This window comes from Struthio camelus, chromosome 1 (genome assembly GCF_040807025.1).
Source record: "Struthio camelus isolate bStrCam1 chromosome 1, bStrCam1.hap1, whole genome shotgun sequence".
Classification (NCBI taxonomy): Eukaryota; Metazoa; Chordata; class Aves; order Struthioniformes; family Struthionidae; genus Struthio; species Struthio camelus.
The window spans coordinates 29,153,789-29,225,452 of NC_090942.1; the positions used below are offsets into that span (position 1 = coordinate 29,153,789).

At 41.4% G+C, this 71,664-nt stretch overlaps 2 protein-coding genes and 1 long non-coding RNA gene across 11 annotated transcripts; 1 reads left to right on the top strand and 2 right to left on the bottom strand.

The window, feature by feature from the left end:
• Positions 1-2,297: 2,297 nt before the first annotated feature.
• On the top strand, positions 2,298-18,660 carry LOC104153540 (uncharacterized). 7 transcript variants are annotated; one of them, XR_011139235.1, is made up of 5 exons: positions 2,347-2,522; positions 3,602-3,797; positions 5,587-5,643; positions 9,743-9,850; positions 11,031-18,660. It is a non-coding gene; the product is annotated as an uncharacterized lncRNA (long non-coding RNA). The 7 variants fall into 7 exon arrangements; XR_011139234.1 differs by having other exon boundaries at positions 3,648-3,797; XR_011139238.1 differs by lacking the exons at positions 2,347-2,522; positions 3,602-3,797 and adding an exon at positions 2,298-2,340.
• CAV1 (caveolin 1) lies at positions 16,567-36,429 on the bottom strand. 3 transcript variants are annotated; one of them, XM_068932724.1, is made up of 3 exons: positions 36,107-36,429; positions 35,066-35,230; positions 16,567-18,908 (listed from the first exon to the last, which is right to left on the bottom strand). In XM_068932724.1, the coding sequence occupies exons 1-3, from the start codon at positions 36,134-36,136 to the stop codon at positions 18,567-18,569; spliced, it is 537 nt and encodes a 178-aa protein (XP_068788825.1). In that variant the 5' UTR covers positions 36,137-36,429; the 3' UTR covers positions 16,567-18,566. The 3 variants fall into 3 exon arrangements, with proteins under 3 accessions (XP_068788825.1, XP_068788834.1, XP_068788841.1); XM_068932733.1 differs by lacking the exon at positions 36,107-36,429 and adding an exon at positions 35,753-35,899; XM_068932740.1 differs by lacking the exon at positions 36,107-36,429 and adding an exon at positions 35,767-35,878.
• A 6,275-nt stretch (positions 36,430-42,704) lies between these two features.
• Positions 42,705-52,055, bottom strand: CAV2 (caveolin 2). Its single transcript, XM_068932748.1, has 3 exons — positions 51,812-52,055; positions 51,389-51,576; positions 42,705-44,282 (listed from the first exon to the last, which is right to left on the bottom strand). Exons 1-3 carry the CDS (start codon positions 51,959-51,961, stop codon positions 44,132-44,134), a joined length of 489 nt encoding a protein of 162 aa, XP_068788849.1. The 5' UTR covers positions 51,962-52,055; the 3' UTR covers positions 42,705-44,131.
• Between the last annotated feature and the right edge of the window lie 19,609 nt (positions 52,056-71,664).

Here is a 71,664-nt window from a genome sequence, read left to right on the forward strand (position 1 = left end):
AACTTCTTACCAACAACATCACTGAAAAACCTCTGAGCATGAACCTGCTCTGGAAACAATAATTTGCACTGAACTGTTTCAGAACATCACAGAATGTCTTCTATTCAGATTATTTTATACTGTGGGGAGGTGAGGAACTATGAGGAACAATATGAGCAGAAGTGTTTAGTCACAAGCTGTGGACTACGTCATGAATCAGTGTTGATGAGAACTATTAGTCAGATGTGTTTTATACTCAACAGCAGGCCACTTCGAAAACTATCTGTTGATAGCTCACTAATCTGGATTTCTTTAGCTGAATGTTTCCTGTAATTGCTCTCAGCATGGAAATCATGGCCTTTAGCATGATTCTTATCATGAGAATTAGGCTCTTATTTTCCCCAGCACATCAAGCTCTTTTTTGTGTTAACTCGAGATTCTTCCATTCCGTTCTATTAATAGCTCCAAAGTCCAGCCATCAGGTTACCTAAATCCAGTAAACGCATATTAAATGGAAGTGTTAACAATTTAACAGTTGAGTTACAAGCAGTAAGTTACAGAAGAAGTCAAGTTATCTCTGTCTTTCCTTAGTTTTACTCTTAATGGTCTCATTAGTTTTTGTAGTTGGGCATAGTAGTTAATGGCCTCAGCAATAAATCTGGCAAAGTGAGGTTTTAAATCATCAAGGTAGATCTGTGCTACTGGTTTGTCTTGTTATTTTCCATCTTGACCTCTGCTACCTTTATCTAGGTCATGCTCCTTTAACTTTAACTGTTTCAGAGTCTAACAGGCAGTAGCTAACGCTGAAATACTAAACCGAGACCACATACATGCCAAGTCAGTGGGTACTCTAGGCTCTATACCATGGTGAATCAAGGCCTCCAAGCTTGAAATCAGAAGAGTTTTAAAACAGCAGCAGTAAAAACATGGGTTGCTTTTTATTTGCAGTTCAAGATTTCATCGTTCAGGTTTGGCCAGCAGCCGTGTAAGAGCCAGAGAGTACCTTAAAAAAAAAAAAGCAAAACCACATATATTTTTACTTAATCACCTGACCAGAGGAACAGGAAGCCTTTAGGAAGAACAGCAAAGAACACAAAAATCACAATAAAATCCCAAGATTGATGACCGTGTGTCTGACAGAAAAGTCCTTCATCCATGATTGCAGGATACGCGAACTAGAGTAATAGTAGAAAAAGCATCTTAGTGATAAAGATCATTCCATTTTGTCTTTCCTCTTTCTTAACAGGTTTCATGTCTGATTCACTGTGGTGTTTATTGAGTTCAGGGATGTTAAGCTACTGTACAACTGGAGTAAAATAGCTATGAATCATACCCTCTATGTGCTCTTTACTATAGCCACTAATGCTTTAAAACGTTGTCTAGAAACGCAGAAGAATTATTTACTCAAAGCATGGATTCTATTTCATTTTTATTAAACCTGGCTCTTTGCCTAAACTCTTGGCATTTTAAATAGTGAACTTAGGTTAGAATGTATTGCTTTATTCTGAACATTTGCAACCTCTATTGATCTGCCCAGGTAAAAGCACAGAGTAAAAGGTCTTTATTATTGATGTGGAAAATATTACTTCTCCATTGTTCTTCAGCCCACAAGCGTCCATCACTTTCCCCTTGATAAATTCCTTTAAGTCTTCCTTGTTCTGGACCTAGAAATCTCATTCGTATTTATTTGGGATGATACAGGTCTTTTTTCCATATAGTTGAATTAACAGTGCAGCTTGCAGCACCTTCTTCCGGTCTAACTTCTGAATATCATCATTTTGCAGGAATATGGCTTATTGTGTTCACTCATCTTTTCAGAACATCATAGTATTTTTCTATAACTTTGGAGGCTATAGATTAATAATATAGGGTAATAATGTCAGAACACAGTGGCGACTGGACCCTGGGGAACCCTGCAGGACCAGCATCTTTTTTGCAGAGCCTGGGAGCTCCTCTGTGTACTCCACCAAGCACATGCATATTTTCCAGGGGAAAATCAATTGGCAGTGAAGACTGTTGCAAACAGCTTTGACTTCTGATTTTACCAGCCAGCACGAGCTGGCCATGGGAATGGGAAACAGCGTGGAAGAGCTCAACATCTGCCCCAGGAGTTGTGGGAATAACACCGGGGCTAATGATTTTTCTATTTTTTTTTTCTGTCTGACACTTGATATCTCTTGTCGTGTGTCTGGCAATTCTAGGGGAGCAAGTAACAATTCTCATACCTAACACAAACATCATCGTGACCTGGCCATGGCCCAGTAAAGTTTGGTCAGTGCCTCCACTGTGCAAAAGCTGTGATTCGAGTGCCCTTTGTGCTCTTACGACTTCTGAGGCAGAACAAGCTTTCTAAGGTTTACGGTCAGTGCATGGCTGTCATGTTTCATTTTGCCTGCTACACATCAAGGTGATATCTTCAGCAAGTGCATTTTGCTATGCCATTTGTTGATTTCTGCTTTCTAATTCCACCTGCTGGGCCCCAAACTGTCACTACATTGATCACCAGGCCACAGAAAATTCCACTGGCTATTTCCTATGTCTTAGTAAGTTCTTTTTAAGGTTATTAGCTTTGAAAGGGTTATAGATTATCATTTACCTTTGTGTGTTCTATGTGTATGAGTATGCATTCAGGCAGATTTTTATTAATAATTCATTCCTGTCTGGACTGCATGTGTGTGTGCATGTGTTTATGTGTTTGCATGTTCAGGTTAATATCATCTGTCCTTGTACAAACAAGATGTGTGTCTGTGTGCGTGCAAGGAGGTTAATGTATTCATCTGTTCATATATGTACAGTACGTGCCTTTCTGTGCTGTGTGAAGATGAGCTAATATTGTAATTTGCTCTTGTGCATGCTGTATGCCTCTGTCTGCATGCTAATGTTTCTCAGCAGTTTGCTATTTGAATCATACATTATGTAAGGAAGGCAGCACTGCTTCCCAGTGGAGAACATTTATTTTAGATTTTCATTTTCTGAGATGATTTCAAGATGATGCTCCAGCATTATGAAAGAAAAAAATGTTTTGACTGACTGAACTATTTATTGAGATTGGGAGCAATGTCATACATGGCACTTAAGGTCATTTCTGGATCCAGTGGGTGGGATCCATCTCTCCTAATGTTAGCTATCCTAAAGTCAGTCTAATCTAAGCTGGTCCTCTAGGTTCTTTATGTAGCCAGTGGAAAAAGCACAAGTCCCTGCAGACAATGACTCCGTAGACATCCCATCTTAAAGCAGCTGGGAGGATGGGTTGTCTAAGGACAGTGATTTGTCACTTGCTAATAGAGGAGGAGAGCTTTATTCACCTCTTTATCTGATGGGATGAGTCCTGGGACTCTAGAAAAACACAAATAGCTGAACAGAGCCTAACAGTCTTTCTCTTTATATGTTTCATGGCCGCAGATACTTGCAAGTAGGTTTTTCAAGTCTAGGCATGGCCCACACTGGATGAAAGGCATTAAAGGAGTGGCCTAGGGATATGTGAACTATAAACGGCACAGGCATTTAATAGCGTAGATCCTAGATGGGAACCTGAACAGAGGAACTGTGGAAACAAAACTAACCCTAAAGCCAATGAAATCAAATTCCCTTCAATTTCATGGGTTGGAATCTGATCTTACAGGTGAATGATGATTATCTTGCAAATGATGAAATCCTCTGGTCTTTAGAGCTCTTCCCAGTACAGCGGCAAGGCCAGCAAGGGTAATGTTTGTATTACCCTGGAACTGCTGCACAGGCAAACAAAAAACTGCAGTGCTGTCATCTCATTGATAAGCCCCAGAATTTAAAGAAACCATCCCCCAAAGGATATGAATATGGTGAGTAAAAACAGGACCTAGGAAATAAGCAATTAGTAGCCCTTTTTTTGGATGACTTCCCCCATTTTCCTCCTGACCCTCTGCAGTTTTCGTTAAAGGAAAGATGTCAATCCTAGGCAAAACTTGCTTTATCTTGGTTATTTTGTAGCTATTGAAGTATAAAACAAGCACAGATTCAGACTGAGCAAAACAAGGAGGTATTTAATATCCAGTGGAACCAATTCTCAGTGGTTTTACCTCATTAAAAGAGAAATGAAAGTCTATCTAATATGATAGTTGAACAAATTTGAACAAAAAGGAATGATATGAGCTTTCCCCTTTTTTGGCCTTGATACACTTGGGGCTATCAGAAACTCCGTGGGCCTGGAGAAGCACATTTATTTATACAACAGAAAGTTTATTTATGAGTATGCATAAAAATGAGTTGCTAGTATGCATAAAAATGTACAGAGCTGGACCCTTACTATGCTCTAAACCTCTCTGTTTAAGCTGGATTCTTTACAAGTGATCAGCGTCCCATGGCACTTACAGTTTATCTTTATGCAGGGTACCAAAATGACACAATTCAGGCAATTAACTGCCAATACTTATTTTGAAGAGATGAGTCTTGTTTTGTGTGAGAACTTCACTGGATTCTGGGTGGAGCTGAATCCAATTCCATGTTTTCACAGAAATGTTTTGGATTTGGCTGATTTTATTGTTCTCAATATGGAAACACTTTGGATTAACACATTTTTTTAGGGCAGTAATACCCAGTCGCTCTGAGGCATGCCTCATAGCTGTAGCCTTTTATTATCCTCTCTTTTCCTCATCTCCTCAATCATCCCATGACCCATGACTCCTTGGCAGGGGCCTTTGGAGATCTATAGCACTGTATTTCCTGACCACCAAGCAGCATGTCCTTTGTCTCTGATACTTGAACTTGGGAATGGGGGGAAAAAAATCCGGCAACATAAATAAACTGAATAGTTCTCTCCCGTTCTTCAGACTCAGCAGTACTTCTGCTCTCTCTTACATATCTTATCTTTAATGCAGGCATGCCACACTAAGAAGGCTTGCCTCATGGGTTGGGAACTACTGCTTTCGGTGATGACTTGTTACTTTTTTTTCTCCTGTTTATCATGTCTGAGCTAACTCGACAGCTTTCAGTAGCTGCCAGATTTGTCAACACAGGACCCAGACGTTCACTGTGTACAGAACAAATGTAGTAATAGCTTTCAAAGTACAGCGTCTGAGAGCCTAGTGCTCTCTGTTTCTCTCTCTTCCACACCAAATATGCCCCTGTCCTTTCCTGGAGGGCTCACATTGGCAGGTGGGAAGGGGGATTCAGCTTCCTTGCCCACTTTTTCTTCTGCCTTTCTGGTGAGACTGCCAGCCTGGGGTCTGTGGCGGTGGTGGTGATGTGATGTGGCTTAAAGCAGAACTGTGATGACTATTTTCCATCTGGTTCTGAACAGCTGCTGGTTGGAAATGAATGCCAATATTCAGGGACAAGCGCCTGTTTGCGCTGTGTGTGCCTCTTGGCATTCATACGTGTGCAGCTTCGCAGATCACTGGTGGGAATCACCCGTGCGCAGGGGAGCAGCTTTCTCCTCGTTGCGAAGGCATACACGGGATGCCTCACTTGCTCACTTGAATGTGCATATTGCTGTGTGCTGTAGTTTGCAAACTACAGTTTGTATTGCTATGGCTTGCCAGCTAAAAGGCAACAGTAATGTGCATGTCAAAGTGTTTCAGTGAACTACGTAGCATGGCTGGAGATATATTTTATTTTATTTATGTTTTGCAGAGGGATCTGGGAGAGCTGCCAACTTGATAGGTTGACTGAGAATCAGAAATGACTGCGGTAAGTCCAGCTTTAACATATAACATGACCCAACACGAAAACATCAGCTGCAATGTTTGTACCTGGTCTTCACATACTAACCATGTCAGACTTTTAGAGTATTTTTTCTGCAAGGACGGCACATTTTCAAGAGTTGTAGAAGTATCTAGAAGCCTGTAGCATACCCACAAAGTGGAAACAGGTTTGAAACTTTAGCAAGAAGGGCATCTTCAAATAAAAAAGAATATTCCATCCTTGCAGCGGGTCAATTTGGACACCTACCTAAGGAAAAGTGAGGATGATTTCTTAAATGGGTATGGGGAGCAATGGTCATTAATAAAAAGCAGAGTGTGTTAAAAAATACTGCAGCTTGTTTGTGATTCTGGACAACTCTTCTGTGAAGTTTTAGTTACCTCTGGAACCATGCGGGTAGTGGGACTAGCTTTCCAGTGCTTGCTATTGCCCATCTGGCTATGGGGCTTTGTGCGCTTGGCTGGGACCTCACAACTTTTGGGACTGCTGGTGTGTGCCATTTAACCAAGGAGAGCAGCTGTTGCTTATTGTAGAGCCAAGATCTTGTCCAGTCCCCTACTGTGAGCTTATCATATAACCTATCACCATGATGGAGATAACAACATTTGCCCTTTTTTAGAAATTATTTTGAGATCTGCCAAAGAAAAAGGCCTATTCAAATGCAAAGCCTGACGCTTTTATTTATTAACAGATATTATGCCAGAGTCACCAATCTGCTCCTGAAGCCTAGCGCTGCTCTGAAAACACAGAGAAGCTGTCTGCTAGATTTAACCCAGGCGGCGAGTTGAGGCCTACGGCTGCTTTGCAATATTAGAAGCAGCATGAAACAGCCAGATGTTGACTAGCAACAATTCAGGCTCAATGTTTCCCAGCCTGTTACTCCTCTAAAACTTGAGCAAATGCTGAACTGCCTAAGCAGTTTTACCAACAGCACCACTATTTAATGCTATGACTTAAAAGGCTGTTTTTTTCAAAATACTGTTTCTATTCAGTTATTCTTAGCAAATATAATGATTTGAGGTAAAACCACCATTTCACTCAGAAATATTTTCAATGAACTCCTTAGGACTCGTGAGGGTACTGCTTTGTGTACTGGTGAACATAGCTCTAGACTAACTGGGTTCACCTGATATATTATTACTTCAGAAATACCTTGTGTTTCTGGAGTCTCCGGCTCAGCTCAATCTCAGTCAAAATTTCCAGGGAAAACAGGCAGGAAAAAAAAAACAAACCTCCTTACAAGGACAATCTTGCCCAGGCTTGAATCCTCTGCAATCCATGCTTTAGTAGGTGGGAATTCTGCTTTTCTAAGTTTGTGCTTTCCCCATTTTCTTTTTGAGTGTGTTTTCCTGGTGTGAAAAGCCTTGTGCTGATTTCAGGCAAAGCAGAAATTTGCTGGATCCATTTTTGCTAGCCTCAAGAGAGTGTTTTATTAGATTACTCTCCTCTCCACGTTTGCAGTAATAGATGACTTTCTGGAACACTTTTATTAGAATGAAAGCAGAGGGTGCATTTCCACTGGTAAAGTGGTTGAACAGACATTTGTTTTGCCAGATGACATGCAAGTGGAAGTAACTTCACAAATGCACTTTTACTAAGTAGGTTGTTTTTCTGGAGCCAGGACGTTACAGTCTGTTTATTTGTATTCCTCACATTCAGCCTGTTATTCATGGAAGCATTTTTATTCCAGAAATCTTGCAAGCAAATGTATAATTAAATGCATCCCTAACTCCCTTGGAAGTCAGTGGGAGTACAGCAGAGAAACATTGCTAGGTGTCTATTTAGATGTTTTGTTAGAAAATGAAGGGCTGAAGCAGGGCCGTTTCCGCTCCGAGATGCCGAGGAGCGTTTTACAGCTCTCTCCGCTCAGGGCAGCCCTGCAGCGCCGCGGGGCCGCCGGTCCGCGCTGCGGCGAGCGGCCGGCAGGTGGCGCCGTCGCATTGCGGTGCTGCCGGCGCTGCCCCAAAGGGGCACCGGCCGCCGACAGCTTAGCGAGCGCAGCCCGGGTGCGCTTCTGAAGTGGAATTTCTCACTAATTCCGAATAAAAATAAAATCTGTGGTGTTCTAGCGGCGTGTCGTGTGTTGTCACAGATTTAAAAAAAAAACAAAAAACAGGAGCGCTCTTTTCCACTGAAACGTTTCTTGTGTTACTGCTCTGTTCCAAACCTCTCGAAAGTGTGACCACATCACAGGGGAGAAGGGGCTCCAGGTCTATCCAAATTTGGTTCTGTTGTTGCTTTCATGGATGAAATTCAGTCCATTAAAGAAAAAGAGGTTACAGCAAGACAAACAGAATGTGAGGTGTATTAAGCTTAGTGACCTCATTTTGGTAGATGAAAGCCTACTTTTCAGCTGGTTTAGATTAGACCTTTAGAAAAAGGTCACTGGAGCAAACCATGAGAAAAAAAATTAAAGTAAATCCTGTTTGTCTTACTCCAATTGGTAATACCTTTTACTGTCATCCCTCACTATGGGTTGGGATTTTCCTTGGCTTAGTTCAGTTTCCATTGAAGTAACTTGGAAAATTCCAGTGACTTTGGTGGAAACTAATTCAAATAATCTGGGATTCTCCGAAATGTTCTTCCTTTCCAAGGAACATCACTCCTTTGAGATCCAAAGAGCTCTACCTTTAACAGAAGTTTAATGCTTTTTCACTTTTGATGCTGAAAATGTATTACATGAGAAATAAAGCATAACGTGAATGAGATTATACACTGAGCTACCTACTCAGAGAGATCTTGCATTAATATTCTTTGAGCCTTCATTTCATTTATTTGTCTGACCTTTGTAATTTATGGAATAGTCCAAGTTACCCTAGTTTAATTCATTGTTTCCAAGGAGGTGACACACACAGTGAATTTGGCTCACTGTCTGAAAGACAGATTTCTATTTTTTGTAAGCAAACTCCTGGAAGAGTAAATGCTCCTTCAGCTTTAATACCTTCACATCACTGCTGTGAATTGACAGAATCACTCAGAAAGCAAAGCTATTTTTGGGTGTCTCCCCTGTCAGTAAGGGAAAATATTCCTATTGCAAATGAAAACTGTTTCTCTTCTGCATGAGTCATGACTCCGCTTGTATGCACAGAACGAACGATTTCCAGCTTCTCAGGCTTCCACTGGCATTTGAGAGAGGCTTCAGCCAGCCAAGATTCAAATGTGGAAACTAAATATGGTCATAGGGTTACACTCCCATTTTTTGCCCATTACTCAGGCTCATGCATGGTGTATTTCAGTGCCTACTCCCTTTCTGCTGCTGTGCATCTCCCTCTGCAGGGATTGTTTACTCTGTGGTTAAGGCTAGTAAGATATAGAGAGCTCCAGTTACACATAAGGAGTGTATTTCTTATTCCGCTTAGGAGTATGTATAAATAAAAAAGACCTAATATTGATGTTGGAGGGAAGCTAATTGCTAGATACCTTTATAAAGGTCCGTGCTAGAGGGTGTCATCCTAAGTCTTTTCACCAACTTCCAGTTGTAGTAATTGCCACAGCTTTCAGGGCAGAACCTGCCAAAGATAGAAAAACAAGAGGGAAAGAACATGCTGTTATTTTTAAACAAAACAGCCTGTATATTTTCAGCAACAAGAAGTCAGAGGGACATTTTTTATAATTATATACAACAGCAAAAGGGTTATGATGTCATGGGAGCCAGAAAAATGCATCCTAAATTATACTATATTTTAGTATGGATCTTAATAAGATAGCCAGCTGTATATTTAGGTACCTGTGAGAGTGTTTGAGCCCTGCTTATAACCTCTCAAAACATGTGACTGTGTAAGCGCAGTGATGAACACAAACTAGCAGGGCTGTTTTAGCTTTATACCCCTCTGATAGAGTGATGCAGCCTTTGGCTAGGAGCTGGTTCACATCCCGTTGCTCTCCTTGGGAGCTCTCATCCCCTCCTTGGGTGCTTTACGGACCTGCGTGGGAGGAGTGAGGAGCCTGGTCTCACACTGTGGCGCAGGCTTCAGCTTCCCAAATAACTTGGTGTTCTCCATTCTCTGTCAAAACTATTCCATGCTGTGTAAAAACACAAGACTTCAGGTGTTCATCTGGGCAGATGTATCATTTGCTTTGTTGACAGTTCCCACCTGCAGCCTCCATTCAGGATTTGTTATGGAATGCTAAAAGCACAGTGATGAAAAGTTTCTGCGAGTCAGGCCATTTTTGGCAAGGCAGTAAGTACTGGAACGTAAGTAACCTAGCAAATTAAATGAGATGATGTATGTGGTCTTCTGCTTAGGTCCCTGGCTGGATGACCATTTTGATTGGGAGATGTTTTGCTAGTTGATGATTTACTCTTGCACTGTCTAACCTCAGTGTGAATTTGTGGCTTACTTCGATATTTCTGTTGGAAACCAAAGGCAAGATTTGTGTGCAATAGCTGTGGCAACTACATGTATTAATAGACTTGAACTGGAAGCATCTGATAGAAATTTTTCACTCAGACTTTTCCTTTTAGATTATGGTTACTCTTTTGTGCATTTTTTTAAAATTATAAATAAGCTGCCAGTAAAAAATCTCCACAAAATAAGTCATTATAACTTTTATTAGATAAACAGAGCATATCCATGAGAATTGGCACCCATTAGAGGGCCACAGAGTTTAGAATTTAAATTCAAATCAGATTCACTGTGACCAGGTCACTGCTTTCTGGCTACTCAAGCTTTTATATGGCATAAGTAGTTTCCAGTTTCAGTCCTGTGCCCACACAATACAAAAATTACCAGAAAAATGGTTATCAGTGTTGGAAGAGAGAAGTAGAAAAATTTTTTAGCTTATTTCTTTATTTCTTTATTCCTGGAATCAGTCCTTTGAGAAGACATAAGACAGACACATTTGCAGGGCAATATGAAGGCATTTTCATTTCTGCTATCAGCACCAATATTTATACTGGAAACAGAGAACTTGTTTTGTGAGAAGTATTGTGTTTCATGCACTTTTTTAAGACTATCGTACCCTGTTCAGAAATATTCAGAACATGACTTATGCCAATTATTTGCACCTGTCACATTCTTTATGCATATTTAGGTCTATCTTTTTATCACCCATGGTTAAATCACTGATTCTGCCATAAAGCTCCTAAGAGATGTATATTCTACTTCAGAAAATCATTTGGCATTTATGTATACTGAAGTTATCTAGTAGGTACCATAAAAAGGGATTAACATTGCTGCTCATCTGGACCAAACTATCCACATATCCATATCGGACAGACGAATTGTTGTTTCTTAAGATAAAATTGTTATTTCTTAATGTACTGTCATTAATAGCAGTGTTTTGTAACCCAGCAGGACAGCTGAGTTACTGGGAGCAATTCAGAGTTTGCATGAATTAATTTAGAGGAAATTTGACACAGTCCTTGTTCACAGGTCCACTGCAAGTGACTGCTTTTCCCTGTTCATACACGGAAAGAAATGGATCTAACACCTATGTCATTATCTGATGGGCATTCGGAAACATAGTGCTAGGACTCAATAGACAATAATAAAATGATTATCTGCTAGTTATTAACTGTTTTCAATGTGGTCTCTTGCCCGCAAAAGATGAGGTTTTTTTGAATCTTTTGCTCCTACTCAGTGTTTGTAAATAGAGACAAAAATGAATATAAGCTCCATCCGGGAGAAAATTATTTAGTGCTATTGAATAAGGAGAAGAGCAGCTACAGAATGAGTTTATTTGCATAAGCTTTCTATTCAGAATAATCTACACGACATTTTGGAAACTCACTTGAAGAGCATAAATACTCTGAAATGGAGAGGAGGAATCAAAGAGAAATAAGAAGGGAAACACGGCAAGAGACTTTCTTCAAGACTTCTGAAGACTTTGCATTGACCTTCTGCAATGTCTGTAGACATTGTGATGAGCTAGTTTGGCGGTGTGTTGCGGTGAGAGAAACAACCTAAACTGAAGCTGCTGTGTACAGCAGCAGGACTTTGTGGATTCCTGTCAAGTCTTCTTAAACAAGTAAAGTACAGCTGAACTTCCCTGAGAGCTAGCGACATGCCTGTGTGAATAGATGAATTCCTGGATGTAGTGGCAAAGTAACCGCTGATGGTTAAACAGGGAGAAAGGATAGCTGGAACAATAGTAATGACAGCAAAAGGACAACTCCTGAGAGAAGTATCGTGGTTGCGGCTGTGAAACTGTACCACAAAGGTTTAGTGCAAAGAAATACAGCGTGGTGCCTTTAATCATTATTAATACAAACATTTGACTAATTTATCATTGTTAATTCTTCCTAAGTTTATTTCACTTTCCCTTGTACACAGCCTCAGTCTCGTAAAAGAGAAATACTGCTTATTAAAAGAGAGTCAGGGTTCAACTTCCCCAGGACTCAAGGTGGGGGATCAAACTGGAGGCTTTTGTTAGCATTAAGAGGAACTCCTCTGCATGTGAGATCAGTGCTTGCTGCCATCAACAACAAAGTTGCTTTGAGTTTCAGTCCTTACTAGTCCATGAATCAACAGGTCATAGATAATAAAGATTTATTTTTCTTATTTTGGATGAATATCCACCAACAATAGCCACCATATAATTTCAGTTATAATATTTTCAGTCCTTGAGTGAGCGAAGAATAAGCTGATAAAAGTTGAGTTTCAAGTTTTTCAGAGAATTCTGCAGAAGGCTTTTACCCACTGCACTGTGGAGCTGGGTGGGGTTGGCTTTAACTTCTCTGTGCTAAATACTGGTTTTTGGTCAGATAATTCTGCAGGTGAGAGAGGTAAATCTGTATTTAAAGTGGCCTTCCTCAAAGGATGCTGGTTAGAGATATTCCAAAAATGTTTAACTGTAGAAATGGTGCTCCAAAGATACTCACACTCAAACCAGAAGACCCAGTCCTGCTAAAATCTGATGAAAACAGTTTCGTTGTTTTGTCCCTGGACATCTCTGTTTCATAGGAGTCTTCAGACTGTATCAGACACTTGTAACAGATGAAACAGGCAGAAATTTATGTTTCCAAATGTAGTTGAATCATTGTCCAATGGGGCAGTAATGACTTTCACTTTTGTCGCAAGAAGACAGCTGAGTTGACCAAAGTCCGTAACTGTTGAACTGGAGTCTACTTAAGATGAAATAAATAGAGCAAATACTGTACAAGCCAGAAGATGGAAAGTTGGAGGATGTCAAAATATGAACAAACCTTGACGACGCTTGTCTAAACCTATAAGAACTTGTATGGTCTAGTCAGTTCCTATTATTGGGATACTTACTGTCATACAGTGAGCCTAGACTACAATGGAGAATTTCTGTAGGTGGGATAGATCATATCTGTAAAACGAATAATCTAGCAAGTCAACATATGCTCGGCCCAGGGGGCATAGGCGAATTATGGAACCCCAGCACAGTTGGGCTAGGCTTTGGGACTGCCTGCAGAGAGTTTCTCTTGCTTCCTTAGTCTGACTCCTTCCTGCAACATTCAGTGATTCCCCAGCCTGGTTCTCAATGTGCTCCTCTCCTCCCTTTATCCTTTCCTTAGAGTATACCTGTTCTTTTTGATATACTTAGCTATCTTATTTTTCTCGTTTAGCAGCACAGTTCATTCTGTTTCTGTTTAGTTTCCACATCACTTTTTTCACTTCGAATTTTCTGCCAGTAGGGCTTCTGGCAACATGCACATCTGGCAAACTACATCTGGAGCTCTAGTTGCTAGAGATGGGCAGGATGAATGTTTTGATGAGTAACAGTCACAGATGAACGCCTCTATTCTGACAGTTGCCAAAAAGTTACACAACTACAGATCCCTTTGTGCTTTAAGGGTTCTCTGTGCTGATCCTCCAGTGTAAAGGTCTTTGTAGGTCAGAGTAACTAGCCATAAAAATATTGTCAGTGCCTATGTGTGCTAAGGTACCCCATCTCCTGGATAAAGGTTCAGAGATGTGATCATATGAGAACGTCATGGCTATGACAGCCTCAGATTTAACTTAGTCCCTGGGTGCCAAAACAACCCCCAAGGGCAGTTGTCAGTTTGTAGAAAACAAAACAGCCTTCAGCCTAGATCCCTAGTCTTTCAAACTACAGACCAGAATTATATTTAGAAGTGCTGGAACTGGAGAACGTGATAGCGACTGAAAGCTGCTTTTACTCCCCTCTGCGCTGCTGACAGCTTGCTGGAAGAGAAAATCTGGCTCTGAAAACTTCAGACCAACAGATGGATTCAGGTGCCACAGAGGTCAGGCAGTACCTTTCAGGCAACCAGGCACCTACTAGAAGCAGTCATGCCCCATTAGGGATCTACAGCTAGTTCCTGTGCAGCACATAAGGAGAACTGGGCATACAAAGAGGGAACTCTAACAGTCAGCAAACCGACCAGTGAGCTGGTTACATTTACAGTAGGAAGTGCAGTGGGAAGAGTTTAATACTCCTCTCTCTCAGGGAGCTGAACGCTCGACTGTGAGCCTCAGGGAGGTATTTCCAGAACTGCATTAGTGTCTCTGGGAATGCCTGTCACCTTGAGTTCCCACAAGAGATGAAGGCAGACAGAGCAACATCTCATCTGTGGGTCCCGGCTGTGCTTAGATGTGACCTGGGCACCTTTACTGTCAGTTTTACTGACAATTATGCACCAAGGCAGGTCAGGCATCTGCAGAGTTATGTTAATTCAGGTTTTCAAAGCAAAAGCAAATAACTTACCAGTATTGAGCCTAGAGTATTTTGTGGCTTGCATCTGGACTAAGCAATAAAATGTGCCTTTGACAGGGTTCTGGGAGGAATAAAACTAAGACCACATGGAAGGACACAGGCTAGTGACTAGAGTCTACTCACTGTCTTCCTCCTTTCACCATCTTATGAATCTTGAGACTGTGCATTTAGATATTATCAAAGATATCAAATATACAGCATTTTACCAGTGTGCCACAAGAGAGAAAAAGCATCCTGAAGACAGGGTGTGCTAATTGAACTATACAGTTGAAATATTAGTTAAAGATTTTAGAGTAGGAAGCAAGATGGAAATAACATCACCTGTATCATACGATATCAGGTAAGATGAAGTGCAAAATAAAGTCTAGTAAGACACAAATGAAGATGGCAAAGATGTTCTAGCTTGGCAATGACTTTGTGCCGCTCTCCTCTTCGTCAGAAGGTGAGGAAAAAAAGGAAGAAGGATGCAGCAGTCTCATGAGACAATAAAAGCAAGCAAATGAACAGAGAGCAGTTCTACTTTAACCTAAGAGAGAGAAAAAAGTTGGCTTAGGTGCAGCCATGGAAATTCTCCATCATTAATAAAAGCTTATGGTTTGTCATTACACCTTTTTGCAACTTCATTCAAAAAAATGTGTTTCAAACAAATAATCTGTATTTATTCCATTACTGTCAAACAGTCAAAGAGGATGAACCACACAACCAAGCATTTCACTCTCTAGCTATAACATTTCTTAAAACTAGGCTGCTCTGGATTGTTTAAACCGAGTGCCTGGCTCCCCCACACATCATCCCTGGTACACAACGGGAAATAGGCCAAGCTAGCTGGCATAGGTTAAGAACTAGTGACACAGAGGGTGAGAAAAGCAACCAGCAACAGCCAAGAAAGTTTTCTGGTGTGTGTTAAAAGCTCTGTTGAATCCATATCAACCCATAGGCAGCTTATGACACTGACTTTCAGATCTAACAGTAGAAGGCTATTTACAATACATTTGTAGCCATGATAGGCAGCTTTCTAATGCTATTTTCTCCTAATCTTGTTATAGACAGGGTATGGGTTATATCATGAGTGTGATATTGATCATGAGTGTCATTGTGCCATGAGTCCAGCAGGAGTAGCAGTCTGAGATTCACCCACAGCGCATGGCTGTGAATGCTGCCCAGCGAAGTGCTATGGGCAGTGCAATAGTGAGTGAAATCTGCACGTTCCCCTCAGGAAGAGTCTCGGTGATGTGAATTGTAAGTGGTTAAGATGAATAGCTGTGCCTGCTCTAAATCTATTAGGCTCCTTTGAAAAAAAAGATGTTTTTGAATACTGGCATGCTCATTTGCTTTACTTTCACTTTGCAGTCTCCAATTTACTTTTCAAAATCTCCTTTTTAATATTCTCACAGTTCATAGTCCAAGACATCCAATGTACTATTTACTGCCTTTTTATTATTAAATACCATTAAAATACAATTCTGCTACTGGAAAACATATGACAGACTACCTTATGCTGATATCGGCCATTCGAACATTTAAATAGGGCTAACAGATTTGTAAGTTGAAATGTAATAGCCTGTTCGGTTGGAATTTTGTGCATTAGGGTAAAGGTGTGACAGATGTTGCGTAACAACCCCACAGAAAAGGACTGCCCTGTCACAAGCTACATTTGTGCGTGGCTGGGTAAAAGCTGTCATTCCCCTAGCTACATACAGTAAAGGCTTAGGCTAAAACAAACTTTTATTAGGAACAATCCTATTTTCACCAGAGTCGAAAGGAAAGCTTTAAATGATTTTAACTGAAGAGCTATCAGAACAATCTGAATTTGAGCTGGCCCAAGTCCTTCATGCAATATGAATTATAAGCACTCTTTTTATTGTGATACTGTTCCATTTATTGGATCTTAAAAGTCTTTATAGGTAAGTGGCATTGTTCTCATTTGAAAAACAGCGAAAATGAGGAACAGGAAAGTAGAAGAATTTGTCCAAGGTCATTATTAAGCACCTAGACAAGCTTATACTCCCTATTCAATACTATATTCACTAGTCTAACTGCTTACTTATTCAGTAACAGAAAATGTTTATCTGGAAAAAAAATAAATTTTTGTTGGCAAAAACCTTCCTAGGTCAGATCTCAGACACAAATCAAGTGTTTTGCACATTCTTTCCTGAGAAACATGACACAGCTTTCTGCACCTTTATCAAGAAATATTGGGGTTTGCTTCCTAGCAATATGAGATTTGTTCACATGAATTTCAAGGAAAAAAAGTCAGACGGGATCTATCATTACTCATCTTTTTATTGTAGTCTTTAATGTACATGCAGAATAAAAAAAGTGTCAGTTATATCTGTAAGCATATAGCAAGGATTTAAATGTCTTTGATCAGCAATGTATTTGGATTAGGGACTAATAAATCTAAGTGAACAGACATCTTTCAGGATATACAGTTTATATGGTAAATCAAGGAGGTTTTTTTCAGAGTGATTTTCCTCATAAAATATTTCTTGTTTACAATGTTGCTTACTGTTAATACTGCAAAACTCCATAATAGTACATTCTTCATTATGTACATAGAAAAACATAAAACTCTATCCATACCAGTGTCTGTTTTAAATGCAAACAATAGTAGTTAATACGTTTGTAACACTTGTGTGCACGCCCTCCGCACTGCCCCCCCTTCCCTCCCCCCCCCGTTAAAAAATGCAGCATTTTTCTAAACAACTGTCAATGCTTTGGCAGCAATTGGACTGAAGGCACTCCTGTGTTAGGTAAAGCAATATGTGGAATATCAGCACTAATTAAAAAAAGCTGTAGGTGTACCAGGCAGCTCCATGCTCATTCCAAGGGCCAGATCTTGCACTCTCAGAGGCCAGGAACTATTTTGCTGTAGATCCCAACTGGAGCAGGCTCAGACCCCAGTTTGGTTTACAATAAAGCTGATGAGCCTCACAACTATTTTTAAAAATGCTTCAGGCAAACCATACGAGGATATACACAGTATCGCTGAACACAGTACTATCCTGAGGGCAAAACGCTCTTGTAGGTCACAGCATCAGAACATGTTGCAAAGGCTTTATTTTCTAGGCCGTGCGCTTTGCAACATGTGACAATTTCACACAATATACCCTCTATGTAAGACTTCCTTGCAGCTTAGCTAAAGAAAATTAAAAAACAAACCCACAATGTGAATTTCTAAACCATCTCTTGTGATGGATTAGTTTAGACTCAGCAAAACATCAATTCTCCTGAAAACAATCTGTGAACTAGTGGCATGCTGATGTCTGCTGATAGGAAAGTTTTTAAAGCTGATAGGAAAGTTTCTCTCAGAGGCAGTAACTCCTTGGCATTATGTGGCTTGCATTTGGCACACCTTGATTTTTCTTGTAACTCTGGGTTATCTCTGGCGTACTTGCTATATGTATTTATATGAATACTTTGCAAGAAAAAAAAAGCCTATGAGATAAGCACCTAAATGCTAGCTAAGGGATGTATTATCATAAGTCACAGTCAGGAAAACATTTCCATAATGACCAGTTTTAGTTTTCAACTTCAGTTTGCCTCTGCAGTTCTAGCAAAGGTTCTAGCAAAACAACTGGCTGCAAACTTCCAAGAGAGAGCATGAGATAGAAAGGCACCGACTGAAGCTTTTTATGGACATGAAAAGCTTTCATGTGTCAATGTCTCTGACCTGATAAAGTGTTAGACTTTCAAAGCATACGTTAGTTAAGCAATTTGTTTACTTAACTGATTTATTCATAGGACACCATATCTGACCATGACTCTAAATGGCTGCAGTCATCTGACAATAGAATTGAAAAGGAACATTCTGCTAAAAACCTGCCAGCTTGTCATGTTCATTCTGCTGCAATAGCTCTACACTCTTTGGCCACAATGGCTTTATAAAGTTGGAAAGCATTTCTGTAGTTCTTCAGCATTGCTGTGGATTTCTCTTACAAGGAAAAAATGATGGGATAAAAAGGAATCCAACAACAGCACTTCAGTCTCTGAATTGTCAGTAAGATGATATGCAACCGGCATGGAAGAATAACAATTTAAGGTTAGTTTGAAAGGCAGACTTAAGAAAAAAAAAGAGGAAATAGTCCAGTAGGAATAAACAGCAGAAAAGGACACTGAGCAAGTGATTCTTTGTTTTGGGCCAGTATATCCACCACCGGTTGCTGTATGTTGCTTTGGGAAACTTGAAACCGGCACCAAAAATCTCCAAACGAAACAAAATACCCAAACCCACTCTAGGCTGATGGCTCTCCTTGAAAGGTCCCTCAAATCTCTTTCCGTACTGTGGCTCGGATGCTGCTGAACATTTTGCCTATAGCCTCAAACAGTGGATCGCAGAATGTGTGGATGCAGATAGAATAGACACGGCTAATGCACTGGATCTCAATCAGGTAGCTCCTTATGCATGGCACCACTGCCCAGATGTGCAGGAATGACAAAATGGCAAAGTAGATGCCCCAGATGAGAGCCATAGGAATGCCAAAGATCGCAGACAGTAAGCGATAAAACCAGTATTTTGTTACAGTGAAGGTGGTGAAACTGGCCTTCCAAATCCCATCAAAGCTGTGTGTTCCCTCTGGCTCAGCAATCACATCTTCAAAATCAATCTGCAGCAAAGAAGAGCACAAAATCAGGTCAACTGGACATTCTGAGTAAGGACAGCTTCTAGAATCCTCTCTCCTGGAAAGTGATGGCTCCCTGCAACAATATGCTGAAACATGTACTTCCTACATCCCAATGTGATTCAACCCATTCTAGCATATTGTGTAAGACGTCAGTCAGCTTTATCCTTCTGCAGTGACTATTAGGGACCACAGATGTTTAACTCGGAATTAGACATCTAACTTGAGATGAAGATGAACTCATCACAAATATGAATATATTCTTCTCTTCTCCCAGAGACTTACGGGAATGCCCCTAAAGTCTATTTAAGGGGGGAACCAAGTGAAAGAATCATCATGCGTTAATTGTCTGACTTAACCTTTTCAGATCTTTCCAAATGGAATCATTGTAGTCCCTGATTGTTTGTCCTATCTCAAACACGCATCAATAAAATATGTTTCATTTGTCTGGATTTTCCTATCCTTCCTTGTATCCTGTGGTTGGATTTTGACATTGAATAAATGCTGAGGGTAACGATTTATATATATTTTGAAACAGGCATAAATAGTTGTTAATAGTCTGAAAAACAAAATGCTAGATTTGCATCTGCACCAGATAGAGCTCCTCTTCAGTTTGAAGAGTATTAAACATAAGGAGGCTCTTCACATTAAAGCCATTTTGTCCCAGCCCATCCTGTTTATGGGACAACATTCTGTTCACGAAAGACATGGCCAGAGTAACATATTAATGTTTAGAAGGAACATACTCTTCCGCATATTTCATAGTTTTGATTATTATTCCTAACTCGTTCAAAAAGTCACCTAAGGAAGCAGTGCATTCCTACGTGCATATTTTACTGGTCTCTGTTGAAACATCGAGCTATGCAGGAAGCTTAATTGTCATAACATTTCTATTAGAAAATTAACAGAATTGTGGTGATTTTTCAGCTCCATGTCACACAAACATGTGTTTGATATAACCCACAACACAGGATATTTAATTTACTCAGTACAACAAAATTGTATAGGTACTGCATTCAACAGGAAAAAGAACATCACAGTAGTATTCTTCTGTAAAAAAAAAAAAAAAAAAAAGATTGTATAAATTAGATGGAAGAAAAAAGATAAATACATTCCTGGGACTGGATGCCAAAGTTAGATGATACTGCTGCCATAAGTGAAGATTTACAGGAGCAGGCTAAGTATGGTACAGGCCAAAGCCTTCAGAACCTAAGGCAACAGTACCTTAGCATGCTGGAAGGAGCTGAGCTTATACTCTGTAAAAACATTGTTTATACTGTAGTAAAAGGCTCAGAATCACTTCTTTTCATCTAAAATATACCTAAATATACATAAAAATGGGAAGAATTCCTCTCTCTCTCCTGCTGAGTCTCCAATCAGCTCCAAATAAGTTACCAGCTCACCGCAGGAGAAAAAATACTCTAAAACCAGTGTAGTTTCCAGTTTTCTTAACAAAAAGATAACTCCAAAGCAACACTGTATAATATAGGGACTATTCGTTAGTCTCTCTGTAGAAGATAATAGCCTTCCCTCATTCGAGTTGTTCAGCATTTTTCTACCAATTTCAGTAAACCCAGGTCTTCATTCAGAAATTCCAGTCATTTAACTACATCAGAGACTAAGTCAGCTTGGTTAAATGTGTTAAAAGTCCTTGTGAGTAAATTTCTGAATCAGCTGGGATATAAAATATCTTGAATGTGTAACATCAAACTGTCTTAACTCAATGTATTATTGGGCCTAAACAGCTCTGCCTAATTTGGTCAGCGTTTCTCTCTAGGCAACTCAGAAACTATGAACCTTCTCCTCATTATCTGCTACTCTGATATAGGCTCTAGCAATTAGGAAATGATTTATGATTCTTTTGGAAGAAAATTAATCATCCTCATACCTAAAAATAACATTTGGGTTGGAATTCTGTCTCCATGGAAATCAACACCAAAATTTGCATTAGCTGGGTGTCCAAGGAACACACCACAGCTCTATGCACTTGTTTGTGAAGATGTAGAGAGTCGGAAATCCATCTGGAATTCCAGAAATTGAACAGTAAAATTTTAAATAATAGCTATGAAAACAGAAAATGAAAAGAAAGTTTGAGTCACAGTTCTCTTTTACAATAGTTCTATATGGATGAAAATAACCTATGCTTATATGGGTCATATTCATGAATTTTTGTTAGTAATCTTGGAAAAAAGTTTCCCTGAAATCAGTGTATAAAGACAGTATATAAAACACATTTTACATCTACACTTAATATCACCACTGAATGAAGATAGGAAACTGGAAATTTTTTGGGCTCTGTAATTTCAGTGAGTAAAACAAGACAGCTCTTGTGGGAATAACTCTAATTCTGGGAAAGGTATCATAGACAATAATATACTCTACTCTGTTTTCATTCTGGGATTATTAGGCACAAAAGTTTATATCTTGGGATTAAATAAGTGATGCAAACAAAGCTTTATAAAGTACATTGGCTGTAAAATAATCATCTGAATTTGTCATTAAAAGTTAGCTGCATTCTAGCAAGACAGAGCAAGAAACTTTGCTCGAGGTACTGTGATCTTGTTTACCAAATGAAATGATCAGATGTCCTTGTATCAATCAGTGGATTTTAGGACTGCATCATAAGAAAAAAAAGAAAAGATTGTAGATCTATACCTGGAGAAGTGAGTAATATCCCCTTATGATGGCATCCAGTTATCACAGAATCACAGAATGGTTGAGGTTGGAAGGGACCTCTGGAGATCATCTAGTCCAACCTCCCTGCTCAAGCAGGGTCCTCTAGAGCACATTGCCCAGGATCGCGTCCAGGTGGGTTTGGAATATCTCCAGGGAAGGAGACTCCACAGCCTCTCTGGGCAACCTGTTCCAGTGCTCAGTCACCCTCACAGAAAAGAAGTTTTTCCTCAGGTTCAGATGGAACTGCCTGTGGTTCAGTTTGTGCCCGTTGCCTCTCGTCCTGTTGCTGGGCACCACGGAGAAGAGCCCGGCCCCATCCTCTTGACACCCTCCCTTCAGATTCTTGTACACATTGATCAGATCCCCTCTGAGCCTTCTCTTCTCCAGGCTAAACAGGCCCAGCTCTCTCAGCCTTTCCTCATAGCAGAGATGCTCCAGTCCCTTCATCATCTTAGCAGCCCTTCGCTGGATTCACTCTAGGAGCTCCGTGTGTCTCTTGTGTTGGGGAGTCCAGAACTGGACGCGATATGGCCTCACCAGGGCTGAGTAGAGGGGCAGGATCACCTCCCTCCATCTGCTGGCAACACTCTGCCTCATGCACCCCAGGATCCCATTGGCCTTCTTGGCCACAAGGGCACAGTGCAGCCTCATGCTTAACTTGTTGTCCACCAGGACTCCCAGGTCCTTCTCTGCACAGCTGCTTTCCAGTAGGTCAGCCCCCAGCCTGTATTGGTGCATGGGGTTATTCCTCCCCAGGGGCAGGACCCTGCACTTCCCTTTGTTGAACTTCAGGAGGTTCCTCTCTGCCCATTTCTCCAGTCTGTCCAGGTCCCTCTGAATGGCAGCACAGCCTTCTGGTGTGTCAGCCACTCCTCCAGCCTTGTATCATCAGCAAACTTGCTGAGGAGGCACTCTGTCCCCTCACCCAGGTCATGGATGAATAAGTTGCATAATACTGGACCCAGGACTGACTCCTGGGGGACACTGATAGCTACAGGCCTCCAACTAGACTCTGCACCACTGACCACAACCTCTTGCACTCTGCCATTCAGCCAGTTCTCAATCCATCTCACTGTCCACTCATCCAGCCTGCACTTCCTGAGCTTGCCTATGAGGATGTGATGGGAGACAGCGTCAAAAGCCTTGCTGAAGTCCAGGCAGACAACATCCACTGCTCTCCCCTCATCTACCCAGCCAGTCATGCCATCACAGAAGGCCATCAGGTTAGTTAAGCATGATTTCCCTTTGATGAATCCACACTGACTACTGCTGATCACCTTGTCCTCCACATGCTTAGAGATGGCATCCAGGATGAGCTGCTGCACCATCATATCATTCACACACACACAAAATTAAGATGATTCCAGAATTTGAGCATTATTCACTGAAATCAACCTCATTCAACTGAATACACACTTTGGAAAAAACGAACGTATGAATTTACGGAATAAGTATATTGTCTCACTGGCATGCTAAAAATATCTATTTCTGCAGCTATTAGGAAGCAAACTATCCTTTGCAGCCCATATTCCACAGTAGATGATTTTCAAAACAAATGAGTGTTTTGGCTTACTATCAACATTTGCTTTGGAATTAGACAATTAAAAATACGCAGATGATGGCATAAAACAAGATTTTTTTCAGCTATAGAATGTAGCTTCTCAAAAAATGAGATTACATGAACACTACACTTTTTTTCCTCATAGGTTTTGCCTGCTGAAGAAGGCATATGCCAGTAGGTACACTTATTCTAAACTTCTGGTAATTTATTGCATGCTTCCTGTCAGATGATGTGATCGTTGATACAGCCAGTTTGTGCACATAACCAGTCTGAACTGACAACACTAAAAACTCTCCGACGAATATAGTGTTAAAATGAAGTTGTCATGTGCCTAAAAGCCATAATAATGTTATGAAATTACATACATGGCAAGAGAGTCCAGCTACAACTGGAATGCTAATACTTGTGGTGCTGTCCAAAAACAGACTTACTCTGAGCAAAATAAAAATGGACAAAGAATTGATGTGAGCTGGGCTCTGCCACTTCTCTGTTGCTACCAGATCATGTATTAATCCCACTAGCTGGGAAATGCGCTATTTATTTCACAGTGCAGGCAGTACAGATAAGTCCTTATGCTGCAGGAACTGAGATATCACCCAGATTCTTCCTGCACTGAACCACTCCCATGAAAGATCCTGTTTTTAACTCACAGGGACCAGTCCCGCACAGGCAGCAGCAGAAATAGGTCATTGAATGTATTTTGTCTTGCAAAAATGTTATGTTATTCAGATTACTCACCCCTCATTCTCGTCTATTATTCTCCTCTGGTTTTTAGTTCAGCAGCACTCAGTGTGATGAGTGTCATCAAACTGATAACAGGAGTCCAAATGAACTAAGTAATGTAAAAATAGGAGTGACAGGAGACGAAATATGATCCTAGGAAAGAAGGAAACTCTGTGACTCTCCACTAATTTGTGGAAAGCAACCTAACTGGCTCGCAAGGATAAGATACCTTTATTTAGGGTATTTTTCTCAACTCCATTTCATCAAATACTTTTACATCTGTGAAAAACTCTGTTTTATCTACATGAAGGCATACTTAGGTTACGCATGAGTCTTGTTCAGCAAATTACAAATTCAGTGTGTAGTTTGTTCTAAAGTTGTCAGGGTGTGCTGTGAAATAACCATGAGTTACTTGCCAAGCTAATGAAAATACAGGCACATTCACTTGTGAGAAGAACATAAGTAAAGGAAATTTGTTTTGACCCACTAAAGGATGCTAATAACTCACTACAACTTTCTGATTCAGCCACAGCTATTAAGCACTATCAACTTCTGTTCCATGCCTACAATACACTTCCTGACTTCAGCTATTCTTTGTTTCCTACTATTCAGTTTTGTAAAGCCAGTTTTTACATTGCTTAAAGCTTTTGTCTGATTCTGCTAGAGAAGTACTGCAGCTTCTTTTGCTCTGCATATGTTTATTAAACTTTTATCAGGAAATTAAGGAGCCTGTTGTGGTTCTAAAGGAGATTTATTTACAAGAAAGGGAAGTGATACGAAGAATCTCTTCTTTTTCAAAGTCTGTTTAAAGAAAATCCCTACTAATTGAAAAAGCTTAATGGTGTGAAGTTATTGTTTTTCTAAATAAACAGCTGACTCAAGAATATATGCCTTATATGTGAAAATAGTTGACGCTGGCCCTTTAGTCTCTATGTAGCACAATCTAGCAGGCTAGCAAGGTACCTTAAATTCCAGCCCCAAATTGCTTGCTAACAGTTACGTTGCTCTTAAAAGTTTGTTCTTTGAGGTATTATCCATTACACAGACAACTTTATTTTTTTTCTATTAGAAAAAATAATTAAACCCACCAATATTTTACTGGGCTTTGACCTAATCTACATTTTAGTGAGTGTAACTGTAATTACTCAAATCTTTGTGTGTAGTATCTGTGTGCTATTACTGTGCTCAAAATATACAGTTTGCACAGGCAGACAGTACCACTATTCTACTTAGGAGGATCCAGACAGATGCTGAGCATGACTAGTTTCCGAGTACCATCAACATCTTTTGGAGTCAGTGAAAAGATGCTCAGGTCCTTAGAGAATCTCAGTATCTCTTGTGATTGATCACTAATGTCTCCAGTCAGGTAGACTATTTAAATATGCACACAACATGAAAAATGTGAATTATTCAAAGTCAGTATGCTTAAATGTTCTGCACAACTAGGGCTATAGTCAGTCAGTATGCTTAAATGTTCCGCACAACTAGGGCTATAGTCAAGGTAGACTGCAAGTCAGGTCTCTGATGAGTAATTTACATGCATGAATATATATTTATACAAAAAAAAGAGCCACAAGATACTTTTCTTCACATTTTAAACACAGAGTATGGAGACTGTCTTTACTGCTGAACCTGTGCTATGTTAAAACAGGGTTTTCCCTGATCCCAAGACTGTAAGGGTAATGCTGTTTCCCCAGATTATGTTATGTCCTTGTAAAACTAGTAACAAAGCAATGTATAGTAGAAGGTAGATATCTTTTTTTTTTCTATTGCAATAAATTTAATTTGTAAAATTCCCAGTGCACTCAACCTCCTTTAAAAAACAACTCAGTTGAAGTAAATGTATAAATAATCACAAAATGCCAAGCTGTCCTATGGCATGAATCACATTTGGGAGGTAACATTCAGGACAGGTACAACACTACTAGCTTTCGGGAAGACTGTGGTACATGTTATTAAAAATTAGAAAATATGTGAGCCTATGACGTTGTCATTAGCTTTTGTGCTTCCACCCACTATTTGGAACCTAAAAATGGCCAGGTACAGCGCTTTGAGAACAAAAGCATCACAGCAGAGGCAGAAAAGTTAAGCAATAAGCTCTCAATCATGTTTTTAAATTAGTGGTATGAGCTAAACATTTAAATGTTTCCTTGGCGCTTTAAAATTTCATGTTTCCATACCTGCTAGTGACTTTCTTTCTGACCACTGCCACAGATTATCCGAAAATAATGAAAAGCGTATTAGGTAGCTTCTATTGAATCTGAGGGAAAGAGCATGGGAGGTGTTGGGTTGTAGGGGTAGAGCTGCTCTTCTCCTTTCCCTCACCTTCTAGACATCAAGAGATTTCACTATTTTGAAGGTGTAGCATGCTGCACATTGCAGAACTTCATGCTTGCAAGGCCTACTTGAAAGAGGGACAGCAGGATGCTCAGCTGTCCCAACCAGAGAGATATCCAGCACAGTCCCCCCTCTGCCTGAGGATGCACATCTATGCCTTGGTTGCATGAGACTACAAAGAGCAAGGGTCAGGAACCTGAACAGGTCTTAATTTGTTTCTACTCTAAAAAAAATTTAAAAAGCCCACCCTTTGAAAAGAACTACATAATTTACCTGCAGTTATGTGGAGAAGTTGCTACTTTGCTCCTGAAAACACTCACCTTAATGATGCCTAGATGTTCTATTTCCTCGCTAATCATAGTTTTAAATAGCAGACATTAGGTGCTGTCAGGTATATTACAAAGGCAAAACTCAATTCTACTCCACAGTATTTACATGCTGCAGCATGGATGATTACCAAAAAGGAAGACCCAGCAGGCTCAGAGATGGCATGAGCTCTATCAGAAGACAGGAAATCACCTTAACTCTCAAAAAGGTGGCTGATGCTTAACAGGATCCCCAAAAGTCTCTCTCTGCAGGGGACTTGGCAACATTAGACTCTGGCTGTCAACCTTGAACTCAGTCTTCAGAGCACACTGCTCTCATTGGGACTCCAGATTAGCTGGCACAGGACTCATTCCTTTGCACAGAGAAAGAAATACCCTAACTGCAAATGGCTAGGACCATGGTTTTCATGTAAAGCTGGGTAAATGCAGAAAAATGTCAACTAAATAGATCCAAGGTAAATAAAATCCTAAACTAAGAAGCAAAACTGTTTCACCCCAGTTATTTGCTCAAACTGACCAATGAATTTGCATTATATCCCCTTTCTCCATGTCTACTTTCCATAATATTGCAAGAAAAGAGCTTTTTGCTGGCAGATCTCTTCATGGAAATAGTGAATCCTTACTGAGTACTATTGGGTATGCCAAAAAACAAACAATGCTTTAATAAATAAGAGCGTTTCTGTTGGAAAATAGATTTGAAAGACTATACCTGTCTAGTCAGGGAGGGAAACCACGTCCAGTCAAGAGTGACCACTACTGCACAAATAGCAAATATTCAGATGGTTTATAAACAATTTTAAATAATGTCATAGCTTGGGAGAAGGTCATGATTGCAGGTCACCATTTCACAAACTAAAAATCAGTGAAAAGAGTCAAAAAATAATTTGCTACTAATTACCAGGAAAACAACCTCTGACTTCCTCACCATGCTGAGTTACTGATTCCATATCAGAAAAGCCCCAATCAGACGGACAGTCTCATTCAAGTCTGCAGAACCACTCCTGTGAGAAAAATGCTATTGATGCCAATGGGTCAGTGCTGCAGCAACTAAGTTTTCTCCAGAGACCTCTTCCTGAAGCACTTGTCTGACCTGTCTCAATATAGTCTAGCAGAAGGAATAAATAGCAGCTTGAAGGAGACATCTGCGCTGCTCCGAAACATAGCTAAACTTCCTGTGCAGGTGGGGATATCGTATCAGTCAGTTCCCTTGGAAAATACATGGATGCTGTCAGAGTAAGCATTCAGACAGAAAATAAAGTGGCTGTTTTCCTCCCTGGAAACCAGGCTGCTGGGACGTCATTACACTTTTCCCAAAGAGAAACTCTTATCAAGCATTTTGTTATTTGTTTCATGTTCCACCTCTTGTTTGATACAGCTGTTTTAGCAAAGAACTCTCATACCTGCCTGTGTGTACAGGCATGCGCACGTGTATGTGTCTGTATGTTTAAAGATGCATATTCATCAACACAAATACCAGGGTGAAATTTTGACTACAATGAAGCTAATGGGAATCCTTTTATTGATTCCAGTGGGGTCTGGAGTTAACCAGAATCCAGAAACCTTAAAAAAAGTAAAAGGAGTTTGTTAAACAGATTTTTAGATGATTATATTGCCTTCTAATATAATACATTGTGGTGGTTTTAGGGGCCTTATGACATAAATGTTTCCGTTAACTCCCTTGAGCTCTGGTTCAAGTAGAATGCTCTAGCATCTGTGCTTACAAAACGCTCCAGTAGAATTTACGTTTAATCTCTGTCTGCTGTTCACGTCACAGAAGAGTCCACTCCCACAGGTAATAATACAGACACTTTCCTAACTAACACATCATGAGATGAGATCTCATGATCTCTATTCACGAGATGTAGATGGGATTTTTAGTAAGGTAATAAACCACTATTACCAGCCTTAAGTATCACTTTCTAGAGCTTGCTCTAGATTCACTTGCCACTAAATTTAGGCATAAATGGGAAATGGGCATATAACGACCTTAGACTTTTTAGGTAGTAAATGGATAGAGGAGAAAGGCACCCCTTGGAGGGTGATTTAGATCTGGAATCCAGTTTCTCTCTACCATTCAAAAAGCGAGACTAAGGAGAGGATACTCTTAACTGGTTACACTACACACAGACACATTCCTGTTAATTGCTTTATTTGTAGCGATTCCCTGCAACTTTATCTCCTCACCTTTTCCCTCATTTCTACCTGAATATACTTGAACATACTGCTGACAGGGAGTGTGCAGCGATGCCCAGCTACCTCTCTGCTCCTTTAAAAAAGATCTGCCTCTGCATTTCTTCTGTTAGAATGCTGTCTTTCCAATGGAAGATCCTAAGTTACTGATCCTTGAATATTAGATAACTAATTTTTTTTAATATTTTGCAAAAAAAAAAAAAGGTATCACAAGTCTGCGGTTGTAGTCTTGTCATAAACTGCACCGGAAGAGAGATATATGAACTTGGACTTCACAGAAGGATAGGAGATATTGAGATTGAGGTCTACAGGAGATATTAACCTGATCTTGAGGGAAAACTGAATGTGTTTGTTTAAAAATATTTGTTTGGATTCTGAGAAGGGATTTCAAAGGCAAGAGAGGAAGTGATACAACCAACCTCGGAGGTTCCTTGAGGCTTTTCTGGGACTCCAAGTGCAAGTTCAGCACGGCAGGAGTTTGAACAGGGAATGTGATGCTTCTACCTTAAGCTGTGATGGCATCTTCTCACTTCTTATCTGAGAAGCTGAATTTATCAGTTCCCATTTATTTGAAAACAAAGCATATGGCCGGAAAAGTGGAAGGTTTCAGAGAAAACTTATCCTTGTACAACTCCACTGAAATCTGTAGCATAACTCTTGAGCACAGGAAAATACAAACCTATGCTTAGTTTAGAGCTATTTTTCTCTTCGCTTTTCTGGAGATCACAGATTTTATGACACCATGTGAGTTCTTCTGTATTTTCTTCTTGCTGTTGCTTACAATATACCAAAGATCAAATTCTCGCCAGGGACCTCATGGGCAGACCACACGCTATAAGCATTTCCTTGTTCCCAAAAATTTTTATCACGTAAAGAGATCCATGTTCTGTGGAACAGAATACAGTATTTGTATCCATCTATTGGCTAAAAATTCTAAAATGATTTCAAACTGTTCTTACAATTTTCTAAAGTATAATTGGAATTATGTTGACTTTAACAGAAACTAAAAATATTTGTCTGCTCTGAATCTGAGATAGTGTCCAATAAACTTTAACAAAAGGAACATCCGCGCTGAATAGTTGGCTCTGTCCCCCTGGCCATTAAAGGAACATTTTCCTATGGAATTGTGAGTCATGTTCATCATGCTAAGCAAGAAGGCAGTGCATAAGGCTTTAATAATACCGCAAGCTTGAATACAAACACATTTTTCAAGAAAGTAGCTTATTATTATTATTATTATTATTATTTGAAATCCTTATGGATCTTCAAAACACCATGTCTAGCAAAAAGGTATCCCGAAACTCCTAATTCCTGTTGAAGAAAACTGTTTTTCAGAATTCGAAGGCCTCACTCAGTTTTCCTATTACAGCAGCCTTTGTAATGACTCAGCGTTTTAACCTCCAAATCCTAGACTAGCCTCAGAAGAACAATTTGAATCAGACTTGTATTGTGTATAGCCAAAGTTAAACATTTAAATATTACTGCTTTTTAAAGCCTAAAAAACACAGCAGGATCTTAATATGACATGAAGTTTCAGCATCATTTCATCTAAATGTAGTTGTGTAAAAGTAAGGTGTTATGCCGAGGCTACATGTGCAGCCAATAGAGAGAAATACACGCTTCGAGAGCGCCAACCATCCCATTCTATGATTAGGCCTGAACTACGTGATATGAATCTACCTCCAGATGTATCTAACTTTCATCATGTCCATAGCAAGAGCCCAGATGACCAGCTTAGGTTAGAACACATACATATGTTCTAATACACGCACACATACACACACACACACACACACACACACATTTTTTTTCCTACGGGACTTTTAACAATATGTGAAAACAAACAAAGGGGGTGTGCATTAAATTTCCATAAATTCCTTATTTCAGAAAAGACCTGGCTGAGCTCTGCTATTCTGTTATTTCACCTCTTATTTCATCAGAGTGACAGCCCTCAATGCTGTCACTTCCCATTTTAAAGAGCAAGTGGCAATATTTGCTTTCCTTTCAAGAAGTCCTGAGGTGTGGAGATGGAAGGTGCTCCACCTAGTTATCTGTCTGTACTGACTGTGCTCAGCACAATAATGAGAGCTCATAGCTATGAAGGCTCAAATAAATTTGCAGGTGGCTTTTTTAAAGCTTCCTTTTATTAGAAAGTGGTGGAAAATTTAAATGTTTTTAAACACTGCTTAAAATGACTGAGTAGTACTGTTCTTCCTAATGCCAGTCCAACAGTGCTACGGTGTTTGTCAACTTCTGACTAAAATTTCAGATTTTTCATTGCAGTGAGTTAAAGTTGCCTTTAACTGCGTTGGCTTTAAGTGGAAGGCATGAATACGTAATTTTTTAAAAGTTGGTACAAAAGCTCTGCATTGTTACATGTGTAGCCAAGTACTGGCTTTTTTTTTTCTTGAGAGAAAAGGACTCTTACACAACAAACAGTAGATAGACACCACTTGTTTAAAACAAAATAATTATGTTCTGGATGGCACAATGGGCATAAGCCTTTCCCTCTAACACACCATTGCAGGGAAGAATTATAATCTGGCTGCGGATGTGACTGCATGTTTGGTGCTCACTAGTCCAAAAGGAGCAGGTTATGCAAGGTGGGCTACAAGGTCCACTCCCATCCCATGCAAGGACCAAGGAAGTACTAAAGCACCAGCCAGCTACAAGCTGCAAGAAAATTGGCTCCCTCCTCCGTTTCTCCCAAATTCAGTAAACTTTGTACAGACACAGATGCTTTGAGAAACTTCAAACTCCAAGGAATTGAACAACTGTAATTTAGCCATAATATGGAAAACACAATCACTGTTTTGGGAAACAGAAAAAGCAAAGGGAGGGAGTCCTGAAAGAGAAGAAAAATGGCTTCAGGCACCTTCAGATGAATCCTGGGTCATCAGGGAATGAATGACAGATGAGAGAAAAAGACTATCAATTGTTGTGTCTTATCGAACATAAGTGAAAATTGTGGGATACAAGTCAAAGAGTAAAATCCACCAGCGAAAGACATATAAACTAGATACAACTGCAAGGTGAAATATATAATCATCCAAATGACTCCTGGAAGGCACTCCCTGGTGCACAGAGGCTGTTTCTCTCTTGATAGATTCTCTTTTTGTCTCTTATTTGACTAGCCAGCCTTCACACTGCCTCAAGCAATGGGACCACTCTGCCTTGCCCTCACCCTCCTTAGGTGATGCAGGAGGGCAGTGGTATGAGGAAGAGACTCCTTCCTTTCCGTTCCTTTCTGAAGGAATTAGAGTAGGAAGGAAATTCTGGTGATTTTACTAGATCATGCTTCCTCCTGTGCAGCACTGCCAGCTCTGCTGTCTGTGCACCTCGGCTTTCATACTTTAGATACAGTAAGGCTTCTTTTCCATCCCTCTCCGAAAAGAAATTCAATTATTTGCCCCACTTTTCTGGAAACTGCACAGCACTTAACTCCCACTTCACAGATAATGTGAAGATAAAATGTAAGCAAAGTGGAGGTCACCAATAACTTTGATGTAAAGCTGCTCCTTTTGTCCAGTTTCACAAAAGGATCTGGATCAGGTGCCTCCCCTTGGCCTGGATTCCTACCCTCTTGCTGCCTGCACCATTTTATCTCCTGCAGAGGAAGCTGTGCAGATGCTTTGTGCTGCACATCAAGGGAACATGTCTCCTGCTTCTCACAAGCAAGGGTTATTTTTAAAATGTGCTATGGGAAGTATTTCAATGCAGACAACACTGAGGCCTTTTAGAGAGCTGCTTACAGAGCAGATTCCTCGTTCTCTGTCTAATCATTTCTGTTTCATGGTTGACTGACTTGTCCCCCGTTTCCATGCTATTGTGCCTCATAGCCAAGTGGCAAGAAATGCATTAAATGCTGACTAAAAAGTGGAAGGTTCTGAACGCAGAAAACAGAACTGTTCTGAACGAAGTCGAGCTAAGCCTGAACCACACTTCTGGCTTTAAAATACCTCTGAACACATTTTTGCTAGGTCTTTCAGTACCCTGTTGAGATTGGGGATCCCTTGTGTTATACAAGCATATTTTTTACACTCTGCCCTGGACAATATACAACTGAAGTAAGAAAGGCAGACATACAACAGGAGGGGAGCACAGACTGATGGCTAAGGCAGAAGCAGAATCTTTATTTCTTCACCCTAATCAGAGTTTGTCCACAAGGAACTGGATCTGAACTTTATGGCTACTTCTAATAAAATGAATTTGAAAATAGTACCCAAATAAACTAGAACTGTGGCAAAATTCTCTCTGGACTTTTCAGGTTGGACCGATCTGTGAAATACTCGTAAATGCTTATGAATATCAAAATCATTCTTAACTGTCCTTGTAACAAGACAGAAAAATGTTGCTTTGCAATGTCCACACTTCTTACAAATGCTGCTGTTGTTACAATGCAGAATGGATCCGGCCTGGTAAACATCAAATTCATTTGGATACTTTTCTGCGTCTTGATGTGACTATTACTCTCACTACCAGAAACTCCCTTGCTGATACAGAGGCGGAACTGGTATTCGGGGTGTTTGCTGTTTTCAATGAATGCATTTGTTGGTCCACGATTATTTTGAAGGAACAAACTGGGTACCTTGTTTTTTTCATCCCTATAATGCTTACTTTGCCCCTGTGGGAGGCAGAGGGGGCTGGACAAGCTTTATACATTTTGGGCTCCTTTAAGTCCATTAGGAGTTTTTTCCATCAGTGGTCCCTCTTTCCCAGCAGGATCTTTCTTTCTCTAGTTAAGTTTGTGGATACCCAGATTCCAACTTGCCTGGGGGCTATGACTCATTCTCAGAAGTTTTGGTTGCTCTGGGGACTTCTACAGTTGCTGTATGCAATGAGCTGTGATGCCGTCTCATTTCTCAGCTCTTGCATTCCCTGCCTACTCTGCTGCTCTTCCATGGCTAGAATAAAAAAGAATTACTCTCTCCTTTTTAAAACTAGCCATTTTAATAGAAGTTTTGTACTACTAGGCACTTTTGCAGACCATTTTTTCCCCTAAAAAAATGCAAACTTTACTCTTTTTCTTTCTAGACCTCGAATCCAATGGATCCTTAAATATATAGCCTGCTCTGTGCAATAACTTTTAGGGCTGATCCGACAAGAGGGCTAATTATGCACAGCACCTTCAAATTGTGCTGAAGTCAGCAGAATTTGAGGATACTTGGGACCGTATTATATTGTATGCACAGGGCATGAATCATTTTACTGACACACACATTTAGGGACCAAGGTCAATCTTTTCATCCTCTGGAAAGAATACGATGTTTCCATTTTTCAGTGATGGTTCTTCCTGACCAAGGGATTGGGTGAACTAGGACTGTGCTGTGCTGGACCCTAACTGAGCCAGTAAGTGGATTAGTTTCACGCTGTGACTGGGTGACTCCTGTTTTTCCTAAGTTCTGACAAACCTAGGTGACAGCACCCCTAGCCTTCACATGTGTAGTATAAAATTGCTCTGCTAAGGGAAAAAACAGCTTTATGATTTTTCTGACCAAAGTGACTTCAAGTAAAAAATCTCCATTGACCTAGATTTGTTGAAACAGTCAAGCTCTGAATTAAAAACCCGACCAAAAAATCCAGACAAGGGGGCAGTCAGTTTTTGCTTAGCCTGTTTCCTTTTAGCATTTCTATCGGGAGGGAAAAATACCAGGAAAAAGAAAACAAAACAAGGAAACAAACCCAAACTATGACCAGGACCTCTTATTTTGCACCCGCTTGGCGTAGGGAGGGCAATCTGTGTGGGTCCTGGAGGCCGTACCCAGCAGTGCGGCCAGCTCCGAGCTGCACTGCTTAAGGCGGGTTTGGTGCCACCTCCCTGCCCTGCCTTTATACGTGCCTGAGGGAAGGAAAATCCTTCTGCCAGTGTTACATAAGGTCATGCAGCTTCTTCCCCACTCTCCCAGCGCCGGCCGGGACGCCGCGGGGCAGAGCAGACCTGCGGGCGCGGAGCCCCGCGCGGGGCCGCGCTTCCGCGGGGACTGCCGTAAGCCCCCGCGCGGCCGCGCACCAGCACCGCGCTGCCGCGCCGGGCCCTGCGCGCCCGCGGACCGGGCCGCCCGGCCGCGCTGCAGCGGCGTCAGCCCGGGGAGAGCTCCCAGCTCGCAGCCTGCTGCGCTCTTTTCCCCCTCACTTTTCCTTTAAAAAAGGAAAAAAAAATCCAGCACCCCCTCCGCTTGTGCGGCAGGTGGAGGGGAGCGGCTCAAGGGCAGCTGCCGGAGCGTGCCCTGGAAACGGCCGCAAATCCGGTGCCGCTGGCAGGACGGGCAGCTGCTGCGAAGTAAGCGGCATCACCCCCCGTGCCCGAGCCCGCCGCCGGGGCGCCTCACCTTGACCACGTCGTCGTTGAGGTGCTTGGGGTCTCGGTTGACCAGGTCGATCTCCTTGGTGTGCACGTCGTGCACCACCTTTTCGCTCAGCTCATCTGCCATCATCTTGTTGTTGGGCTTGTAGATGTTGCCCTGCTCCCGGACGGGCGCCGTGTACAGAAAGCCCTGAGGAGAGGGAGAGGCGAGGCGAAGAGGCGGGCTGGGGGCGGCGGCCCGGGGCTCCCGCGGCGGTGCGCGCAGCGGCGGGAGCGGCTCTCGCCGCGGCTATTTAAACGCCGAAGGGGCCGCCCCGCTCCCCCCCGCGGTACCAGGCGCGGCGCTGGCTCCGGCTCCGGCTCCCGCTCCCGCCGCCAGGCGTCCCAGGCCGAGCGCGCCCCGCGGAGTGACCGCGCCGCCGCCGCCGCCGCGTCCCGCACGCCCCGCGGGGCGCCGCCCCGGCCGCCGCCCGCCGGCCTGCCCGCCGCTCCCCCCGAGCCGCACCTCGACTGCCCCGGCCCCCCGTGCCCCCCTGCCCGGGGCGCAGCGCGGCTCTGCCCCCGCCGCCGGCAGCGCCGAGCCTGCAGCAGCCGAGCCGCGCCGGGTCACCCCGCGCAGCGCCCTCATCATACCGCTCTCACCTTACCGCCCTCGCCGTGCCGCCCTGACCCTACCACTCCCCCCGCAGCCCCCTCACCGCAGCCCCCTCACCTGACCGCCCTCACCGCAGTACCCGCACCGCACCGCCCCGGCTCCGCGCCACACCGCGCCCTCGCCGCGGCGCTCGCAGAAGGGCGGGCAGCGGCGGCGCCTGCCCCGGCTGCAGACCCGGCCCTCGGGGGCGAGCCCGCCCGGGGCTGCCCCCCGCCGCCGCAGCCGGCACCCGGCGGCTCCCCCGCAAGGCCGTGCGCGGCGGGAAGCGGCGGCGAGCTGCCCCCGTGCCGGAGCAGCCCGCTCGGCTCCGCTCGGCTCCGCGGCGGCGCGGGGCAGCGGCGCTGCGGCAGGTACGCGGCGCCCGGCGGGAGCGGCGGCGGAGCGGGTCTGAGGCGGCCCCGGCAGCCCTACCTCCGAGTCTACGTATTTGGTACCGGACATGCTGCCCCGGGCTCGGTGGCGGTTCTGCCTCAGGTTTCTCTGTGCTATAATTTGAACGACCGGAGGAAGGAAGATCCGTATTGTAAAACAGCTAGCGAGGGGGGAGGTAGCTGCGCGGGAGACAGCTGGCCGCCGGCCAGGGGCTGTTCCCTGCGTTTGGCTTGGATGACAGCAGCGGCAGGGCTAGGCATCTCCCGAGCGCGGCCGGGGCTGGGAGGGGAAAGTAACCCAGCCCTCGGCAACCCGGGAGCGGGCTGCCCCGGCCCCGGCTGCCGGGACCACGCCGGGCCGCCGGGGGCCCGGCCGCGCCGCCCGGCGCTTCCCCCGCCCGCCCCGCGGAGCTGGTCCCGCCGGCCGCCGGCCCCAGCTGCTCCCCTGGCCGCCCCCCTGGACGCCTCGGGGTCCCCCCGGGCTGGGGGCGGCCGTGCCTGGATGCGGCAGAGCCGCCGAGGAGCAAGGAAGCAGTGAGGAGATGGAAAACTTTAGTTGTGTTTCAAGTCCGGAGCGGAGCAAGGAGTGAGTTTGCAGGACTTTTCTTCCTCCCCCTTCCCCCCCGCCCCCCGCCTTGACAGCAGTCTACACATAGCCATTAGTGCCCCAGGAACAATTGTGGAAACTTGGACATCCTTGGGTTGAAGAAAAGGAGACTTTCCCGACTGGTTCATTTCAAAACTATGCAAATATTTAACAGTCCTGCACTTGAGTTGTACAATATTTTTCCTAGGAGGAGACTGACCCATGCATGTCTGCCATGCATATTAACCACTGGCACTCTACTTCTAAAAAGGCATGGTGGGACCCTGTGACTCTTTGCCATGCCTTCTCTTTGCCTTCTATTCTGAAGGCCCTCTATAAGCTCTGGTGCATGTGTCGGTGTAACAGCTCTCAGGGTCCTTCGCTGCGTTCAAGACGGTTCAGGTTAGGGTTACAATGGCACTGCACATCTATAAACTATTAGTTATAGCCCTGCATTTTTTGGTGCTTGCAACCATCAGTGTTCTGCTAGGAAATCAGCTTATAGTGTAAGATTTGTCACATTAACAGCAAAATAAAGTAGGGTTAGTGTTATGCCATTTAGCACAGAATTGCAACAAGAGAAGTAGAAAATTTCAAACTGCACTATATTTGGCTCTGGCAACTCAACAGAAAAAGGACCGCAACAAGCCATTGGCTAAGATGGAAGTAGGCTGCACAAATGTAATAAATGCACCTGTTAAGAATGCAGTCTCTGTGGATACGTATTACTGATATGGTCATCCATTAGCAGTGAATTTTAAAAGTTTTCTGTTGCTCATAAACTTTAAAACAAATACTTCTGAGGTGGATGTTCTCCAACTTTCCAAGTTGGTTGTAATTTTTAAAAGTGACTTTATTGATGCAATAATTCGCTTAAGCCATCACTAAAATATCTTCTGCTTTCCAGACATTTCAGTGTATGCATAAAGTCACATGGGTGAACTGAGGGACATCATCTCAGTGAAATTTTTCACCCTGTCTAAAGAAAGACAGGTCTTTGATTTATAGGCTGACAGTTTTTTAATTAGCTAGTTTCCTGCATGTGCATCAGAAGATTTTGACCCATCATTCAGTATTATTGCATACCTCAAGGATGACTAAATTAAGGGATGTATTTGTTAGCTTGAAATGCTACTCTGGTCTTGGAATAGTTTCTGCAGAACTGCAGCACCCTTAAAAAAAATTCTGAATCACACAGCCCTAGTGCAGCTAGAGGAATATTGGAAGCTGGTGAAATTTATACCTCTGTGAGATAAACCCCAGAACAGGCTACTTACCAGCAGAAATGATCTGTCACATCTGATGAACCTTAGAAGTGCTTATTTGAGCTTGAATATTACAAAAACATCCTACAGAGATAGGTACATACATAGGTACTAACATGTTGTGAATGTGTGGGAGTTATGTTTGCAGAGACTAAAATCATAGCCCATTGCTATGTGGCCTGTTGTATGAAAAATGCACCCAGACAGTCTTCTCATTGAGCTTTGTCCAGGTCACCTCTTGATATATGCTACTTTAGCTGGCCACATCACTGCCTGTCTTCGTTCTCCATCACACCAGCTTTAGGCATTTTATGCCTAATTTTAAAAAGTTTTTTATGCTCCAAAGCTTTGCTTTAACTGAATTTTCAAACATCAGGATTCAGAACTGACTGTAAACATGGAGAAGCGTCTATGTGCAAGCTGTGAGCAGTTCTTCCCATTTTGAGAAAGCTTTTGATATGCGTAGGAAATATTTCTTTTAAAAAGCCAGCACAAAAGTTGGATTGGATGAAATTCCTCAAACAATAATGTCAGAAAATGAGTCATAAGAGTGAACTAAATGTGCATGACTGCTCATTGAGTGTCTCTGGCATCAAATGCTCCCTCTCACTCCACTCTGCACATCTCGTCCCCTGCTCCTTTTTGTTGTGCAATTATTGCAATTCCAGTATTAGCAATACTCCTAATATATTCCAATGTCAGCAAGATCAGAATCAGCCCTGAGAAACTGTTCTCTTCATGTGTAGTCTCAACAGCATCCAGGCTGTCAGATAAGAGAGATTGTCAGCAAGCAGCCTTCCTTATGCAGAGTGCTTACAAAACTCAGGCTCAGCTCTTCTTTCTGACTCAGAAAATTAGAAGATCACTGATGCTCTTAGGAGTCTTCTGTTTGACTGCTTAAGTGCATCCTTTTATGCACATTTTTGGGAGTTGGATGAAAGCCTGAGATGCCAGAACCTCTGGTAATGAGCTTTTATCTGCTGTGATACTGCTCTCTCCCTACTGTGTGATAGTAAGCACTGGGATGGGTTTAAAATGAAGCCTGATGCTTTCCTCATTCCATGATTTACAGACTAGGAGGATTCATGGTGGCTGGTCAGTCTTCACTCTCAGCAGGCTTTCTATATTTTAAATTTTAAGTTACTGGATCTGAACTGTTCCACTTGGGTGGGTGCCCCTCACCACCAATTCATAGAATTTACACAGTGCTCTCACATAGGTATTTTTTTTATCTGGCCTATTCGGTCCTTGAGTCAAAGGAGTAGTTTTATCAAGGACAGAGAGATCCCCTCACATTCCTTCCTTCTCACAACCTCTAGCAACTGATGATTTCCTTTTAAATGGGGGTACTGTTGCCAGTAAACATTTGACAATAGCCTGATGGTTAGAAGATTAATCCAACATGTGGGAGAGACGAGATTATTTTTGCCTGTCTGAGGTGCACTGAGACTCACTCTGTGACAACTGCTCATGTGCACAAAGTGTATTTTCAGGGTGCCAAGGCATTTTTTTCTCCTTATTTTGGGGTTCTGATGGGACTTAGACGTGAGTTAGGTGCCAAGTTACTCAAACAAGGGCAGTTCTAGGCATGACTGAAAATAAAACTGTAGGTACTGAGGGAACATTATGGGAAAGGGAGGTGCCTTCTGAGTTTAGGCATGTTCCTGGTTGGGTGGCAGCTGAGCAGAGATTACTAGATTGGATTTAAATGCCTGACAGCCATCTTAATCCTGCTTTAGGTGCGTACTTCTTTTATTAGAGTTAGTCCCTGTAGGTCTTGATCAAGGCAGCTGTAACTGCCTTGGCTGGTGAGGCAAGTAGATTGAAAGCTTAATCTTGTCAACTGAAAGTAAGATTCTGAGACCTTAAGCAATTTGAGTCACAGTTTTCTCAATCTTTTTAATGTCAAATTCCCTGACAAATACCAAGCTGGACCATGTACATTTGTCTCAGTGTCACCACTGTTCCATACCCTTCCACTAGTTCAAATGTATTATTAACAATTCTGATTTAATACACATATCAGACTGTGAGAACTATTCTCTAATGGGATTCAAACACCCACTCCTTGAGGTTTAGGACAGGACTTCTTTTCATCCAGCTGTCTCAAAGTTTTATGCCCAATCTTAGCTCATATTTGTAGCACTGTCCGAGCTGTGATAGTATAAAGAAAAAGGGGAGGCAAGGTGCATGGGGAGAAAAAGTAGCCGTTGTGAAACTAAGACAGCTGGAAAAATAGACAAGCTTTCCTGTAAATTTAAATAAAATAAAAAGTGGGAATCTCTAAATTTTATTTCATCTAAGTATCTAAAATAGGATCTGATTAGCTGCCTTCTGAAGGGGCCCCTCTTTCTCTGCTAAAGACAGCATGAAAGAGAGTCTTTCTGGATGGTGATGGAGAGCACAAAACCTATCTTAGCCCCTCTGAACTGCTTCTACACAAGCCGTTTTCTTTTTGTTTTCTACAAGACAAACTTAGCAAGATTAGTGTCACTGGGATAAAATTAGCCTTTATGAATTCACTCCTCAGTTGTAAATCACTGCATGAAGAAAGCACCTCAGTTTTTGCCATGCACAGTTATTCTGGTTCAGTGTACTCACTGGAGGTTTTTACTGTTGGACAACACTGGTAGAAAGTGTCTTGTGTTTGACCTTGTTCCATTTGCATTTTCTTTTTTTAAAAATAAAAACATACATCTTTTTCCACGTACTTTTAAAGCTTTTCAGCAATAGTTTTATCTCTGCAGGTGGGGGAAAGATCACACTCTATTAAAATAATGAGCTTACTATTCTTTGGCTTCCACCAAATATGTGTGTGGTCTGAGGTCCCAGAGCTACAGGGATATTCTGAACTTTTCAGTCAGTGCATGTCTAAGTGAACTTTTTGGATCAGTGGAAAGAGTCTCCTCCTTCACTCACATGTCAAAGTTTCAGTTAGGAATTTATTCAAATTTATATGGTGAACAAGTATGGTGAGGAAAGATAAGATGTGAATATAAAAGTTCTGCAGTTCAATTACAAGGATTTTATTAAATAGCTCTCATGGGGAAGCAGATTAAATTTCTTTGTGGATTAAAAGAATAAAAAAAACATAAGGATAGCTCTGGGGTTAGGTCAGTATGTTAGTTCTTCCCATGAAAAATGTAACACTGAAACATTCTGCATGGCAGAACTAAATCTCCAGTTCATGACGAGTCTAAGTCTAAGGTCTGTGGTAACAGGAGGCAGGTTGGAATCTGAACGTCTCACAATTTTTTATTAATTTATCCTCAGAACTCTACTTTTCTGGACTCCTCTTTTTACGCAAATTCTCATTTGCAAGTTGCTGTTATTGCATCAGCTGGTATGATTTGCCCACAGTTCAAAAGAATTAGACAAAGTTAAGGAATCTGTCCCTGCATGTAAGAACACAGTTCAGTGCCAATGCCCATTCAGTCCTTGTTGTCCAACAGCGCTATAAGCTATTGACAGTAACAACCGTGGCAGAGCTTTTAGATGTGTGCCAGTGCTGTCAAATCCATAAAAGAGAATACCTGCCAGCCATCGTTGCCTAGGGCAGATTCACACCTAAGTATTGAAAAGTCTGTATATTCACTCCCTTTCCTTTAATGGATGAGGTAAGTGTATCTGCCAAATATCTAATATTTTTCCCTTAAGCGTAAAAGCCAGTTTGGTATTGTCTTATAGGAAAAGCACATCTGTTCCAGAGAAAGATCCTACTGTAAAATATGTAAGAAACAAACAGCTTTAATTACTTAATAAGATATTTTTCATTGCAAGCTTGCTTTAGTCTGTGATATAGTTAGAGAAATGATGAAAAGAATCAATTAATGACAACTAGGAAGCAGAAAGGCCCAAATCAAAGTAAGAACAAACAACATCTGTAAGATTCTGTAAGAACAAACCAATCTCTGCAGTAGCTACAGCTGGGATGACTTCAGTAAGCTATTCACGAATGCATATATCCAGTAGCGCGTGACCTAGAATGATATATTTTTCCCTAGGGGATAGCCTCACTCTCAAAGTTTGGATCCAAACCTGAGCTCTTGCAAAGCTTAGGCTTTTTATCAGGCTCGTTTTAGGCACAATGACTAGTACTAATTGATTTTTTTTTGAAAATGTAATTCATTAAGGGGTTATTTTTTGTGGAAAATATCTTTGTAAAAATACTTAGGCTTTGGAAAAGAAAGTAACTCTCAAAAAACTTCAAGCCTGGCCTGACCATTTTTCTATTTTCAAAAATATATTTCTGTTTCTGACAGAAGAAACATATTTTGAAGAGCACGGTTGAAAAGCAGGTTTAATTTCTTGTGGAAGAAAAACTCTCGAGAAGTTTCAATGGGCACTCATTGTTAAGATCCAGTTTTCAAAAGTCATACGAATCGCTCTCTGAATGTCATCAATGGAAAAGATGTTTTTAATGTAGAAAGAATATGCAGTGTTAGCTAGCTTCTGTAGGCTAGTGAGTAAGAAAAGGAAAATTCTGCAGCTCATCTATAAATAAAGCATGAATCCTTTAAAAAGAATTAAGCGTTTTTCTAAATGTAGCCAAAATTCCTCACTGAGAGACCTGCTTCAGAAAATACACTCTGTTTGGGCTTAATCCAGCAAAGAGAGATCAATCACTTCCTAATATAAATAAGATGAATGCAATTTATAATAGTGGAACTGTATTGATGCTCATTCATTTCTTTTCCTTGCCCTGCATTTTGGAAAAACTGCATAGTATTCTATGCTCTTCTACATTTTAAAGTGCTTTTAAAAAAGTTGAAGCTGAAAAAATGAAGTTGAAAAAATGAAAATGCTGACATTTTATTGTTCTATTACATATCTCTTGTTTGATAAGAAATCTGTGACATCATTTTAGAAAGCAACATACTAAATCATACAAACATTTTACAACTGCAGCTTATCATCTATATTTAAATAAAACAGCAGCATAAACCCATCAGTAGATTAATGTAATTTTAATGTACCTCTGCATGTGTTCTGTTATTCTGGTTTACAAAGCTCTGTTAGGTGCAGAAGGAAGAAGGGCTCTTTATGGGTTAGGCTTTAAAGTAGTAAATAAGCCAAAATGGACAGTCAGGTCAGCAGATGAAGAGAATTAGACAAGGATACCAATTACACTCCTGTGCCTTATATAAGAGCTTGCTATCTAGTTAAAGTGCCTGCATAGTGTCTATCGTTTTAAATATCATAATGTTGCTGATAATGCACAGAAATAGGCAGTGTTGCATTTGCCACAGCCCATTTTTAATAAAAAACAATTCTCATAAACAGATATTTCCAACTCTTTTGCATAGTCTTGTAAGAAAACACTTATAATCTCTGCTTTTACACACACCTATATATAAAGGATATACTAGAATTGCACAGCAACACTTCAAAACTCTGCATAATTTAGAAACTGAAACTTTAGTTATCTAATTTTTAGTTACCTATTTTTTTGCAGTCTCACTCTTTCTGCCTAGTAAGTTTGTTAAAATACAAATACTATAGAAATAATGCTTCAAAGAATAACGATCAAGTGCCATTTACATACGTACAAAATATACAGCAAAGTTAACCTCTCATTAAATAAAATATACAGATTAGCTCATGTTCCAATCATTAGCTAACACCTTATTTTAAGTGATAAACTTCTGGGGAGCTTTTCCCCAGTATGGAAGAATTACACAATAGTTCCCTTCTCTGTATGCTGCATGCAATGAGTGACATTCATTTTACCTGCTGCAAATAATAATCGAGTGTATCACGCTGAGGGCCAGAATGATCCCTGGTGGAATTCCAGTAGTCAATGTGAAATCCTAGAGATCACTTTCACCCAAAGTATCACGTCCTACCAATTTAAATATTTACAGTAATAACAGCAGTCATAGCAATTTAAAACATTATCACCGTGATGGCTATTAAGCCTCCACGAGAATTCCTCTGTGATCTAACAATCAATGTCCCATTAAAATAAAGTGTTGCCAATGTGTTCCATGTTCCTTTTGTTGTTAAAACAGTGAGATACGAAAACTGCCTGCTCTATCTTAAATTGATCCCCTGAAAATAAATGAGTTTTAGAAAAACAGTATGTTCCCACTTGAACCAGCCATTGTAATCGTGACAGTTTGAAATGAACGGTAAGTGCTTGCATGTTACGTTAGCAAAGAGGTATAACACCTTCTGCAATTCCATACAATTACAATTGTTGCATCCCTGGCAGTTACTCTGGATCCAGGCGTATATTAACCATGGCAAAGCATCGGCCTATGCTCTGAAAAAACGGTACGATGAAAACATCTGTCAGGCTCTTCCACACAGTTTGCACTGAAGGCAACACCATGAGACAGGTTTTCACGAAGGGCACCACAATCCTGTAAAGGAGAAAATGGAAGATTTGGAGATTACTGCTGCTATAGTGTAGGAAATTAGGATGACAAAACTCAAATGTGAGATTTTATGGAAGAGGAAGGTGATTTCATTAACCAAAACCTTAAGCAAGTTGCCTTTGCGCTCTCACGCTCATTTTCTGCTGATTTTGTTGCCCCACAGCCTCTCACCGACTTAGGCAGGGGCACTGTGGCGTGCATGCTCCTCTGGCCAGGGTCACTGCCTTGCCACGTGGGGGACAAGAGGCACCGCGGTCTAGTCCTCACCCTGTCTCTGGTCTTCTTCACTGGCAACACTGAAGTAATTTTTGGACCAGCATTTTCTAAGAACCCTCTGCGTTATCTCCCTGATGCAGGAAGGAAGGGCCTAAGGGACGCACTGCCGCCTCGGCGCTCCCGACCGCTGCTGCCAGCAGGGCCCACCGTTGCCAGCCACTTGTGCTGCACTCTTGTCCGAGCGTGATCTGCTGGGCTGGACAAAAACATTGCACTGCCCACTCCGGTCAGCTGCAAACAGTGGCCTTTACTGTCTGTTCAGGCCATTCGTTTATCTTTTATCTTTTGCTCTGCTGCTGCTTTTTTTTTTCTCTTTCTCTCTCACACACACATGCACACACACAGAGGACACGCACGCACATGACCATTCATATTCATTCATGTTTCATTCATACCCATCTAATATTTCTGTTACAAGTTGCTTCCGTACAACAGAAACAGCAAAGCAATCTCTAGCTACATTTGATTAATACTGTACAGAGGCATGTCAACCTCCAGAAAAATGGGATCCTGCTAATACTGGAAGGTTTTTCTTTTAAGGGTGAGACACTAAAGTAACATGAAGTCAAAACTCTGGATCAGGGAAAAGATATTTTTATTTACTCAGGGTACAGCCACATATTTGAAAGAATTGTGCTTCTTGTCTGCTAAGCACTAATAATTATTTGTGTACGCTCTTCGTACATCCCAGTTCCAAAGCAATGTCATTACTAGTGGCTTAAGCTAAGCCCAACAAGAACAGAGATGAGCCAGAAGTGCACACATGGCTGGTTCACCAGGGCTTGCAGTTACGTAATAACTGACCAGTATTGTAAGTTATTCTCCTTTTTTTAAATACTTTACTGCCTAAAACCCGTGTTCATTTCCTTTAGCTGGATGTTCTTATTTGGGTGCAGATAAATTAAATGTATAAATCATTTGTGTTATACTGAAGTGACACTAGAACATGGTTTTCAAAAATCTCTGTGCCATATGTAATGTGGCTATTTCCTGAACTAGGTAGAAGGAGCCACAGATTCTTTTGACAAAGATAAATTCTGTTCTAGTTTGCGGCTGCATTCACAATTTAAGAGGCCTATCTTTCTTCCATTTAATACAATTGCAGAACTCTCATTGACTTCGGGGGAAATGAGAGGAAGTATTAATCAAAACATTTACTTACTATTTTATTATAGTCTGAAAAAATATATAAGTTATTGTGTATTTCCAATGAGCACCACACAGAACAACGAAGTGGAAAAAAATGGCAAGTTAAAAAAAAATTGAAGCCTAGAAATTGTTAAGAGTCAAAATGAAAGAGCTATTTTCAATGTTTATCCAACCAGATTCTCAGCTTTTATCATACAAGGCAAGCAACATCCTAATATGTCTATGCTGCAGTCTAAGCTAATCCCAATGGATTTAAACAAAAATAGTTTTCCTAAAACTTTTTCTTTTTCTCTGCTGAAACAGCGAGTAATATAGACAGTATATAGATCCCTGAGTGTTACTGGAATATTTCTACAGTTTTAAATTGAACCCTATAAACTATTGTGTTTTATAACCACATATAGTATCACCATATATAGAATATATAATGTCTACAGAATAAAATTAGAGCTTCCCATGTTAGAATAAAGTTGATAAACACCAATAAAGTACATAGGGAAAAAAAGGGTATTTTTCCAAGCAGCACAGGGAAAACACCAGAAATGGCTACTCGGCTCGTGTTGACTTCGCCCCTTTTCCACTTCATCTTTGTTTACAAGGGCTATGTCACTGCTCCTTTCCTAGCATGTAAAATTAATTTACGCTCTTGTATTTTTTTAATACAACTCAATTGCAACTCAATTTTGCAATTGCAGCAAAAGCCTACATTTTTATGGGACCCTCTATAGACAGGATCATATAAACTGCAGACAAATTAAACAAATGCCATGTTATGGAAGAGTTGTCAGGATTCACCAAGATTTTATTAGGAAAGACTGGAAAAGCAGTGATCATACTACTCAGGACTGCCACAGACTCCCTACTCAGTGCCAGAACTCAACCTCTTTTGATGTTAAATACAATAAATATCAAAATGTTTTGATAATTTCTTTTACATTTATTATCTAATTTTATGCTAAATACATGTAAAAAAAAATGTATGCCTATCTCCATAGGATATGTGAAACTTACAACCAAAGCAAGTTGGTTAATGCACGTATTTTTTCTTTTTAAAATAAAAGTTAGTCTACTTAGATAAGAAAGTTGAGTTAGATAATAATTTCTCAAACACATCTCCTCAGAGAAGAAAATCCTTTCACCCAAGAAAACCCTAAAAAGTATGATTTATGATCTCTAAAATCTATGTACATCTTTGTCTCTCTCTCCTTCTCTCTCTCTCTCTCTATATGAATGTAAGTACGTTATGTACTGTGTTCTGCATAGGTTCTACGGTGCTCTATGTTTTACTTCCATGAAGGATTTCCAAATCATCAGGGTGTGATGTGCCCTCCATGGGATAATCAGGCACAATTAAAAATATATAACGAAGCACAACTAGAAGATATCTTTTTTTTTGTGAACTGTCTAACAAACATTACTCCTTAATCACAATGCTGTGTGTTTAGTCCAGTGTGGCACTTCCACCACATGGGTGATACTACTTGCTTGAGTAATGCCTAGTAGTGGGAGTACAAGTTGACCTATCTCGGGGATATTGACATTTGCTGCAATATTGGCATTAGTAGTATTACCATGTGGTACATGAAAAGAAGGGAGAAGAAGAACAAAGCTCTGTTGAATCTGATACCTGAGCTGAAGCATAGCTAGGGTACTTTAACTGACTTTATGAGCTATGATTGAATCATGCTATGTACATGTCTTCTAAAATAATCATCCTTTCACTAAGTAGAAGAACTCACCTCGTGGGAGCTGTAGATCTGGAAAGAACAAATTATTCCTTTTGCTCCATCCTGCTCTTCTCCTCTTTCTAGGCATGACATCTACAAAGTTATTCCCATCAACCCTTCTCACTTTTGTTCATGTTACCTTTTCCTGTTAATTCCCAAGGGACATACTTTGTCAGGAACCAAACACCTCTTGGAAATGGCAGAGCACGATTTAATTCTCACTGATCAGGGTATTTTCAGATTGTCTGGAAGCAGCTCAACTTTTCACAGAGTTGGGCAATGTGTTTGGAGAAATCATTCTCCATTCATTCAGATTTCTGCTTTAAAGAGAAAAATCACACCTTCTCCTGTGAAGTTTTCCAAAATGGAATCTCAAACACGTCTTGATGCTATTTTTCAAATACTATACCATTCAGCGGCTAAATTATCCAATTCATGGTTTGCATGTGCATTACATCAGGATCTTCAATTAACGTCTTGCATGGTACTGCGGTTCAAGCAAGGATTGTAAACAGCCCATTAAATATTAGCTAGCAGCTCTAGAGCTTCTTGTAGGGTCCCATTAGCCCTCAGGATATTTATGAGTGATCAAACATAACCCCCAGAGCCTTCCAGGACCTATACACAGTATATAAAGTGCACTGACACCAAATGTTACACCTCACAGCACCTGCACAGATTCAGAAAGATAAAACTAACAAGAAAGCAAGACAGCATCCACTACTTCCTTTTCAGAAGCCAAAGAATACCTACTGGGCAGGAACAAAGAGGCATCAAGGTAACATCAGATCATAAGGTGGGCCTTCATGGCATAACTTTACTGCAATTTCCTTTGATGTCAGCTGGTCAGTAGGGAGATGGTTTTACTTCTACAGGTTTGAGTATAATAGCAGTAAGCCATGGAAATAGAGTTGCGGAAAAAGAGATAAGAGATGATGTATATGTACATGTCTACCTCTTTGTGTATCTGCCCCCGGTACATCTTAGTATTGTGAATGAAAGTACAAGCCATGAGGGACTCCAAGTACTTGCCAATGACAGGAGCATGAAGTTGGCTGAAGCCTTGTGTGAGTGGGTAGAGAGAAGACTGCCCATTTCAGACCCAACACCCAGGTCACGGATCCCCAAATGAAGCACTGATTGTCAGCATAAATGCCAGGCTTTTATATTTTAAAGTTTTCTCAGATATTTACAGAAAGTTGGCCTGAAAACTTCCAGAATTCTGTGGTGAGAATGACAGCAATCAGTAAAAGAGAGGAATATGGAGAAGTAGCCTTCCCTGAACTAGCTTGTATGTAGGTCATTAAACTGCTGGCTGGCAGAGTTTCAGCCCATTATCTCTTTTTTAACAGGTAGTGTAAATTTGGATCCTAGCTCCAGGCAGCCAGTTTGAGAGCAGAATCAGAATATACTTCTTTTTAATAGGTAAAAATGAAAATTAAAGGGTACTGGTATGTACTTACTCAGCTTTTTTTCTGCTTTCCATGATGTTCCCTGTGCTTGCTGCTTTCTTTTTTGCTGGAGAGAGCTAATATTTGCTCTCAGATACGGGGAGTGCAACTCATGAGGGGTCCTTGCTGTGTGAGGAATGCTAAGTCTGTCTTCTGTGGATTTTTAGCATGCTGAAAAGGCTGCAAGAGCATGTGTGACAACCAACAGAGATTTGTGTCTGAAGACTTGCAAGTGTTTTAGAAACAGCTTCAAATTTAGTCTCATAAACAGCTCCCCAAAGACTGACCAACATCCTCACCTTAATTGTTTGGGTGATGAAGATGAAGCACAGAGACTGTGCTTATGCTAACCCTTCCTGCACTTGGCCACGTGGGAGGGTGTGTCCAGAATTTCCCGTGACGTTTCAACAGCTTAAGAGAGGGTTATACTGGAATTCCCTTCCTCTTACCCACAAAACAAGGAGCTACTATTTTGACCTACTATTTTCCTAGACCCAATGGGACTCCACTGGAGCCAGCGCCATGTGTTTCGGAGTCCCCATGCCTCCACGCTCTGCTGCCTGTTTATCAGATGCTCCTGTGCTACCCTCTGAAACGCAGAGAGGCACTGAAAGCCATACTTGCAACAAATCTGCAACCTCACGAGCTGCACAGACATTAACACAGGCTCAGTGTGCTCCACCTTTGTGCTAGAACAAATCCAGCTTGTTTCTGTGCGAAGACTAGACTGTGCTGGCTTTGGATCCTAGTGCTGGAGGAGGCCCAAGCCAGTGCAGACGGAGCTACTACATTATATGATTCTTTCACACCCATTCCAGGTGCAAGAAAGATCAAAATGAAAGATCATCTCGGTATTGACAATGAATTTAAGAAAAAAAAAATTGGTGGGGAATAAGTGTGTTCACAGAACGTCAAGGCAAACTTTTCAAAATCAAGTGCCATATTCAGACAGTTCTATTTCAGATGTCCTGAGAACCTACAGTTCCTGACAAAGCCCCTCGGGACCACTTGCATAAATAGAAATTGACCTCTGAGCTGGTTCAGTGAAACTCATGCATCCAGGCAGTGAAATCCAGATCCAACATCATTCTAAAGCACAAAAACTCAATACAGTCTTAATAAACTGGACATTAATGAATTAGCCCATGTATATTCCACTACTGGAAGTCTGCATGCCGACTACGCTCCTTTGCAGTCACAGGGTACAGTGCAGCCCCATGACAGCTCACAGAACTAAAAGTCTGGGGACACTCTGCAGTGCTCAGAATAATATGGGGACTAGAGAAGTAGCCTATGGGGTGATTCAGACCCTGAACTAGCGGGTGGACAGCTCTAATTTAAATGACAACTCCTCTGGACACTAGGCAAACGCTATTCTCCAAAATTCTAGTTATTCAGTTTCCAAGGTGGCTCATGGCAATGTTGTCAACTCATAAACTTCCACTCCACTTTTGAAAACCGAAATCTACAACCAAAAGATTGCAATCAGCTGTTCAGATAACCAGGGTGTTCCTGTTATTTTAGGTTTTCTTTTTTCCCAGTTTCTGGACTTTATTTTGTTTTCTTTACATCACACTGACTTAGAACATTAATGAAGCTTTCTTCAGAATAAACAACGTCTTCATGATTCCAGTGCTACTCAAGTCAAACAAGACTTTACCTAAAACCCATGTATATGGAAAATCCTGGTTTGCAGGAACGGTATTGATCACCCACATTCATCCCTTCCTCTACAGACTGACAGATTCTCAGTTCTTTCCTCAGTCTCATTCTTTTCCCTTCATGTCCTTCTTCTCCACAATCAGTTGCCTGTCTAGTCTCAAGATTCACTTCCATGACATTTTGCCAGTATTTTCTATTTAAAGTTTATCAGTTCTGCTGTGACTTGGAGAGCTACTGTATTTGCCTACGAACCTGGGCCACGGCCAGAAGCAGCCTTCCTGAGCCTGGCAGGGATTCTTTTCTTAGGTGGAAGTGCACCTAGAGATGGCCATGTACCAGATGTAAGGCAGTGACAGTAGATTTTGTGGCACTAAAAAGAAAGAAAAAGAAAGTTGGGGCCTCAAAAGCTGTCTGCAGTCTGTGACGATGAAATCAAAGAGGTAATCTTACTGAGAAGGCGTCAGATTGATAAGAAAATTTGAGGTGTAAGTAATACTTCTGCTGAGGTTTTTCAAATACGCATGACTTAACAATCTCTGTACTCCAATTAAAAAGCAAGCACACAGTCATGATTATTACTACACAAGCCAGCCAAGGCTGGAATGCATTGTGGCAGACGCCATCCATACGGCAGGACAGGCACTCTGCCCCACGGAGCTTACACAGACAGGAAAGATAGCTGCTGAGAGCCATATTAAGGGTGGAGAGCTGGATCACAGAGAATACATTGTTTCCATTTCTCTCCCTTTAGAAATAAAGTTCTTGGCTGCTTGCAGAGCCTGTGCACTGAAACACCTTGCAGTGGCAAGCGACGAAATGGACTCACCAGATGTGCAGGCAGCTAAGCACTGCGAAGACAATCCCGGCAACCAGGGCCAGCGGTATGGCAAGGACCAGAGTCACCAGCTTGTAGATCAGGTACTTGCTGAGCTCAAAGAGAGCATGGCTGCAGATCCAGACTTTGTCGAAGGAGTGGGTTAATTCAGGCTCTGCAATCACATCCTCAAACCCCAGCTAGAATAACAAAGAGCAAAAACAGCAGCTCGGTCGGCATCTGCCTCTGAAGGCAATCTGCAATGGGGCAGGGCTGGGGGTGGGGAGAGGGCAGCGGGGCAGCGCCGGCTGACGGCCGGGCCGGGGCCCTGCGGGCAGCGCCGGGCGCGGGGCGGCCGCGCGCGGAGCCCCGCGCCCCCGCCGCGGCCGGGCGCTGCGCAGCGGACGCGGCAGCGGCCAAGGGACGGCGCCGCACCTGGAGGTGGCTGTTGAGCCCGTTGGGGTCCCTGTCCGAGTCGTCCTGCGCGCTCTTCTCCGCGTCGGACAGCGCGGGGCCGCCGGCGCGGGTGAAGTTGTCGTCGTCCATGAAAATCCGCGTGTCTACCTTCTCCTTCTCCAGCCCCATGGCGCTGCGCTGCGCTGCGCGGCTCTGCGCCCCGGCCCTCTCCGCAGGCGCCGGCCGCCCCCGCCGCTCCCGCTGCCGCTCGGCCCCGCGGCGCTGGGGCGGAGCGGCGCTGCCCGCGCCCCGCCCCGCCCCGCACAGCGCCGCGACCGCCCGGCTGCGACCGGCTGTCGGGGCGCGGCGGGGCCGCCCGAGCTCCGAGGCAGGCGAGCGAGCCCGGGGCTGCGGTCGTCAGAGGCGCCCGGCCGCCCCCCCCCCCCCCCCCCCCCCCCCCCCCGCGACGCGGCGGCGGCCCGGCCGGGCAGGGCCTGGCCCCGGGCTGCGGCGGCCGCGGCCCGGGGGCGCCGTCCCCGCCCGCCGGCAGCGGCTAATCCGCCCTCTCCAGCGAGCCGTCCCGGCATGGCGGGCGGATTTGCCTGCCCCATTCAGCTGAAATCCTCGGCCCCCGGCGGTGTGACGCTGCCCTCGGTGCAGCCTCACACAGGACTGAAGGCTGTAGGAGGTAGTGCTTGTGGTGTTCAGACAACGGACACTACGAAAAAGAGCATAGGGGATTCTACGTGAGGCTCGAGTCGTGTCTGCTGCCCTCCCTCCAGCCTTAGGGGGTAGATGCAAAAGAAGGAGGAAGAAAGGCACGTTGCCCCTACCCAACAAGGCTCCTGCGTCCCGTCTCACAAGTCTGTTGTGGTCCAATATTACTTGGCTTAGACTCCCTGAACTGCCTAACTGTTGCCACAATAAAATAATGCATCCATCCTTACAAACTATCATCATGCCTTTCTTGGGTTTTAGCATCAGGAATAATGTACAAATTATTCTTGCTGTTTTTTAGAGTGTGTTTTAAGGTTAAGTGTGATCTATATCAAAGTGAGCAAATTACTATAATGATTGCAAAGGTGTTTGATAATATTGTTTGACACTGAGTTCATGGATTGTCAGAAGTACATTCCTGCTTCGTTCTCTAACTACAATCACCTTTCACTATCAGAGAAGTGACATCACACTAATCAGTGATCCAGACTTGTTAAATTAAAAAGAAGCTGGTACCAGTAATTTTCTTTGATTTTCACCACTGCATTGAATTAATAGTAGCTTCAAGCTCTGAGCTTACAGGAAAGTGATATAAAAATAACTCTGCATAGGAAATCACCTAATACAATGCTGTGGACCATACTGCATTGTTCTTGACCGGATAACTTCTGCAGAATAGCTTCGTATCTATGTGTAACTCATGTTGATGCCTTTTTTCCCCCTCCACTGATGAGTTTAGTGATACTGGTATCATGTAGATTGTTTAAATCTAGCGATGTAGCTGTAGCTCATTTAGTATAAAAACTTGCAAGCTCAAGTTAACAATAGCTTTGAATGCAAGCAAAGAAACAGCGTGATGGCTCAAGACATACTTGTGAGCTGCATTTCTATCCGCAGTTCCACTTTGTGCTGTGAGTGGGAGGAATAACAAGGGCAACTGACAGCCTTTTGGTCCAGGATGCTTCTGTGCAGCGTTATTTTTAACCTATAAGCAACTGCTGTTCCAGCGGTGCATGCAGCCCACAGGCATTCAGTAAACTGTTTGTATGGGACACAGAAATTTTGAGTTTGGTGTTGCTGAAAAGCGAGGTAGAGGCAACCAGCAGAGGATCCCAAAGTAGCCCTGAATGTCAACTACTTTTTACCTTCCCCCTCACTAGGTACATGGATCAGTGTGCAACGGACAGCAAGGGAGCTGTTTTTCAACAAAGCACTTCTACCTATTTCCTAACCGTTCCTCCCACATTGCACTCTGCCAGCCAGCTGCAACAGGGACCTTAGCTCCACTTACTCAGATCCAGCTTTGGTAAAAGCTAGCAGGTGGTGCTTCTTGCAAGATTGCCCAAATTACAGTCTGTCCCCAGGGTTTTGCAGTATCTGCCCCCTTTGTGAAAAATGAGCAACATTTTTTTGCTAATGTCCATCAGTTTTTGAAAACTGTTATTGTAACAGTTGATAAATGCTGATGTCTGTCAAGAAAGCAGCGTGCAAAATGAAGAGTTTTCCTTTATAGTCTCTGAGGATTTGAAGACTTGAAATAGAGTGGTGATGCAATTGCTCCTAAAAGAATAATATTTTTCACGAAAAACTTGTTTAAAGGCAACAAAAATTCAAGGCTGTAGATGACTTGATACATTGTTTATTACAAACCCTTTACAACATATTTTGTTCAACTACTCCAGCAGTTCTTTTGGAAATAATTTGTACCTAAATTATCGAATGATAGTTGATGGCAAAGTCTGAACTCTAACTCTGATCCTTGACTTTTCTGACTAATGCACAGAAAACAATACAATGTTCAGTAAGGGTGATATTTTCAGGTCCCTCCCAGCCTGCTTATTCTGTAAACAGCGCTGCCAGGCTCAGCTTTCTGCCAGCATGGCCGGACAGTACAGTTTGAAGGATAAAAGTGAGAGTAGAGACTAATGACCACAAACAGAGTGGAATTCAGGCCCTATCTATCCTCTCCAATCTTATATACTATTCCATAGAATCCTTTGGACAATTTTTTTCAAATTTCTGTATAAATAACAACCAGAGTATTATATCAGATGACACAAAACGTGTGTGAGTTTTCCATGCTTTGGCCCAGGTTTAGTTCTTTACAGTGCTAATGTTGTGCTTGAAGGTTTCTAGCAGATACATGATGTCTCCATTTTCTAAGTATTACACATTTTGTTGCTGTAATAGTAGCCATTATTTTAACACCAATTGGACGGTTTAAAGTATGCGTTATTACTTCTTTGTATTAGAATAGTCCTTAGACAGCTATAGCCCTATAGACTGTACGAGCATTGAACAACAAGTAGTATCTCAAGGAGCAGGTAATCAGAAGTATAAGCCCAGATATGACAGAGGGTTACAGACAAATAGCTGGGGCATACCAGAGCATAGGCAAGGCTCAGTAGTTTTATCACAGTGTTTTTATAGACGTTCTGACAAAGGGAGTTTTAGGAAGATGTTTGAAGAAGGATTATGAAGACACTTCAGAGATGTTCACAGCCATTTCTCTGAGGCATGAGGTGCAGCATAAGGGTGAACATCTCAGCTCACACGCAGCTTTTTGGAAAAGGAAAGTTCTCAGCAAATAATATTTGCCAGTGGCAAAGAATGGGTTAAGTCTCTCTTTAGACCTCAACCAATGCGCAATTTCATTGAAAATTTTCGAGTCAGTTCACCCGCTGTTCTGTAAGTAAAGGATGTTCCTGTTTAATATTTGAACATTACTTTGATATTGCAGTAATTTACATACAAATCAAAACTATCTTTCCTGAACATGGCAAGGACGCCGCCTGTCATATATCTTTTGCAAAAATTGTTATGATTATATTTTGTATTTGAGAAAGCGCTCTCCAGTCTTTGCAACAAGACCACGACTAATATCTAGATGGGCCTCATCTATTCTTTGCTTTTCTGGTTGAATCCAGTTCTCAGGGTGCTCTTTTCCTCTCTCCCCTTTCCTTTCTTGTTTAAAAAATCATTTCTATCCTGACCTAAAATTATGACACCTTGATTATCATATAAATAGCACGTTATGTCTTCAAAGAGATAAAGAACAATGAATTATATTAATTGCTCTTGTAATTTCTTTGGAGTTCTATCAGATGTGTATTTGGGGTAAGTTATTTTCTTTTTAAGGTCAGTATTGAAAATCTTGATAATTTCAAAGGAGCCATGAGAAGAGTCTTCCATTTGATTATCAAATCTCTATAACATATCTGGGGAATTTCTATTACTACGTTTCACAGATGGACTACTGCAACAAGGTCAGCTGGGCTCTAAGTAGTTGTGTACATCACAAGAGAAGTGTAAAAGCCACTGCAGCCCTGGTCTGAACATGTGGTAAGGGTGGAAAGGAGAGGAGGCTGCACCGCTGAGATTTCCTGAGGTGAAGGAGGCAGTGTTAATGGTAAAGTTACAATCCCTTTTCCTAATTTTCTTTCTGATGAATGCACGCCTGTGTAAAAATTCATATAATGAAAGCAGACATAGCGAGCTGAGACATTTGTGTGCCATTCAGGGATATGCAAGAAGAATTAAAAAGAAGCAAAACTTGAAGAATTTTGGAGGCTAAAGGTATAGATTAGAATCTAAATTTTCTAGTTTTCAGAGTGCGATGATTAGATACTCAGATTTGACGCATACATTTGACACAGAGAGGTTTAAGCTTCAAGCCCCAACACATAGTCTTGAATTAGTCCTATTTGTATAAGCGAAAACAATTTTACTTGTTTCAAGAGTGCCTATAAGAAAAGTCTCTGCTAGGACTTTTGGAAACAGGGGGTGCATCATTTATACACTATTTTATCATCACTGAGCCAAAAACTCTGGTTTCATGAAAAAGTAAAATTAGAGTCTGTCTCTGTGTATGGAAACTCTCTTGCTCTCAGCTGCTTTTCTTGCAATGTTTTCTACCCTGTGGAGTGTAAATTTCACTTTGTTTTCAGTGATCGATCAATGTAAACAAAGGCAAGCCACAGCTAAACGTTTATATTTGTTTTCCAAATTCTATCCAACGCTACTGAATTTAATCCAAAAGCTTCTATGAAGATTGTTTTTATACGTGCCAGATTGAAATCTAGTTAGAGAATCAGAGTAGATATGACATGATAAATGCATTCAGGTCAAAAACCGGTTGCAGATCTGTGAACAGATTTTAGGATTATCTGGATCTCATTCAGCCAAGCGAGGTTAGAGATAATAGAGATGTTTGTAGCAGCTTTCAGCTTAGCCTCTGAGTTCGAGTATGAGAAAGGAAGAAAGAAAGTATTCCCATAAGGTCTCTTGTGTTACTGTTTTGATGATTTACCAGTTTGTGCTCAAATCATCTCCAGGGTGGGGGTGAGAGCTTTCTATTAAATACCAAATGTGGGAACTCAGTTCCTACTGAGCCTGGGGAACACCAAAGGGGCTGGGCTGAGACATTTTTAGTTGCCGGGCTGAGACATTTTTAGTTGCCTTTTTTTCTTTCTTTTCTCCTACCAGTGGAACTCTGGAAATGTTTCCAATATGTTTTCATAATTCATACCATTTCATAATTCACACTTGACTATTTTCCTTTTTTCATTTTTTGCTTCCCACTCCCATTTACAGGCTGTATCAGCAGAGCTGTTCTTAATATCTCAGTGTATGTTACAGTGTAAAACTCTTAATGACTCAGTGAGACCTGGATTTGAATGGCGAAAAAATGATGATCTAGTGAATAAGGTCCCAAGTTGGGACTTGGGGGCTGGCTGCATATGTGATACGTACCTCAATGTTACAGCAGTACCGAGAAGATTATAATATATTTTCCCATGTGCCTAAACGTGTTAAAGACTATACAGAGCCGTAATGGGTGTTAAGAAGCATACAAGGCTGATTCCTGATAAGTGGGTCAGCTACGTGTTGTAAAAGGTTAAGAAAGGAGTGCATGGAAAGCTGCTCAGCTCAGAATAGCAACTCCTTGTGCATGGTCATGCTCCAAGCCTGCACCACTCGTGGAAGAAAAGCATTTCTTTTATTGTTAAACAGGGCTTTCAAACAGCAGCTACAACTAGCCACCTGGCCAGCGGCAATTCGTTCAAATGTGGTGACTCAGGTGTTTGTGAGGGTCTGTTCACGTCAGCAGAGTGAAGAAAGGCGTTAGAGTTTAATGTAGCGCAAGATCAGGCCCCGAATGCTGATCGATACTTCAGAGCTTGTGTTGTGAGTCTACCAAAATAAAAAAGTGGCATTGTGGAGGTGATATGCAAACAGCACTGATGATGGTGTGATCTATAGAAAGGATCAGACAATGAGTTTGCCATGAGCAACCTACAAATAAGCCACAGCTTCCAGTGGAAAATCTTTATAAAAGCAATAACTGTTTTGGCGGCTCTATCTTACAAACGTTCTGTGTTTAGCTGTCAGTGACTGATGGAAGCTCCTGCTCTTTAGCTGGGATTGCACCATGTTTGCTGAAGATTGCTAAATACTCTGGTTTAATTAGGACCCTGTTAATGATTGTTTTATAATTCTGTTAATTGAGCGTCCCTTCAGGATAGCACTAAAGTCCTGTGGAAAGCGGGTGTTGATTGTGGGTGCCAAGGTGAGTGCTGTCATTAGTAGATGGCTTTAAAAAATGACATTTAAACTCTTTAATAGCTGTTACAAGCTTAAGGGCTTTTGACTTTTTAAAAAAAGCTTGATACTTTTTTGGAAAGTGCGACTACATTTCTGATTCCTATCTATTCAGCAGCTGGAACAAATACGTCTCAGAGCAGTTTATGAAAGCTGTCCATCTGGAATCTGACTTTAAATGTGACAATCACTGGATTTAGACTAGCAAGGCTTAGTTTGCATTTCTAAACCCCACTTCAGTGGTTTGTTACCACTAAGTTTTCCAGATGATTCCTGCAACTTACTTTTTAACAACTTTCTGTGTTGGAGGTTCTTTGATCTTCACAGATTTCCGCTCTTTTCATACTTTGGAGATGGAAGAGGAATACTGAACATATTATGCTTGAATTAGGTCATTCTCTTTTATAGTTCTTTTGCCTCTACAAAAGTACTTATGATCTGATAAACTACTTATCCTAAGAGTGCGTTTTTGGTCTGGAAGCAGTATGTTGATGAGCCAGAAAGTCTCCAAGGGATTTAGGACATTCTCAGCATAAATTAATCCAACCCTGGAGAAACAACAAAACTTTTTTTACTAAAATAGAGAAAATGATTCTCTTACATTCTTATTCATTATATAGTTTTTGAACAGCTTATTGGAAAGCCAGAAATAAATATAGGTCAGCAGTGCACAGAGCAGTCTGTTTTTCCTTTCCAAGGCATTGGCCACCCTTACACTTACGGTTCATAAGAGACTGATTGACTTGCAAAACAGTGCTTCACAAGCACTATCCATTTTTCTTTCCTTCACAAGCACTATTTTTTTTCCTAACATATACTTTTATTCATCTTTTTATATTCTGGTGGCTTGGTTGAATCTGGACTTCTCCAAATGAATAAATCATTAAGCAATTCTCAGGGTAAAAACCTTCCCTTATAAGACTGGATGCTGCTTTGGAAAAAGTAGAATTTACAGAATACTTTTCTAAAGACATACAATTTAAAAATAGTACTTTAAAACTCCAATGAGAGTGAGAAAGAAAGGAAGACAAATGCCCAGGTGAGCAATTGATATTTTTACTGTTTTGAGTCAAGTAAGTGCAGTTGTTTCCATTCTTGAAGATGCACTTGGATTATATTCCTTTCCCTGGTAAAACTTTATTAGTGTCACTTGGTCTGCCCCTACAGTGTCCATGCAACTAGTTCATGCATTACGACAAATGAATGCATATACTGTCATCCTATCTGTCTGTCTGACTATCTATCTATCTATCTGTCTGTCTATCTATCTATCTACTAGTGCTTTGTTCTGTTTTGCATATTGAAAAGGAGATAGGAACAGATAGAATGCTAAGTCACTTTCCAGACAGGATGTACATGATGAATAGTCAAAGTTTAGCAAATGTTGATTAACCTTCAATGGGCTACTTCTGTTTTTTTTCCCTCCAGGCTGCTCCCTCCCAAGGCCATGTGTGCTCTTTCTCTCTTCAAATAACTTTCTATTAAATCCAGATGGAATACGGAAACTCCTGCCTAAATGAGTCAGCAGCACCCAGTGGGTTCAACAAACACTGAAAAGATTTATATGTATGCGGTGCTTGCTTAAAATTTCCTTCAGTGTTCGTGCCTGTGACAACAGTGGTGGGAGACACAGAGAATAGTGACTAGGTTAGGAATCAGTTTGTTCTCCAAAGCTGCTCTGACCAGAGCTAGATGATCCTTGAATAAAGTGCCAGGTACATTGTCTTTGTTAAGAGTAAAGAACATTGAATTGTGGAGATGAACTAATAAGAACGGGAACAAAAAAGTTTTGAGAGACCTATTGTAGACAAGTTTGGGAGGAGAAAGCACTGTTTGACCTAAATTCATCTTTATGGATCTTTTACACCTTTTATGCTTGGGAGACTACTCAGTCTACTGTAACTTTTCAGGAAGATTTTTGGATGTCAAGCTTATATTTTCTTGTCTTATTTTATTGCTATTTCACTTAGCCATTCCTATTTTGCCATGAAAGTCCCTTTCTTTTTGAATTTATGCCTTTCAAACTGTAGATTTCTGTATCTCTTTAATTGTCATAGAGCCAAGGTCTTTAAAATCCGATTCTATTTTAGTCACTCACTATGTATCAGTCTCTCCAGCTTTCTGATCATTTTTGCTGTTTTCTGGACTCCTTCCATTTTGTGTCTCAATCTTTCAGATAGTTAGATGGCTATAACTGCATGTAAAACTCCTGGCGTACACACAGAGAGTAAGGTTATATAAAGAAAGATTTTCCCCTCCTTTCTGTTTGACGTGATGTGTTTGTGCACACAGCTTGAAGCTTTTGAAGCTTTTTATTTCGTATTGCAATTTTGCATATTTTGCAGTTTGCATATTGCATTGCAAACAACGCATTTAATTTTTCCTATTCATTATTACTATGAGATCTCAGGCTTTATAGCTTTAAGATTAATCAGAACAAATGCTCGGCCTCAGCTTCTCCCATTTACGCCTGCTGAAGGTCTAACCACTTTATTTTCTGCAGGCTGCTTCAATTTCTAGATGGGTTTTTGCTTCGGTTTTGTGCGTGTCTATGTGTGTTCATGTTCCTGCATTTGTGCTATCAATGTTTTCTTACAGCTTTTTTTTCTTTTTCTCTTAGGCAAATCTGTATAAAGATCCCCATTCTCCAGTGAGAAACCTGTTAGTCCTGCAGCTGATATAAGTTAGAGCTCCAGCTTTTCCTACTGAAGCCCTTGGGAGTAAGAGCAGAATCACAGGGATTTGGATGCCGGAGTACTTGATGACCGTATCGAGGCTATATATGGTAGAACAACCCCGGGAATACTCTGAATGCTAGGCCACCCCTGGGACTCAGCCCCATCCTGCCCTTTGAGGCAATTTTCCCTCAGTTAGGGCTCTGGCTGCTGGCAAATCCTACTGCCTGCGGTGCTGGGTGGCTCCCTGGGATGGGCTCCTGGTGCCCCTCTAAGGAAGCACCTGGGGAGCATCTACCCTGGGCACCGGGGCCTGGGAGACAGCTGGAGGGGGCAGGCAAAGCGCTGCCTGCTCACACACTGCACGTAGCGGGAGGCTCTGAGCGCAAGGGTCCCTTCTCCCGTTTCCCAGCCATATCAGCAGCAGCATCCTCAGGCCAGTGCTAAGGTACTCCTACACAATATGGGTGGATAGGTTTTTTGGGCCTGCAGTTGTGGTCTGAGACATGCTGAATAGCAACACAGACACAGGGAAAAAGCAGGTGCCTAACTCTCTTTGTATTAGCACTGCAGTGCTTCCCAGTGTGTGTTAAGTGGCAAGATGAAGGCTGCAGGGCTGCTTGTTGCTCAGCACCAATACCTCTGAGCCATAAAAGCACAAATAGGCACATAAATTTCTAGACCTTGTTTTGGTGTTATAGTATGACTATCTAAAATGTATGCTGGGCATTGTGAACCTTTCTTCAATACCAAGTTTATTAAATAATATTGAAGTATTATGCTAAGAGTGTGGCAAGCCTGAGGCATTTCTTGGAATATGACTCATTGTATTTTCCATTTCAGCAGCTCCAGGTTTATTTTAGTGCCTTAATCAAGTATCTTAGATTTTTTAAGTTCTTTTCATTGTAAGCTTTCCAGTTTACTTTGAATTTGTTAGTAAAAGTGAGACAAAACACAGAAAGAGCACAGCCTTTGAGCACCTTCCGACATGAGTGTGAGAATACCGGTATGGTCGTCTGAACACTGAGAGCTGATATATGCGTTTTATTTTTCTCTGTGTATGAACTTTGGCAAGGCACCGGTGCTTTTTATGCTATGTTGTCTTTAGCTGTGTGACTCATTACTAACTGTTTCATTATGTGGGAATGAAATGATGTGATTTTATCAGGCTCATGTTTATTAATCTTGTGAAGCATATCAGGGAACTTATTTGCCTCTACACCTGCCCACTGTGCTATTTAAAACTTGTTAGTGTATACTGCACAGCGCTATACCTGTAACCTTCAGCTGCATCACGAAAATTCAAAACATTCTGGCAAATCCTCCGTTTCTCTTGCATTCATTTTATAGCCCACATTCTGGTGTCATTGTACAAGCACCCAAATTCTCAGGAAAAATGTTTGCCCCTATTGGCATAGTCTTTGCTTCTTAAGCTGGTTTGTAATGAGGAGAGGTACTCTTCAGTATGCTTGTTATGTAAAGCTGTGTGAGGACTGTTTTAAATAGACTATGCCGATTGTATGTGATCATTTGAATGCAGCCCACCTTTTCATAGGAATTTTGAGTAAAAACATTAAGGACTCTGCTTTGGAATCACCACAAAGCCTAACTAAGGAGCCACATATCAAGTCATTTCTTGGCTTTCCCTTGCTCCAGTGGTGATATATTTTGACTTGTGTTCAATTTGCTCAGATGAGGTGTATGGTACCGGTAGGGTCAGAAACCGGCCATTCCTTTTCCTGCTTGCTGCCTGTCCCTCCCATGGTTAGGAAGCACATGACTGATGTCCCACTGTGTTGTTGCCTGGGATGACCTTTGTCAGTGCTGGGAGATGTAAAGGGACACAGAAGAGTCCCTTATTCTCTACAACGAGTGCATAGGAAGAAGCCTAAACCTGCCCAGAATTTTTAACCAGTAGAAATGGCAGTGTGCAGCTGAGGCAAATTTACAGACATGTATTTTACTGAAAATGCCCAGTCTACCTGGGACAGACCACCTGCTAGAGGCTTGCTATGAGTAGTCTCTAAACAATAAATGGTGATGTAGTTGTAGCACAAAGGCTATGCAATCTAACTTTGTCTCCAATAGGTGTCAGAAAAAATGAAGGCTCACCTTTGCCTGTAGGATATAGATTATTGTGATATTTTTCAAGATACTGGTTTATAAAGACAGACCTGTGAGCAAACGTCTTTGTTTTCTGTTTTGTTCCGTTCAGAGACATTATTTCCGGATAATTGTGACATGAAACAGCATGTATTTACAGAATATTATGGAGTGCTTCTGACAAAATATAGCTGAAGGCAATATGATTTGGAGAAAGATGCCTCATAAATTCCACCCTGTCTCATAACCCATCCAGTAAAGCTGGTTTTGTTCAGACACTTCAAGAAACAACTATCATCATGTAGGCAAGAAAGATCAGCAACAGACAAAGCAAGCATTTAACTTAGAACTCACAACGGAGTGGGTGGAGAGTAAAATCTAAAGCGAGTTCAGGGATGGAGCTGAAGTCTGATTAAGCTGAAGTCTGATGATTAACAGAAGCATGCTTTTGTAATTACTGTGTTCTCAACAGCTAAAATCCTTCCCTACTTATTAAGCACACTGTAAAAGTCAGTGGGTAAAACTGGCCAAACATTCCTGCTTGCAGAGAAGTGCAACATGCCTCCACTAGGTGCAATGTTTGAAAATGAGGTGAGTTATTTTTCCTGAAACAATCACAAGCTATGACTAACAAATCAAGGTTCAGAAGCATACTGCCTGCACTAAGTCCTCCCCAGGGAGAAGAAGGCTCTCTCCCTCCACCCTGGCAGCACTTATCTCCTGTGGCACCCATGTCTTGATGCCTGCTAAGTGCCCCTGCCTGAACACAGACCCTGGGGCAAAAGCAGGGAAGCAGCATATTTCGAACTGAAGCCAGACCTGGTGGTAGAGAAAGGGTAAAAATGAAAATCAGGGAGAAGGAAAAGACTACTACTGATGCTAAAGCAGCATTATCTTTTCTCTTTAAATGTTACACAAATCACCGATAGCCTGAATAGCAGGTTTTTATAGAGCACAATTGGGATGAAAAGGCATTTGGCCTCTCGTGTGCTCCGGATCTAGTGGCTTCTACATAGAGTTTCCCAAAGAAGCTGAGTGCTGCACACGTCTTGTTATGTTTCCCAGGTACAGAAGTTACAGGAACAAAGACTCTTATCTGTGTGTTATCTGGGAATGTCTGGCAGAGAGACCGGGGCTTGGCCTGCAGAGTCCTAGTACAACTTGGCCAAATATTTCATGTCAACTCAAGTTTAGAGAAAGCAAAGAGAGATTCAGCACAAAGAAATCGTTTGCATTCTGGGGCTGCCCTGTGGCAGGTGTAAATCAGGGTAGCCCTGCTTTGAAAGCCTAAGGAATGGAGAGTTGGAGGGGCTGAGAGCACTAGCCTTTCTGTTTGCTGTCGGACAGATTTATTTGGTCTGATTTGCTAAAGAGGAGTGTTTGAAAGACATTGAGGTAGAAATCCATTAAGTAGTGGCTGCCTCAGGAACAAGAAATTTGTGGTTTATAAACTGTATAATACAGTTACTGAGGTAACTACTGAAACGTTGTGCTTATTGCTCTATTAATAGTCAGAGTCCAATAGTGAAAATAAGTTGTTAAAATGGATATTTAAAAAGTTTTTCATATTCACACTAAGTTTCTAAGCAGGGTCTCAGCCCTACCAGCAGGTCAATTTCCATGGAAAAATAAGATGAGAGGTTTAGGAACTGAAATAAAGATGGGAAAGAAAGATTTGAACAGTCTTTTACCCTCAGATATTTATATTCAAAGCTGAATTGCCCCATCTAATGAGATTGGTGCTCTGTGTTCTGTATTGCAGTAGTCTGCGCTAACATCATTCAAGGCCTGCTCCTGCACAGACCCCCTCTGAAATGTGAGTTGAGGAGAATCAGGGACATGTAGAGGCATCAAAGCAGAAATAGAATCTGAATTCCTTGCTGAGCACAAGGCAGCAGTAATTCATCTGGCTTTGCAAAAGAAACACTGATCCCCAAGTTCTAATTTTGGCCACCAAAAAGGGGAAAAATACCATTAAGCATTTTTGCATTACAGTGTGCTTAGGTGTGCCTGCCTGCATTCATGGTCTAGCAAAGGAACTGTGGAATCCAGTGATCTGTTGAAGTCCACTTCCCACGTTACTCACCCGTCTCACTGCTAAGGGATACAGGAGGTTTTCAAGGAGCTTTGAGAGCAGGTCTGGTTTAATGAAAATATGCGAGTATCTGTCCAAATTAAGCATTTAAGTTGCATTCATCAGATCAGAATTAATGACTGAGGAGCACTCCATCCAGAGTCCACCATCCAGAAAGGCAGCCTCTCTATACCAAGTCCATGTATCAGTACACAACTGAAAACATAACAGAAACTCTTTTATGCCTCTAGCGAGGCACAGTATGCTTTCATGACACGCAGGTAATTATTTTGGGTAAGCTATTAATCAAGGATTTCCTGGAATCCAAAAAGAGCAAGTTAAACAATTTATGACCAGATAAGAAATACATAATATTTGGTCAAAGCTGACCAAACTCCAACCTGCAGCACAATCTGAGTTAACTCTACGAACCTAATATAAGGTTTTAAGCACTGGCCAGTAAAACAAAGAGTGGTAGCTTCAGATGTGTCTGTCGTGGTTCCTCACTCCTCTGCACTCATTTAGAGAGAACCCTTATTTTTACCAGTGGAGTAAGGCTGGCACCAGACAACTTAAAATTTTCATTTTGTGGAGTATGAAAACATTTGTCGTGTTTTTCACATCTAAATCAATCTAAATTGTGTTTTATGTGAAGTTTGATAAGCTGTCTGATTTCATGGCTCCTTGGGTGTTTCAGTGTCAAATAGTATGCCTTTTTTTTTTTTGACCAAGTCATTTTTGCTGAAAAATTGGCATCCCGTACTTTTTAACGTTTTCAGTGAGGTGGGAGCAGTTAGGTCATTTGTATTTTATGCCAGTCAAAACCACAATATCCTATTTCTTTCCCCACACTGGATGATCAGGGCACTCCCCTATGATTTGCAGCTTTAGTTTCCAGCCTCCGAGAGGAAGAGGCTCTGGAAAGAGCCTAGAAGCCAGTACCACAAACTTATTTACAGAGTGATTCTGCCAACCACAAAGATATTGTGCGAAGGTAGGCTGCACCACAGACCTCTTTTTTGGTCTCAATGCTATTATGTGTTTAGAGTTTAAGACTGTCTATTCTGTGACTTGCAGATACTTTAGCGGGAGATGTATCAGTTCAGCTCAACCAGAGAAGTAATTCTCCCTTTGGAAGAGAATTAATGAGCAGGAGAGTTCAGATGCTGGAGGTAGTCTAATCACATATGCATTATTTCTACCTACCATACCGTATACCACTGTTATTTCTAGCTGAAACATTTACCAGGGAGATTTATTTAGGTTGTGGATTTATCTCACTGCTAAAATGGTAGCATGGGAGATGAACTGTGCTCAGCTCCTTAAAAACTGTCTCCAGATAATATCATTTCAAAATGAAGTGAAATAAATGCATGTCCAAAATGCTGCCTTTCACAACATTAGTGAAGTCTGGAGTGCTATGACTTTTACATCCTGGAAGATAGATCTTGTTCAGGCACAATTTCTTAGGATCTTGAATGGCAGGTTTACAGCCCCCTGTCATCAGACAAGGATAACAGGAAAAGCTTGTTGCTTCTAATTCCTTATTGGAATAAAGAACTATAATTGGCCCTACCAGTACTTTCTTTCTGTTTCATTGCAGAATATTAATCAAGAACCTGTATGTACTATGTCAGAGTAAACAAAATGTGTTGTATTCGTTTCATCTCATTTTCCAGTGTTACATGGAGGAGACCCTTAGGTGCGCTTTGGGATAGCTTTTAAAAACAGGTTTACCCTTCCTTTTATAAGTAGGCAAAGCAGAAAATCTCCACTGGAAATGAAATAGAGTCTCTCTAGGTATGAAGCATGTCAGATACTATCATCCAGTTTGATTCGGTATTTCTGGTTTACGTTATCACTAGCACGCTACTGTTTTTAAAATCACTTTGTGTCCTGCAGGATAAGATAGTAACATACTTTCCTTTGGCTTTCAAGCTGTAATTAGGTTGGGTTTAGTTTACCATTTTAATGAGGAGAACTTCCTACACAATTCTCTGTATCATACATAAACATGGATTCCTGTTTATTCATACGGAGAGATCTGTTAGTACTCTATTATAACAACATCTGTATCTTGAAACAAAATGCACTCATTTTTTAAAATCTATGAATGAACAGCATGAATAACTAGTTTTATGGAATACTAAGCTGATTAAAAGTTCAAATGTACACAATCACAGTGAGCCTCCTGAGCTTATTTAATTAGCATTCAGACAAAAATGAACACGCAGAGAGTAATATTCTTGTAAGTTTTGACACATTTCTTTGTTCTTCTACTCATCAAGATACAATGGATGTTCAGGGATTGTTTTATAGCTAGGTCAATGAGGGTAGAATAAGGCCTGTAAGGCCTGTTTGTATAGCTGGCATCTTCACCACCTTAGGGAGCTGGCAGAAATGTGTTGCAAACTCCCTTGCAGCCCACTCACCGAGGCTTCATCCCCCTGGGAATCCACTGGTGATGGGGCAGGCACCAGCGCATCCCCAGCTCCCTCCCCACTGTAAACTGAGCCTGTGGGTCCTGAGCTGAGAAGCACTTCCCCTCCCACAGCTGAAACACAACCCTTATAAGCTAGATGCAACAGAACTTTATATGGGAAGACAGAGTTGGTGCAGAAAGTGAAAAAGTTTCCTTCCTGTATAGACTGTGTAGACTGCAATGGGGCTGACTTGAATTACTGTGCCTACATTGGCATGAACACAGGGACTGCTCCCTGTCTACTACTCTGATATAATTAGGTGATGTGAAAAGTTGGAAGAAAAAGTCAGTGACTTCATGGTGTTCTATGATGCAAGCATCTGCCTTTACTGTAAAAGAGACATGGCTATGCTTAAATGGTACTATCTATACCAGAGAACCTGCTTTTACTTCCTCTGTTATCAATAGAGAAGAAAGCGACAGTGAAGATGTTATCATAGTATCTGAAAATTAGGTGATTCTAAGAGAACGAAGGTGTTCTTTTCTAGAAAATTTTCAGATATTCCCACTGGATTCAGAGCTGCTGTTGTACTGCATTGATGGGAAATGTACGGGCACAGCAGAGCTGCAGCAGAGCTCTAGATTAAGTGAACACTCTGAAATGTAGTCAGCAAACAATGTCCTGCAGGACCATTCTGTACAGCACAGTATCCATGAAACTAGAGTGCAGTTCTGACATACAGTTTCCTCACGTCCTGCCCCAGAAAGTTGAGAGTGGTGAAGCTTTTATGTAGAAACAATTGAATAACGAGAAAACATTTTCAAGTGGTGGTGGCAAATTCCCCATGAATGCCTGTGACCATATATGAGAATATTTTTGCTGAGATAGTACTGAAGTAAAGTATTGAACTGGTGATGAACCAGTGCCAGAGTAGGGGTCTGAAGAGTGGCTTAAAAATGAACTTTTAGTGATAAAACGAAGGATAAAATCCATTTATAGAAGAAAAAGAAAGCTTCCTTCGAGGGCTTTGAATGTAGAGTTTGCATCTGTCTCCATGAAACATAAGTTTTGGAGACTTCTGGAGAACACCTAAAGCTCTAGCATGCCCTATATGCATGGGCGTATATTCATGCATATAAATGCATATAAGCATATGTTTAACTTAATATTTTTCCTAGAAATTCTTCACTAATTGAATATCAACAGTTTTAGCGTTTCTGATGCTAATTTGTATCTGTAAAGGTGTTTTTAACAGGGCTTTTAACTTGTACAGTAGAAAATGGCTGTGTAACTTTATCAAGCTCCTGCAGAAACAGCAAATGCGCACTTTTCATGAAATCAGAGCATTCCTTCAGCAGGCTGTAGATATTGCCTTGCTGTATAATTAACTAGCTCCAGTACCTTTGGTACAGATGAATTTACCAAGAGCGTGTCTCTGAAAGGTCAACAGATAACTCAGTCTAGCCAAACGTCTTTCCAAGTTTTAGATTGCACAAACTTGAATCTTGAGAAAGATCTTGAATGATTCCCTTTTAATAAAATATAGTGCAGTTTTGCCGGTGAAGTGTCAATTTTTTTTTTCCCTGGAACGTGTTGTTAAGGCACACTGTCTTGTTTTCTATTCGCCATTTGGGCAACACTGCTACCATGCATGGTGAAAATCACTTCGAGTAACATGGGCTGCTGACTGATCCAACATTGGCGAGCTGCTGTCCGTGACATGAATGCGTCCACCAAAAGGTGAGAAGCAGCACCACGTAGTTAGATTTCATTCAGTGGCTTAGACAAATATTTCATTTTTATCAGTGCAGTGCTTTTTGGGACAAAGAAATCCTGGGTCACTTCACTCAGTAGAAAATACATTTGGCACTTCAGTGCCAAATGCCACAGACACTTCAGTACTGTAACCGTTATTGCCCAATGGCCTGTTGTAGTACTTTCCAAGCTTACATTGTTCATGCCTTAATCACTTCCCATCTTAACTATTTCTGTTAACATTTCTGTGATCTTAACTCTTCTAGCTTCTCGGTGACCAAAGTTCAGTGGCTAAATCACTGACTTACTCAAGGAAATGGGAACATTCCACCCTTCTCCTCCAACACCTTTCACTGGCCTAGATAGTTTTAAGGACAGTTCAAAATGTGCTATTTGTCTTCCAAACCTTTTCCCTATAACCTGAAGTAAATGTCCACTCTGTGACGATAACTTTGACCAAATTTTGATTGAGCTATTCATGATTTTCAAATTGGCCAAATGGCTGCTGCATTTCAAATTTTTAGCTTAGCAATAAAAATTCTCATGAACCACAATTATGGCATAATATACCAGTGAGTTGAATTTCCTCAAGGTATCTCTGAGCACCATCTTCTGGACATGATTTTCAGGGGAGAGTTTGGGCATAGCAATTAAGTCCAGCTCTTATGGGGTTCCCTGGATCTGCATATAAATATCTGGTCTTAAAAGGCAATATGTACCTTTGAGGTTCTCCCAGGTGCAGCAGCTACACATTTAAACAGCCATTGTATATAAAAAGATCGGGCGAAACTGGGTGAAATCTTGGCCCCTGTGGGTCAATAATAAAACATGTAGTAAGTAAAGATCTCTCTCCTCTAAATTTAGCTGTCTGAAAAGCAGAAATTCTTTCATTTAGACATTTAGCCTAAGCATGTGTTCCTTTTAAAGTTAGCTGAAGGAGAGGCTCTTCCAGAAGGTGATTTGGCTAGTTATTTTAGACACCTATTTCACAGTTGGTTGAATTGCTCTCAGGAGGCAATTCCTCACCCTTAACTATAGGCAGCCTAAGGGATTGACTTAGAATAAAATTAAAATCTACCTCTCTTAAAGCTGTTGTCAGCTGTGCATTGACTTCCATGGTTTTGTCTGAACAGTCTTGGGCTTCGTCTGACATTCTGCACTGTGTGGTTCTGCCCGGAGTTACTCTGATTTCACTGGAAGAACAATTGTCACTAATTTTTGGTAGGTTTTGGGCCACAGTTAGGGTTGGTGTCAAGCAACATTTCTTAATTATTTTCTTCGTATTTCATTAAAATGGGGGCATTCAGTATTTATATGCCAGTTTTAATGCTATGTTGGTTAAAAAAAAGGAATAAAACATCTTGATTCATAAGAAATAATAGGAAATTCTGAAGTTCTTTGTTCACAGTTTTAATCACATTTTATATGGTTGTTCATAAAATGGAAAATATGGTTCCTGCAAAGCTCTGCTCAAAGTACAAACAGCTGTCTTGATGGAGACACCTTCTCAGAGATCTGTTTTAGTTATGAAAACCACTGATGAGTAATAGCTGCATAGAATTTGGTATAAGCTTATTTTAGTTACGTTGCAATTGCTTTACAGAACTTGTCAAAGGTTAAAAATACTCAAAAAATAGAGGATATCAGATATAAAGAAAATAATATCCTTTTGTATTTTAATTACCGCTGTCAGCGGATTGTGTAGCACTTTCCTTTGCTTTCACTCTTCAAACACTGTTTCTCAGTGGTTGCTTCTCACGCACCTCAGCAGTTGTTTCTCCCTTAAGCTATGACTTTGTGAACCTATTATTGCTAATTAGGTGTAGATTTACAGCAAGTAGTAATTTTCTGGTAAATGTCTATGTGCACATACTTTCCGCTAGTAAATGTGAGGTGTTTTACCAAACTTCTAGCAAGATATAATGAATTGATGAGTCAAAGACAAATGTGGAAATAATCAGTGAAAATGGAAATTACAAACTTAACTGTGAGGAATTCAGAATCCACTGGATCGTTAGGCCTTACCAGAGTCTTGAAAAGTGGCGGATTGTAGCAGAATGTAGAGTTTTCCACTTGCTTCCATCATCTCATATTCACAAAATTAGTCATCCTTTGCTTCCCCTTGTTCGGCCTTACACACAATAGATATAGAGGAATCCACTGGGATAACTATGGAGTTCCAAACTATTGAACTATATTTATTTAGATTAGAAAAACAAAAGCAGCAAACTTTACTGATGAACATCACAGACTAAAGGAACAATGCCTTTAGAAACATGCAAATAGATTTCCTTTAATTCTGGAAGGAGGTCTTTGACATAAACAGTGTGGTAAATTATTTAGCCTCTATTTTTTTGGAGGCTGAGCTTGCTAATGTTCCAGATGTGAGAGAACAGGAAGTTCTATCATTTCCTCAGAATATGTGGTGTGTAGACTGTTTTTTTTACTGTGGCTTAGTAAAATGAGAAGAAAAATAAAATAATCTTTTTACAATTTTACAAATACGTTATAGTATTAGTATTATTCACAACATGACTTTTTCTA

Bases quoted from the DNA above. Each gene is read 5' to 3' on its own strand.
- CAV1 (XM_068932724.1), bottom strand. From the start codon at position 36,136: ATGTCCGGTACCAAATACGTAGACTCGGAG. The intron at 35,231-36,106 runs GTAGGGCTGCCG...CCCTCTCCTCAG, and splicing joins CCAAATACGTAGACTCGGAG to GGCTTTCTGTACACGGCGCC. The intron at 18,909-35,065 runs GTGAGGCGCCCC...TCTTTGCTGCAG, and splicing joins TCAACGACGACGTGGTCAAG to ATTGATTTTGAAGATGTGAT.
- CAV2 (XM_068932748.1), bottom strand. From the start codon at position 51,961: ATGGGGCTGGAGAAGGAGAAGGTAGACACGCGGATTTTCATGGACGAC. The intron at 51,577-51,811 runs GTGCGGCGCCGT...TTGTTATTCTAG, and splicing joins GGCTCAACAGCCACCTCCAG to CTGGGGTTTGAGGATGTGAT. The intron at 44,283-51,388 runs GTGAGTCCATTT...TCTCCTTTACAG, and splicing joins CTTAGCTGCCTGCACATCTG to GATTGTGGTGCCCTTCGTGA.